Source organism: Aotus nancymaae, unplaced genomic scaffold (genome assembly GCF_030222135.1).
Source record: "Aotus nancymaae isolate 86718 unplaced genomic scaffold, 86718_ANA_hifiasm-v0.15.2.pri h1tg000081l, whole genome shotgun sequence".
Taxonomy (NCBI): domain Eukaryota; kingdom Metazoa; phylum Chordata; class Mammalia; order Primates; family Aotidae; genus Aotus; species Aotus nancymaae.
In genome coordinates, this window is record NW_026988496.1 from 4287273 (window position 1) to 4359361 (window position 72089).

Here is a 72089-nt window from a genome sequence, read left to right on the forward strand (position 1 = left end):
GAGATGTTCGCGCAACCTCAGTCTTCAGCAGCCAAGCCTATTCGGTTTGGGAGCTTTGGGTTGGAGCTCCAGGAACTCTGGGAGCAGCGACATGAGTCGGACAGTCCCACTTTCCATGGGGTCCCGCACTGACGGGGCAGGGCTTAGGAGGAATTCCGGGCTGCGGGCATTCCTTGGCGCCGGTGGCCAGGTTTCTGACACTTGAAGCAAGGTCTGGGAGGGGCAGCTGAAAGCTGCAGTCTGGGCGCTTTGAAGTCTTTGTGAGCCTGTGGTGTGGCTGGGGTTTCTCTTTATGGCAGAGGGCAAGCATCTGTAGTTCTGAGATGCACTGCCGCCGGGCAACTTTTTCCCTATTCTTGAACACCTTGAAGATGAGGTTGATTAATTCCTGTTATGGGGTTTGAGGGCCAGATTCTAATTTCTGTAGCTTTTTTAATGTTAGGGACTGATTGGGTAATAAAATGCATATTAGGCATTCTTCCGGGTGAGAGTAAAAGGATGACATTTAAGTCACTGCAGGTGAGACTATAGGACTGGGTTAAGTATCGGAACTCTTGTATATATTTAGTAGGATCTGATGAAAAGGAGCCTAACCATTGGCCAATTTGGGAAAGGTCCAATAAAGAGACAGGAACGTGCACCCTAACTATGCCATTGGCTCCAGCAGCATCTGGACAGTGGAATTGTTGGGAAGGGGTGGAGGAGTTAGCTGTGGAACTAAACTGTAAGCTGGATCAAGTATGAGGTGGGGAGGTGACAGGAGGGGCATAAGGAGATGGGTTGTGGGCAGAGGAAGAGGAGGGAGGCTCTGGGGGGGTGGTTGGTTTGGCCTTGATTGGGGCCTGGTTCAGACAGGCAGGGAAGAGAACGGTCGGAAGGGTAGATGGACAAGGAGGATTCTGGGTTACTGGCAGAGGCAGGAGGGGCAGTTGGAAGGGAGAGAAGGAGCAGAGATTAGAGGGGGGATTAGAGTGTAGAAACAAATGACTGGACGTCTGGCATCTTAGACCATTTTCCCATTTGTTGACAAAAATTGTTTAGGTCTCACAGAACAGAAAAATTGAAAGTGCTGTCTTCTGGCCATTTGGAATCATAGTCTAATTTGTATTGAGGCCAGGCCGTGTTACAGAAAAAAAAATGAGACATTTAGGTTTCAGATCAGGTGACAGTTGAAGAGGTTTTAGGTTTTTTAAGACGAAGGCTAGAGGCGAAGACAGAGGAATAGAGGGTGGAATATTGCCCACAGCAAAGAAGATAAGTTTTAAGGAAAGGAGTAGAGACGAGGAGAAGGAGCGAGCAGCTACCAGGTTTTCAGTAGGCGTCCCTGACTGATTCCTGGGCTGTAACGTGGGTGAGTGATCAAGGCAGGCATCCCTGCAATTGACCACACGCCAAGGGAAGACTGTCTTCCTGAGTCCATGGCCAACATGGAGTTTTAGAGCAAGATGGAGAGACTTGTCTTCTCCGGCTCTACACGGATAAAGGGTGTCTCTTTGTCTCTACTAGAAGGAGAAATATTTGAAGGAAAAGAGAGAGAAAGAGGGAGAGACCTGTCTCCTTGGGATTTGAGGGAAAAGAGAGGGGGGTGGTGAGACTTGTCTCCCCTTCTCTAAAGGAAAAGAGAGAGAAAGAGGGGGAGACTGCTTACCCGATCTGAAGGTGGTGAGAGAGTGCTAAGCGTGAGCTGCTGATCTGGTCTGGTCTGATGTGTTGAGGTCTCAGGTAGGTCTCTTCACAGAGGGACAGCAGGGATGGGGGCTGGTCTCCCCAAAGGAGTACCCCGTCCCAGGTTTTGGCAACAAATGCTAAAACACACACTCTGAATGAAGAGACCACCCAAACAGGCTTTGTGTGAGAAACATGGTTGTTTATTCACCTGGGTGCAGGTAGGCTGAGGCCAAAAATAAAGTCAGCAAAGGGTGGTGGGATAGGAGTTGGTTTTATAGGTTTGTGGGGAAGGCAGTGGAAAGTTACAGAAGTTACTTTACAGCATTTTTTTGCAAGGTGGGAGGGGTCCTAAGTTGTGGAGCCAAGGTTGGTTACAAAGTCCAATGGCCTTGTCAATTGAGGCCGGAATAAGGAACAACAGAAGAATGTCTCAGGTTAGTTAGGCGCCACAGGGGTTGATCGCTTCTTACAGGAACTCATCTGGGGTGTATATGCAGGTCACAGAGATTACCATGCCGTTCATGGTGTGGTCACATATTACAATTACTAGGGAAAATTTTCACAAGGAAATGAAATTATACTAGAAAGAAACTTGGACCATCAAAAATGAAGGAAGAGCAACAGAAGTGGTAAATAGCTGGGTAAAAATAATAGCTCATTCTTGTATTGAGTTCTTTAAAATATGTTCCATATTTGAAAAGAAAATTATACCATTATCTGATGGTGAAGGTTTGTTTGCTTGTTTGTTTTGAGACAGAGTCTCCCCCTGTTGCCCAGGCTGGAGTGCAGTGGCAGGATCACAGCTCCTGGCAGCCTCAATCTCTCCAGGCTCAAATGATCCTCCCACCTTGGCCTCCCAAAGCAGTGGAACTACAGGCATGAAGCACTACAGCCAGCCTGATGATGGAGTTTTCAGTTTATGTACCTGTAATTAATAAGGCAACTACAACATAAATGAGGGAAGGTAAAAGAATCCATGAGATTATAAAGTTTCTAGATTCCATTTAAAGTGGTAAAATATTATTGAAAAATACACTGTTCAAAGTTAGGTGTGTATATTGTAATCACTAAAGCAACTGCTAAAAAATGCAAATGATTGTGGTAAGTTAATATGGAGTACTAAAAATGTTCAAAAGAAGGCAGAAAGAAAAAACAGAGTCATGAAAAATACAGGGAAAAAAAGAAATAAATACTAGTCCTAAACCCAAGCAAGTCAATGATTACATCAGATGTAAATGTACTAAACACAGCCATTAAAAGATGGAGAGCATCAGAATAGATAAAAATAATAATGTGACTCAACTAAATGCTTGCTAAAAGAAACTCGGTTTGAATATAATGATATAGAAATTTTAAAAGTAAATAGATATACCATATAATACTAAACAAAATAAAACTGGAGTAGTTATATGAATATCAGACAAGGTACACTTCAGAGCTAAGAACATTACAAAGAAAAAAGGGACATTTCATAATGAATGAGAAAAGGGTCCATTCACCAGGAAGACATAACAATCTTAAACGTATATGCACCTAAAATCATGGTTTCAAAATACATGAAACAATAACGCACAGATCTGAAGTGAAAAATAGAAGGCACTATAATTATAGTTGGAGCTATCAACACTCTTCCCAGTAAAAGATAACACTAGTCAGCAGAAAATCATCAAAGATATAAAGGAACTAAACACCGCCATCAATCTGAACTTGTTTCTTAGCGTGGACAGATTTTTATTAATACAATAGATTTTTGTTGATAGTTTATAGTTTACTTCTTTTCCAATTTGTATCCCTTTTTTTCTTCTTCTTGCCCAACTGTCCTGGATAGGACCTCCAGCACAACGATGAATACAAATGGCAATAGCAGATGTCCTTGTCTTGTTCCTGATCACAGGGGGAAAGCATTCAATCTTTTGTCATTTAGTAAGATGTTGGTTGTTGACTTTCTGTAGATGCCCTTTATCCGGTTGAAGGCATTCCTTTCATTTGTTGGGTGAAGGCATGTGGGATATTTTAAATTCCTTCTTCTGTATCTATTTAGACCATCGTGTGGTTTTTGACTTTTATTAAAATGGTGTATTATATTGATTTTTGTATGTTGAACCAACTTTGCACTCTTTGAATAAATCCCACCTGGTCATGGTCATGCTTCCCAATTTCAGGGTTGCAGTCATGAAGATTAGGCTGTATTAGCAAAAGTATAAACACATTAATCAATGGAACCAAACTGAGTCTAGAAGTAGATAATATAACAACACATATGGCCAATTAATTTTGATAAAGTTATAAAGACAAATTCTACAGAGAGAGGGAAGTCCTTTCAACAAAGATATTGGAACAACTGGAACTTCACATGCAAAAGAATCAAACTTGACCTAAACTGACACCTTACACAAAATTAATTCAAAGTGTACCATAGATCTAAATCAGGGCTTACTGACCTATGCAAAATTGACCCTGGTTAACAACCACTGATCTAAATATAAACCATAAAACTATACAGAAAAACTATACAGAAAAAATAGGGAAAATATTCATGACCTGTGGTTATGCAAATAGTTCTTAGACACTATACCAAAAGTATGATTGATAAAAATTGATGATTTGGACTTCATCACGACTATAAATCTTAACTCTGCAAGAGGTATTGTTGAAAGGGTAAAAAGACAGACTGGAGACTGGGAGATAGTATTTGTAAATAAACACATCAGACAATTGACTTTTGTGCAGAACATATAACATGTAAAGAACTGTCAAAATTGAACAGAAAAAGTACAAGCAAGCCAATTAGGAAATGGGCTAGACATGAAAAGATATTTCACAGAAGAAGATACATGGTTGGCAAATGAGCACATGAAAGATGTTAAACATCACTAGCCATAAGAGAAATGTAAATCAAAGTAACTATGAGATGGCACTACACACTTATTAGAATAGCTGACATTTTAAAACACTGACAATACGGAGTGCTGCTGAGGATGCAAAGCGACTAGAATTCTCCCACATTGCTGGTCAGAACACAAAATTTAATGGCCATTTTGGAAAACAGCTTGGCAGTTTCTTAGAAAGTAAGCTACACAGTTACAACGTGACTCAGCAATCCTACTCCTAGGAAAAATATATTCATACAAGACTCGACAGGAATATTCATAGCAATTCTATTTGTAATAGCACAGAACAGGAAACAACACAAATGTCCTTCAACTCGTGAGTGGATAAACAAACATGGTGCATCCATACAATGGGCTGCTAAACATCAATAAAAAGGAATGAGCTATGCATTCACACAAAAACATGGATGAATCTTTCTTAAATGTTTAGAATTAGGGGCACATGTGCAGGTTTATTACATAGATATATTGCGTGGTGCTGAGGTTTGGGCTTCAATTAGACCCATCAGCCAAATAGTGAACATAGCACCCAATAGTTATTTTTTCAGTCCTTACCCTACTCCCTACCTCTCCTTTCGAATAGTCCCCAGTGTCTTTTGTTGCCATCTTTATGTCCATGTGTACGCAATATTTAGTTTCCACTTATAAGGGAAAACATGCGGTATTTGGTTTTCTGTTTCTGCATTAATTCACTTAGAACAATGGCCTCCAGTTGCATCCAACCACATGGATGAATCTTAAATGCTAAGTGTTAGAAGTCAGTCTCAAAAAGGTTACATACTACGTAATTCCCTTTATATACTATTCCCTAAGAGACAAACCCTAGGGGTTCAGAACCAGGGGTTGCCAGTGCTCAGTGGGTAGGGAGAGGATGTGACTATAAATGAATAGCACTACAGAAATTTTTTTGGTGAATGGAAGTGTTTTGTATCCTGATTAAACAAATTTATTTCTACGTTAAAACTCATAGAACTGTAGGCCCCATCAAAAGTCAATTTTAGGCCTAGCACATTGGTTCATGCCTGTAATCCCAGCAATTTGGGAGGTCAAGGCAGGCGAATCACTTGAGGACAGGATTTTGAGAGCAACCTACCAACCTGGCCAACATGGCGAAACCCTGTCTCTACTAAAAATTAAAAAAAAAAAAAAAGTAGCTGGGTGTGCTGGTGCATGCCTGTAATCCCAGCTACTCGGGAGGCTAAGACAGGAAAGTCGCTTGAACCCAGGAGGTGAAGGTTGCAGTGAGCCAAGATGGCACTCCAGCTTGGGTGACAGAGTGAGATTCTGTCTGAAAAAAAAAAGTCAATTTTATTGTACGTGACTTTAGAAAATGAAACTGATAATTCATGTAAAGTAAAATATCTGTTCCTATTGTCAAATATACTAGGGAAAATAATACATTCTGAATTTATGTGGTACTTTATTACAAAGTGCTTTCACATACATATTTCACTTAATCCTCACAATGAATTGAGAAGCAGGGACATTATTCCCATTTCATATATGGGGAATATGAGAGTAAGTGGGATTGACTCTCCCATAATTGTGTATGTATATAGTCAATGGTCAAGGCCAGGGTGAAACCCAGTCTGTCTGATCCGCAATCCAAACCTTTGTCCACTTTTCACGCTGCTTCTTCCAACCCACAGATCTCTAATCTTCTAGGTCTGTAATGTAGAGCAAGGCATTATACCTCGGTTTCTTTCTCTGTGAAATGAAGATGATAATGTCCACTTGACAATGAAATTACGACTCACATCTTTTCCTTTTGGGACCTGCCCCTCCTCCGCTGTGTGATTCCTACCAGTGATCAATCAGTAGGAGTTCATCTCCACCACCACAGAGAGAGGCACCCGACCCAAAACAAGCAATCTGATTGCTCCAATTCCCCTGGACATAGTGAGCCAAGGAAGTACAAATTTCCCAGGAGGGATTCATCAGAGACCTTTGAAGAGGATTGTTGCTGTGAGAGAGAAGGTCCCATGCTTCGACAGTATATTTTGAGTTCTAAGGACCATGTACATTGTAAGTAGCTTGGGGGACATATTTGCAATACCAGGAAGAGAGTCTGAGAATCAACCCCCAAAGCTGACAGAAGAGGAGAGGACACACAGACACACAAGTCTTTTTTTTTTTTTTCTTTTTAAGACAGGGTCTTGCTCTATCACCCAGGCTGGAGTGCAGTGGCGCAATCACAGCTCACTGCAGCCTGGACCTCCCAGGCTCAAGTGATCCTCCTGCCTCAGCCTCCCAAGCAGCTATGACTACAGGCGCATGCCACTACACCCAGCTAACTTTACGATTTTTTATAGAGATGGGGTTTCACCATGTTGCCTAGGCTGGTCTTGAACTCCTCGGCTTAAGTGGTCCTCCTGCATTGGCCTTCCAAAGTACTGGGATTACAGGCATGAGCCACTGTGCCTGGCCAACACGTGAACCTTAATGACGTTGTTTGAGCATGTGGATCCAGTTGTTCCTGAAGCTAACCCAGCCCTTTGGACTTCCCAGTTAAATGAGTACTTTTTTTTCTTGAGCTAGTTGAGCTTCTGTTACTTGTAACTAAAGGTTTATAAATGTTGTAATATTAAAGACATTATAAATGTACAATATTTAGCCCAGTGCCTGACACATAGTTGACACTGAAAAATATTAATTCCATTTAATCCCCATCTACCTTCCCTAAATATACTAAATTAACAAATACAGATCAAACACTATGGATATTTTTTCCTTTTGCTATCACCACATCTGCAGGCCACTTGTTGCTTATTTTTCCAGCATTTCTGCATGGATCCAGATGGAAGCTTCCAAAAAAAAAAAAAAATGGGACACGGCAGAGCAGGGCAGGTCTCCATATTCTGGTCCTATTAGGGACCTATTTCCTATGAAACATTGCTAGCTCTTCACTTCTTAGAGAGCTTTACAATTACCTATTCTCAATATTTCATATAAATGGAATCCTACAATATATTGCCTTTTGTTTCTGGCTTCTTTCACTGTGCGTAATGTTTTGAGGTTGATCTACATGGTAGCATGTATCAGTACTTTACCCCTTTTTATGGCTAAGTAACATTTCATTTGCATATATATAGCACAGTTTGTTTATCCATTCGTCTGTTGATAGGCGTTTAAGTTGTTCCCCCCTTTTTGAGTAGTGTGAACCAGTACTTCTGAGTAGCTGTGAACATTTGTGTACAAGTATGTGAGTGCCTGTTTTCAGTTCTCTTGGTCATACCTAGGAGTGGAATTGCTGGGTTACATGGTAATTCTATGTTTAAGTTTTTGAGGAACTACCAAACTGTTTTCTAAGGCAGCTGCATTTTTACCCAATTTGACAAATGTTTAGTAAGAACAAGCTGGCCAGGCACGGTGGCTCACACCTGTAATCCCAGCATTTGGAAGGCTGAGGCAGGAGGATTACTTGAGTACAGGAGTTCAAGACCAGCCTGAGCAACATAAGTAAAATTTGTCTCTACAAAAAAATTTTTTAAAAAGTAGCCAGGCATGGTGGTGCATGCCAGTTGTCCCAGCTACTTGGGAGGCTGAGATGGGAGGATAGCCCCAGCCTGGGAGGTCAAGGCTGAAGTGAGCCAAGATCACACCACTACACTCCAGCCTGGATGACAGAGCAAGACCTTGTCTCAAAAAAAAAAAAGAAAGAAAGAAAAGAATAAAACAAACAATTTACATAAATAATTCCATTTATTTTTACTTTGAGAGTCTTAATTATATGTTTGTTCATTTATATCTCCATTTACTTAACAGTCATTCATACACAAGCCTATTCTTCTCTATGTTACCCAGGCCGGGCCTTGAACTCCTAGGCTCAAGTGATCCTCCTGCCTCAGCCTCCCAAAGTGCTGGGACTATAGGCATGAGCCACCATACCCAGCCTAAGTTTATTAAATTATAAATATCAAGTGTTGATGAGGATGCAGAGCAATGGATCACTCAAACACCTCTGGTGGGAGTGTAAACAGGTATAACTACTTGGGAAAACTATTGGGCAAATTTTTATAGAGTTAAATATACACTTACCATGTGACTCAGCAATTCCCTTCCTAGGTATCTACCCAAGAGAAATGAAAGCACAGCCCACAAAAAGTCTTGAACAAGAATGTTTATAGCTGCATTATTCATAATAGCCAAACAGAGACAGAGCAGGGACTCCTCTTGTGGGGCTGCTGGGTCCCCAAGAATGAAAATAAAGTAAAACCTTGTGTTCCTTCAAGTGGAATTCCAGGCACCTGGCTAGCCTTGAAAAGAAAATAAGCGACCTGATAAGCAAGAAGGTAATAATAGCTCAAAACAATAGCCAAGGAAGTAAGAGCCACAAAATGTTTGGTTCCCTATAGAAACTAAAGATAACATCCTAATGTATGTCCCTAAGGCTGGGCACAGTGGCTCACACGTGTAATCCCAGCACTTTGGGAGGCTGAGGTGGGCGGATCACCTGAGGTCGGGAGTTCGAGACCAGCCTGACCAACATGAAGAAACCCCATCTCTACTAAAAATGTGAAATTAGCCAGGTATGGTGGTGCGTGCCTGTAATCCCAGCTACTTGGGAAGCTGAGGCAGGAGAATTGCTTGAACCTGGGAGGCAGAGGTTGCGGTGAGCCGAGATCGTGCCATTGCACTCCAGTCTGGGCAACAAGAGCGAAACTCCGTCTCGAATCAAACAAAAGAAACAAACAAAAAAGTCCCTAAGTTGTTTTACAGAAAACTGGACCCCCAACAAATGGAAAATGTCTTTTCTGCTCAGAAAAGCTTGACCAACCACAAATGAGAAAATCTTTGGGCTGGGCGTGGTGGCTCCTGCCTGCAATCCCAACACTTCAGGAGGTCAAGGTGAGTGGATCATCTGAGGTCAGGAGTTTAAGACCAGCCTGGCCGACATGGCAAAATCCCATCTCTACTAAAAATACAAAAATTAACTGGGTGTGGTGACAATTGCCTGTAACGCCAGCTACTTGGAAGGCTGAGGTGGGAGAATTGCTTGAACCTGGGAAGCGGTAATCACAGTGAGCCAAGATCACGCCATTGCACTCCAGCCTGGGCAACAGAGTGAGAGTCTGTCTCAATTAGGAAAAAAAAAAAAAAAAAGAATCCATCTATGATCTATGGGACCCCCACTTTTACATGTTCTGCCTTTTAAAGCCGAACCAATGTATAGCCTACATGTATTGATTTATGACTTTTCCTGTAACCTCTGCCTCCTCATCTTTAAAAACCCTTACATGTAAGCCATTGGGAGTTTGAGCCTTAAGCATAAGCTGCCCGATTCCCCTTGCTTGGCTCCCTGTAATAAATGCCTCACTTTCTCTTGGTGCAAATCTTGATGTTTGGCTTTGCTGCCCCAGTCGGGCAGAGCCACGCTCATTTCTGTAACAACACTGGAAATAATCTGTGTTAGTCTGTGTCCTCTGAAAAGTAGATGTCAAGATTGGCTTTAATAGGCAAGAAATGTATCAAGGAAAATCTTGTGAGAGAAGATGAGTAGCGAGCTAATGGAGATTGGGAGAGCCATCAGACCATTATGCAGGTATGATCCCGAGTGAAGAAGATGGGGAAGAAGAAAAGTTAGATGGAAGCATCTCAGATTGCAATGCCATTCTGAAAAAAAAAAAAAAGTGCAGCAAGGCTGTTGAAGAGTCCTTAGAACCGAAATCACCCATCAAAGTAGTCCCGTTATCATAGGAATGGGCCTGTCAGTATGCCTATCCTACTTAGTCATTGCAGGGAGCAGCTGATGGGGAGCGTGGCTTCAGTGAGAATGTGGGATGAATTTTAGAACACAGATGAAACATCCATTAACAGGAGAATGATTCATATAACGAGACACTACTACTACTTGGCAATAAAAAGGAACAGACTACTGATGCACACAACAAGGATTGGCCACAAGAACATGCAGAGTGAAGGACATCAGACACAAAAGACCACATGAAAATTCTAAAACAGGAAGAACTGATCTAAAGTGACAGAAAGCAGATCACTAAGCACCTGAGGCCGGGGACTGGAAGAGATTGACTATAAAGGGACACAAAAGATCCTTTAGAAACAGAAGTATTCAATATCATGAATGTAGTGGTGAAAATATTCAACATCTTACATGACTGTTAACAGTTATCAAAACTTATCAGCCTGTACATTTAAAAATGAGTACTTACTGTATGTAAATTATCCTTAAATTTATTCAAACAAAGAATTATGACAGAGAGCTTGCTGTACTCAATATCAAGTCTCCCTTCTTTAATAGCAATACTTTAAGTTTATTTGGGATAGCAATGTATGGAGCTAAAAGAGTGCATTTGTAAGCCTTCTTCCCTCCCTCCACAACAGCTAGATTATGTCCATGTGGCTAAGCTCCCTAGCAATGACATGTAAGTAGAAGTGCTGTGTTTAACGTCTAAGAAGTGGCTTAAAGGGAGCTAACTTGCCTGGAAAAAATTGCCCTTTTTTCCACCCCTACTTCTAACTGCCGCCTGGCAGGTAGACATAATGAACTGGCCTCTCACAGCCATCTTGGACCATCAGGAGGGATGGTGATAATGAGGATGGTGGCACCAGGAATTTGGAGCTTCTTAGGTCCCAAATGACCAGATAACCACCATACCGGCTCTGGACCTCCCACCTTTAGACTTTTTTATATGAGAGAGAAATAAGCCTCTATCTTATTTAAGCAATGCTTGTTTTGGATTCTTCTGTTACATGCACCCTGTATTCAGCTAATTCTAGCTGAATGTGTTCTCCAGAATCAGACTGAATTCAAGTGCCAGCCCTGCCACTTACTAGCTGTGCGGCCTTGGGTAAATCATTTCATCTCTGAGTCTCTGCTTCCTCATTTGTAAAATGGTGCTAATAATACACATCTTGCAGGGCTAATATGAAGGACTCAGTCAAAGCATACCCTAAATATCTAGAATTTGGTTTCTCCCTTGTCCGCAGAGGAGCAGGTTTCCCCTTTCCCAGAGAAGAGTGTCAACATACAGAGTGAATGGCTTCATGGCCCACCATCTTCACCTCAATGCATTTGATAAAAGTGCTCCATGCTCGGGCTCTCACAGCCTTTGGCCATACTTTATGTGCTTTAAAGTGCTTTCCACATTGTAGTTAATGTATCTCTACTTGTCTATCTTCCCCTGTTCCCCAGAGATCAGACATCCAATATCCCTTCTACTAGTTGATATAATTTGGAGGTTTGTCCCCTCCAAATCTCCTGTTGAAATGTGATCCCGAACTTTGGAGATGGGGCCTGGTGGGAGGTTTTTGGGTTATGGGGGCAGATCTCTTATGAATGGTTTGGTGCCTTCCTCTCAATATTGAGTGCGTTCTCATTCTATTAGTCCACATGAGATCTGGTTGTTTAAAAAAAAAAAAGCCTGGCATCCAGGCACAATAGCCCATGCCTGTAATCCCAACGCTTTGGGAGGCAGAGGAAGGAGGATCACTTACATCCAGGAGTTTGAGACCAGCCTGGGCAATACAGTGGGACCCCTGTCTCTACAAAACATTTTTTAAAAATTAGCAAGGCATAGTGGTATATGCCTGTAGACCCAGCTACTCGGGAGGCTGAGGTGAGAGGATTGCTTGAGCCTGGGAAGTTAAGGCTGCTGTGAGCCATGATTGCACCACTGCGCTCGGCCTGGGCAACAAAGTAAGTGAGACTCTGTCTCAAAAAAAAAAAAAAAAAAAAAAAAAAGGCGGGGCATGGTGACACATGCCTGTAATCCCAGTCCTAGCTACTGGGGAGGCTGAGGTGGCAGAATCATTTCAACCCAGGAGGTGGAGATTGCAGTGAGCTGAGATCACGCCACTACATTCTCAGCCTAGGTGGCAGAGTGAGACTCTGTCTCAAAAAAAAGGAAAAAAAAACATTCTGGTTCCTCCCTCCCTTTCTTTTGCTCCATCTCTCACCATGTGACACACCTTCCTCCATGAGTGAAAGCTTCCTGAGGCCTCACCAGAAGCTGAGCAGATGCTGGTGTCATGTATGTACAGCCTGCAGAACTGTGAGCTAAATAAACCTCTTTTCTTTATAAATTATCCAGTCTCAGGTATTCTGTTATAGCAACACAAAACAGAATACTATGCTAGTCTTCTAGGACAACCCTTCTGAGTCTAATTAATTGAAGAAATACTGTGCCTACTATGTACCAAGAGTGCCTTCTATGTACCAAGTTTCAGGCTAGATGTGAGGACAAAGAGGTAGATTAGAAATGATTCCTGTCCTTTTATATCTCATTATCTAGTAGGAGATATGGACAAGTAAACAGGTGAGTATAATTTAACATAGTGTACTTAAGTACAATAACAGATGTGAACTTAACCACAAGAGAACGCAAGAAAATGTCAGCTCTGTGAAAGTGGGGACTCTGTCTTGTTCACTATTAATAGGCACTCAGTAAGTATTTGTTAAACGAATGAATGGTATTATGATGGCACAGCAAAGAATACTGAAGCCAGGTGAAATAGCAGAGGAGGTGAAAAGGGAGAAGGGTATTTGGCTTCCTGGATGAGGTGAAGCACAGATGCTTTTTAAAGGAAAAGTGGGGTGTGGAGGGCATTTCAGAGGGATAGCAGGGAGGTGAGAAGTAGCACAGCAAGCGCTTGGGAACAAGTAGTTCATTGTTGTGGGAGTACAGAATTCAATGCTGGGAGAGAGGAAAGCTAGGGCCAGATGACAGAAGGCCTTGCAATCAATGGCATAAGAAGCTTCAGTTTTGTCCCAAAGAAGATGTGAAGGCAGTAGAGCAATTTAAGCTGAAGAGAAATAGGGTCAAATGTACACTTAAAGTAGGTCACTTTGACAACAGTGTGACAAATGGATTTGGGCAGGGCAAATGGAAGCAGATTACTTAGCTAGTTGTTTCCATAGGCCAAAAAAGAGATGAGAACCTGAATCAAACCATGGCAGTGGGACAGAGAGTAAGAGATGGAGTTGAGAAATGTTTATTGGGTAAAATTAGCAGGATTGGTGACTGAATGGATATAAGAAAGTGAAGGAGGGTTAAGGGCAATTCTCAGATTTTTGACTTGGGTAACTAGGTATAGTAGTGGTTCTCCAAAACAAGGAACATAGGAGGAGCAGGGTTTGGGGGACCTGCCCAGTCTAGTTGAGACATGATGAGTTCAAAAAGCAATGGGACACTCAAGTGACTGTCCAGCAATTGTTTCTGTATCATTCTAGAAATCATATGTCAGAGTCATAAACTGGAGATTCCGGAGTCTTCAGAACTCCTCAAGCTGATTTATTGGTTCATCCATCTGAGGATGGAGCTTTCTGCCTTCAGGCACAGCTGGACTCAGGGCTCAAACCTCATGAAGTTTCCCTCAGTACCAGCTTCTCTTCCTGTGATAGACTCTTTCTCTTCTGATATTGTGGTGAAAAAGTTGGCCACTCACCACCCCAGGCCCCCCATCTTTACAACTCATAATACAAAAGTGAGACAATCTTGCTTATTAGGTCTAGCAGAAAAAACCTAGAAAGGCCTCTGATTGGCCCAACTTAGCTCAAGTATTCATTACTTAATCGCTGTGATCAAGGAAAGGAGGTAACATGGCTCAGTCTAGGTCAGTCTAGTAAGGGAGGAATTCTCCAGTGGAACTAGAGAGAAGATGAAAATGTATGCTGCGCAGAAAAAAAAACCAATAGTTTGAATGGTAGTTGAAATTATAAGAGTGAATTTTGGTATCTAGGGAGAATTTGTAGATTGAAAAGAGCAGGAGGCAGAGAAAACAGTCATTTTCCAGGGGAAGGTGGAAGAAGAGGAGTTCTTTAAGAAGAAATAGACTATAATGAGAATCAGGGGAGTTCGCTGTTATGGAAGACAAGAAAGAAAAATGTTTCCAGGAGGAATAGGAGTAAACCACAGTGTCAGTGCAGTAGAGTAAAGTAAGGACTTAGCAATTCTAGTGAGAGCAGTCACTCTCTGAGAATGTTCATGACACGGGCATGAAGCCAGACTGCAGTTGGTCGAGGAGTGAACATGAATGTAGACAAACTTTTTTGAGAAGTTTGGATGAGAGCAGGTTAGCATCTGGATGACAGCTGGAAGGGAACACATTTCCACTCTTGGATCCGAAGCTATAGCACCAGCCACACTACCCTGGATTATATATCTGTTTGGATTCTGGATGCCTGCCTGGACTACATTAGCTGAGTTCTTGATCTCAATTTTCAATCCCTCTTCCACCCCTGCCTGCTCCAACCATTCAACATATTACCCAGGCCCATGGCTACCATTATTGCCTGTGAGCTTCCCATTCTTTCTTTGGCTTGATTGCCCCTTCCTTCTCAACATGCCATATAGTTGGAACTATCAAAGCTGCATCCTATTGGCAGCTAGTACTGATAGCAGAATACTAGCCAGTTTTTAATCCTATTTCACGTAGTAGTGGACAGTTCAATAGCTTATTGAATGTGTGAACACTTCATCATCCACGCCCTAGCCACTTATTCTTCCTTTCTACTTCACGAAAGGTTTCTCTCCTTTCTCTAAAACTAAATCTACCACCTATATTCTGAATTCCAGCCCTTACTTTATTTAGGGTGTTGCTGTTTTAATAAACTGTTTTCCTTAGAGCATATCACTTTTTCTCATGAGCTCCTTCCTTTTTTACTGTTAAATATGCACATATCCACTGACTAAAAAATAGTTGTGGGCCAGGCATGGTGGCTCATGCCTGTAATCCCAGCTACCTGGGAGGCTGAGGCAGGAGAATTGCTTAAACCCAGGAGGCAGAGGTTGCAGTGAGATCACACCACTGCACTCCAGCTTGGGCAACAGAGCAAGACTCTGTCTCAAAAAAAAAAAAAAAGAGTTGTGGATTTGTTTTTTTTTAACTTGCATTAGGTTATCATCCTTTTAGCAACTGTACTGTCAGGTAGTGGAAAGAGCAGTGAACCAGAAATTTAAAAATCTAAGTTTTAGTCTGGTTCCTTCCAACAACATTGGGTAAGTGACTTTCCCTCTCTGAACCTGTTTTTCATTGGCAAAATGAGTAAATTGAAATGATTATCTCTAACATTCTTTTAATCTCTAATGTTCTGTGGCTGATCTGAATCTACAAATAAGGAACAAATATTAGGAGCCTCCATCTCCTACCTATCAATACTTTTGGGGTGCTTACTTAGGTAGCACATATACTAAAATAGGAACAATGGGGAGAACATTAGCATGGCCCCTGCAGAAGGATGGCACACACATTCATGAACACTTCCATATTTTTATTTAAATAAATAAATATTTGGTTGTGTGGTGGCTCATGCCTATAATTCCAGCACTTTCGGAGGCCGAAGTGGGCGGATTGCTTGAGCTTAGGAGTTCAACACTGGCATGGGCAACATGGCAAAACCCCGTCTCTACAAAAAATAAAAAAATTAGCCATGGTGGCGCACACCTGTAGTCTCAGCTACTCAGGAGGCCAAGGTGGGAGGATGACTGGAGCTTGGAAGGCAGAGGTTGCAGTGAGCTGAGATGGCGTCACACAACAATCCAGCCTGGGCGACAGAGTGAGACCCTGTCTCAAAGAAAAAACAAAAATTAAAAAAAATAAAAAGTAAAATACGTTTGAAGCCTTGCTTCCTGAGAAATATAAAAATGGCCTTTGTATCCAGTTATCTATTGCCACTACAATACTGCATTTTGAAACACTCAAAATTCAGTAGCTTAACACAATAAGCATTTATTTAGTTCTTGAGTTTGTGGGTCAGCAACTTAGGCTAGGCCCAGCTGAGCAGTTCTTCTGGTCAAGGTGAGCTCACTCGTATATCTGGTGGTCATTTGGTTGTATGCTGATCTCGGATGACTGGGCTCTGTTCCATATGTCCAACAGTCTAACTTAGGCATGTTCTCAAAGACACAGCAGAGAAACCAGAGACAAATGCAAACACACAAAGCCTCAAGTTTCAGGGTCTGAACTGACACACCATTACATCTGTCACTTTTATTTTTTTTTTTGAGATGAAGTCTCACTCTGTCGCCCAGGCTGGAGTGCAGTGGCACGATCTTAGCTCACTGCAACCTCCGCCTCCCGGGTTCAGGCAATTCTGCCTCAGCCTCTTGAGTAGCTGGGATTACAGGCGTGTGCCACCACGCCCAGCTAATTTTTGTATTTTTAGTAGAGATGAGGTTTCACCATGTTGGTCAGGCTGGTCTCGAACTCCTGACCTTGTGATCCACCCGCCTTGGCCTCCCAAAGTGCTGGGATTACAGGCGTGAGCCACCGTGCCCAGCCTACATCTGTCACATTTTATTGAGCAAAGCAAGCCATCGAGATGTAAGGAGTGGAGGAATGGAGAGGAACTGCAGTCACAGGCAAAGGGCATGGATTCAGGCAAGAGCAAAATATTGGGACCACTAGTGCAATCAGTTTTCTTAATTCTCATTGTTTTTTATCACGCCTCGGCACCTAGCTTGTAATAGCTATTACTACCCACTTTCCTTTTAACTAACTCAACACATTTCCTGAACACCTACTTTGTGCAAGGCACAAAACTTTCTTTGAAAGGGTAATAGCAGAGCAGAAAGCACCAAGGCTTTGGAGTTCAGACAGACCTATATCCACGTTCCACCTCTGCCACTTACTGTGGGCAAAGTATTGAATCCAAACTTCTTCCTCTTCTGAAAAAAAATGGAGGGAATGATCTCACAGGGTTAGTATTAGATTAAGAGAGCAATGCGAAAATCCAAGGCAGGTAGGTGTTAGCTTCATAATTTTCTCCTCCCTATCTTCCAGCCTCCTTTTCATAGGTCTATCATCCAGCAACTGTGGTTGTCATCAAGACTGCCTGGGACAAAGTGTTCTCTCAACATGCATCACATCTGTAAGCTCGAATTTACACTTCTAACTATGACTTCTATAATACTACCCTCCATGTGCCTATTTTCAGTGGTCTGTAGAATATCACCACTGTGACAGCCAAAGTCAGCTCCTCCACAACTGTTAGCACACCATTCTTCCCGACTTCAGACATAAAGGTTAGAAATCGATTCACACTCTTTTCTTCCCTCTACACTCCTCCAAATCCAATTTCCCACCATGTCCCGATTTATTCCTTTGAGGTCACTTTCATCAAGATATTCCCCTTGAAGGCACCCTATTTCCCACCACAGTAAGACCAAACGTCACAATTCCCTGGTTTTCAATACCTACTCTCAATAATTTGGTCTTATCTTAGCCAGCTAACTTCTTCCATTTCCCAATTCAGTTGAATTCACTTCAACTTCTGCATTCTCATTAGAAAATGAGAGATTGTATTAACATGAACAACCAGTTGCATTCTTAGACTGACTTTGTAACCCAGGAAATACTTCTCTGAGCCTATTTCTTTAGCTATTAAGATAAGCTAATTAGCTTTATCTACTTTGCAGAGTGACATAAAATAAAGGCAGCTAGGAAAATGAAGTGTAACAATGCATTGTGACTATGTAAAGAACAAGGTGCCACACTCTCACACGTGCACACGAACAGCTGTACAGACAGAACTGCTTGCTTCCTCTTACCTTTGCTTGTAAGTATTCTCTACCATCAGGAATGCCCTTCCTCTTCTCCTCTTGGATGATACAAATTCTCTCAATACTTCACAGACTTCTTGTTTTTACTGATTCACTCTGCTATTTTATTTGGTACCAAAAATAAAAACCATGACATTTTTCAACTATTATGTGTGTAGGGCAATGTGGAATTTTGTTTCTCCACGTAGTTTATAAGCCAAGAGCAGGAACAGGTATAGTCCCCAGCAGAAAGCTGAAAACCCAGTTTTTCTCACGAAGCTCCTAAATTGCCCGATTGACCTGGCTTAGCTTCACTTAAGTGGGTAGGTATGGCTTTAATTTAGCAAAGAACCAATATAGAAAAAAAAAAAAACAGGCTTTGCAGTCATAAAACCTGAGTTTGAATTCTGGTTGCACCATTCACTATGTGACTCTGGGCAATTTAACCTGAGCCCCAGATCTCTCATTTTTTTTTTGACACAGGGTCTCAGCCTGCCACCCAGGCTGGAGAAGCACCATCGCACCTCACAGCATCCTCAAACTCCTGAGCTTGAGCAATCTTCCCGCCTCAGTTTCCTGAGTGGCTGGGACTACAGGTGCATACCACCAAACCTGGCTATTTTTTTTCTTTTTTCTTTTTTTTTTTAAGAAACAGTCTCCCTATGTTGCCCAGGCTGGTCTTGAACTCCTGAGCTCAAGAGATCCTCCCTTTTCAGGCTCCCAAAGCACTGGGATTACAGGTGTGAGCCTCGAAAGGCAGCCAGATACAACTTTAAGCATAATGCCTCTGATCTCAAAGGCTGCTGTGATCAGAGGAGATACTGTTTGTAAAGCAACTAATAAAGTGCCTGGTATGATATACAGCATTTGCTCAGTAAGTGTGACTTCCCTTCCTTACTTGCTCCCTGCACAATCTACACAGCATTCAATATTGTCAGATGACAATATATCTGAAATCAGTATGTAGCAAGTAGTATGCGCCTTCAGTACAAGAACAGGCACGCACAAATTCTTTTTCCAGTGTTTTTATTTGCACATTTAATAGTCACAAATCTTTTACAGATTTCTTTTCACAGGTTTATTATTTATAGAAAAAAATCAAGATTAAAATGGAGTATCGAAAAGGACCAAGAAATTACCAGCAGTGATGGCAAAGTACAAAGGCTTTGAAAGAACAGAGTAAACAAGAGCAGCGGTATGGCCACTTCCCACCAGGCAGAACACTTGACTTCATTAAGGCAAAGCCTTTACTCTGTTACTTCTTCCTCCCACCTAGTTTAACCCAAATAGAAAGGCATTCTATTCTCAAACTACCACTCTCTAAGGTCGTAGGAATATAACTGGTACAATAAGCAACCAGATGCATCCCTTGACTATTAATACCTGAATAGACAAGTTAAATTGTGATGCATTAACCATCCCTGTGGGAGAATTAAAAGAAAGAAGTTGTTTGATTCTTAAGACTGAGAAAAAGGGGTGTATGTGTGTGGTGGTGGTGGAAGGGGGAAAGAAAGAGGTTCAAGGAGGGATAAGGGCAACAAACCTAACTCTTTCCAATGTCTAACTGTTCTTATGTTCTCAAATGCTGCTGATACAGTGTTCCATTACTCCAAAAACAAATGTTATCTACATCCAGTTAGTTCTAGGGTGCAAAGACTAACAATAGGGAAAATACCTTGGGGAAGGGATGTATTCATTTCAGGTACATAACAATGGAATTCAAAATTGTGTCCTACTATGTTCTCATCTAATGCGTTATTACTGTTGTAAATCAAATTACTGTGTGACCCTGGACAATTTACTTAACCTCTCAGTGCCATAATTTTCCACATAAAACGAGAATTGTAGCATTGGAATTAGAGGAGATGCATGAGAAGCATGGAAGAATAGTGTCTGGCCAAATCAACAGAGACAGATAGCAGATTGGTGGTTGCCAGGGGCTGGGATGAAGGGGAATGGAACTGACTACCGACAGACCTGGGGTTTCTTGGGGAAGTGACGAAATGATCTAAAATTGGATGGTAGTGATAGCTGCACAACTTTGTGTGTGAATATACTAAAAACCACTGAAGTGTACATCTTAAAAGGTGAATTTCAGCCAGGCATGGTGGCTCATGCCTGTAGTCCCAGTGTTTTGGGAGGCCAAAGCAGGCGGATTGCTTGAGCCCAGGAATTCAAGACCAGTCTGGGCAACATGGCGAAACCCTGTCTCTACAAAAACTACAAAAATTAGCCAATTAGGTGTAGTGGCACATGCCTGTAGTCCCAACTACTCAGGATGCTGAGGTGGGAGGATAGCTTAAGCCCAGGGAGGTCGAGGCTACAGTGTACCACGATTGCACCACTGGCACTGAGTCCCTGTCTCAAAAAAAAAAAAAATTAAATTAAAAATAAAAAAATAAAAGGTGAATTTCATGGTAAAGTGTATTTCAATAAAGTTGTTACTTTAAAAATTTTTTAAAAAATAGAAAATAGTGCCTGGCACACAGTAAGTGCCAAATAAAGGTTAGCTATTATTAGTAGTAATATCATTGTCATTATTTGGCCATTCTATGGCCTGAGTAAATCCCAAGAAATTCTCTATTTTTAATAAAAGCCTACAGAATCTAGAAAAGTGTTTCTAATTTATATACATGAATTAACATTTATACATTTATTTCCATCCAAATGTCTCAGAAACTAACAGTCTAAGGATCACAATTTCAGTGTTGTGCACTGAGCTAAAACAGCTGCATGCAATGGATGTCTTATCAAATCATGATAAGCTTTAGATAAATTCTAATGACCTGATGTTACCCAAGAACTTGAACTGAGAGGAGATTTTCATTTTTGTCTCCAGGAATAAACAGGCAGTCCAAATACAGTTAGTAGTTATATTATATAAAGTATACAATTAAATGTCCAAATACAGGCTTGCTAGCCTTCTAATGACATTTTGGGAGATACTGTTTACAAAAAGACAAATATAGTAAACAGTAAAATGCTTACTAGTCTCATGTCCTGTGACCCCACCTTGCCCAACAACAGGAAAACCCCACCACAATGAAAAGATCAAAATCAACTAATGTAATAAACTTCTTCAGAGGCAAAAGACTTAATGATTAACGGTTGACTTTTAAGACTATACTGTACATTCAACTATGTTGGCATCAATTGAGTTTTTGTACTCTAAACAGCTATTAAATCCAGTCTTTACCCTTTCTATTGCTAAAGAATATGACAACAGGCCGGGCGCTGTAATCCCAGCACTTTGGGAGGCCGAGGCGGGTGGATCACGAGGTCAACAGATTGAGACCATCCTGGTCAACACGGTGAAACCCCGTCTCTACTAAAAATACAAAAAATTAGCTGGGCATGGTGGCGCGTGCCTGTAAGCCCAGCTACGCAGGAGGCTGAGGCAGGAGAATTGCCTGAACCCAGGAGGCGGAGGTTGCGGGGAGCCGAGATCGCGCCATTGCACTCTAGCCTGGGTAACAAGAGGGAAACTCCGTCTCAAAAAAAAAAAAAAAAAAAAAGAAAAAGAATATGACAACAGAGTCTTGGTCTCAGAAGTAGGAGCAACAAGTGATTACTCATGATGGCAGTGATGCACCACATTCTGCAGTGATGCTCGCATGCCTGAATTTCATCTGAAGCATGAAAGTGCCCAATTCCCGCAACAGGGTTTCCTTTGTTGGAGTCCCCTGTCCTCGCTGTCTTTACTTCTATAATCAGCTATGTGCCTTTGCAGCAAATCAGGAAAAGCTATGTTGAGGGTTACAACTTCTAGACATTCAGGTTTTAACTTCCATCACAGAAAGCAATGCACTTTTTTGCTTATGTTAAGAAAATATTTATTCATCCCTTCAAGTCACTCACTTTCAGAAAGACAAACATTTACTTTATCAACCTTCATTTAACCCTCTTCCCATTTAGAAAACAAAAACAAAGACAAAAAACTGCCAGTGCTAATTTACATAAACATACTCTTTGAGGCCGAAGCAAATCTAACTGACTTTCAATGTGAAAAAATACAAAAACTGAGTTATTTCTAAACAGAACATCAGAATTGTCTATTTTGAAAAAAATGGATTCATCAAGTGAATCTTCAGCCAACAACTTTTCGAAAATGATGTTAGTGTCATGCGTAGGCATGCTACGTTTTCTAGGATTTGACATTTTCAGTGGTCAAGAATGACTATATTTTGTAGCTGGAAATACCGCTACTGAAAAAAGAATGCTATAAATAGAACGATGTCTTTTGTTTCCAAAGTCAATATACTAGAACAATATGAAATATTTCGTGGCAAAGTTATCTTGGGGTAAATGCTACAGCCACACGTGCCACTGGCGAGTATTTTCGAGGCAAACAGACAAAGGGTTAAATCAAATCAAATCAATAAAATCAAATAAAATCATTCCCGAAGTCACTCAAGAGCAAAGATAAAAACACAGAACAAGCTGCCGTTAAGTCCCAACATGTATAAACTACCCACAATGTACACCTACACAACCTCCCCAAAGCTGTGGCCTTAGGAATTTCTGACCAAACAATTAGCGAGCCTGAGTAAAATTCAATAAAGACTTAATTCCCTTTGAGAAGCATGGTTACTTGTTTAATTTTACATTATATTCATTGAGACAGATTATGAAACAACTTCAGTGGAGAGCGAGCTTTAGTGGGAAGTAAGAGAATTTCAGACATTGGAAAGGGATCATTAGAACCAATTTCAAAATGAGGATCAGTTCCAAAATATTTTCTTTACTAATTCAAAGTTGAAACATTGGCTCTGTGTACACAAAGGTTTATTTTACAATTTAAAAGGTAAATTGCAATAAATAGAAATATATAACAAAAAATTCTGGACAAGGCTGGAACCAAGGGGACCCACTTTGTAATGTTTTGTAACGATCATTCCAAGAAACCATTTGGCCCAGTATTCACTTGGCTTATGTGGGGATGGAGAAAACATGATTTTGGAATCATATATCTACGTGTAGGTAGTCTTTAAATACAAAAGGAATAAATATTTAAATTCTACGATAAAGAAAAAATGTGGAAAAAGAAAGTCCTATGTTTATCAACTAATAGTATATTTACAATGAGTGTTTTCTGCCTGACACCTAATCTGTCTGTTAGAGTTTTTCAATGTGCAATTTATAGAAGGCAACAGTTCATACTGCCTTAAAGGAGCCCTGTTTAGCTCAGAATCAACCTGTCCCAGATGCTCTGCTCCCTGAAAAACCTTCACACTTGTGTGCATAAATATCTGAGAGTACAAGTAGGTGCACATGTGCAAAATGTACTTGTCTAAAGGGGAGCTAATTAGCTTGACAAAGTCTAAAACCAAGAAAATAAATTCCCCAACCCAAAAAACACATCTAATGGAAAAACTGCTAAGCCCACTATGAAAAGGCAGCAGCTGTACACTCATCCCAACCCACGTCATGCTCTAAGCATCTAGCTGTTCTATTAATCAGCCATCAGAACACTAAATCCCTCCCTGTTCACATGGTTAATGCAAGCTTCTGATTCAGCTTTACTTTCTAGTTAAGAGGCCAAACTACAGAAAACAATAAAGAGCTCCTTTTAACTATGCTGCATCCAAACTGCCTCATTCCACCCTAAGAGAAGGTGCCCACATGATAATATGGACTAGAGATCTACCAATCTAAGCTTCTGAGGTCTTCTTTTTGGATAAGCTCTAGCATTGGAACATTGAGAATTTCAGTCAAGAAAATTACATGTTGACTACTAACATTTTAGACTGAATATTTAAAGCTAAGGAGCAAGATTAAAACTAGAGTGCCAACCGAGATGCTGTTAAACATGGCAGAAAGGTGACTACACACAGGGACCAAAGAGGCTGATTGTTTTTTTTTTTAAAGCAACAAGTGTAGAATTTCCTCTGATCAAATTCTAATATTGGTTAATTCATGTTTTCTCATTCTCCATGTATGAACCCCCTCCTAACCTCTCTCATTGCGTTTTTAAGCTTAAGAGAGAGAAATAAAAGAAAATGGATATAGACTATCCATTTTTATTTGTGAAAAGAGAGGCATATTCTAATAGTCATAAGGCAATGTGTTTAAGAGCTTCACCTGAACTGGTATTCTCAAACCTGAAAATAGTTATCACCTCTATTCAACTTGTAAATCATATCCATGTGCTTCCCAAGTCACTGGTTGTCACCCAAATGGACCAGGAGACTCCATCATGCCTTAAGGAGGCATTGTATACTGTGTGTACTATGCACATGTAGTTTTAAAGAAATGACATTAAGAGAGAAAAGAATAGCCTTTCAAACATCAGTTCCTCACAAAAGTGGTGACAGTGCTATATGGCTCCCTTTTAACCTCCTCACCTACCCAGTTACCAAATACCTCCAAAATTAGACAAAAGAGGGTCAGAGACAAAGCTCCATGGTGAATTGCATCTTTCAGATGTGCTTTCAATTCACAGGTTTTTAATTTTCCATTCTCGATTTACTGAGGAGTAAAGGTGAGAATCATCCAACTGATGACAAAGTAAAATAGGAAAACAGGATAAACAGCTAGGGCTCTGCGATTTGGAGGCTGGCTATCAGCAAGGAAAGCTGTGGAGGCTAAACAAAACAAGACAAAATAAAAAGGAATGTTTAATGCAGTAATATTGTCACAACTACTAACATTTACTAAACATTCAAATGCTTGACATAATCTAGAACACAGAATTACACTAAAAGTTTAGTTATATTGGTGGTTCTCAGAGATAAAGGCATTCTGCAAGGTAGTTCTTCAGAGAGCTGAGGGCTTCTTATTTCAAGTACTAAACCATTTTGGATGGAAACCTTTCTAAAAGGAGTTTTTTACTCTTTTCTGAAAAAGTTACCGAACTGTACTGAAAAGGCTTATAAAGATGTGTAAGGTTATTCGCTCCTATGGTAAATGGCCTTGGGCTGCTGTGCTTTTGGAGCTAACTGTTCTTCAGAAATTAACAGCTCTTTTAAATGCAATCCCTCTCTTGTCCATCTAAGAAAAACCTACTCATCGTTTTACTGATCAAGAATCACCCTTCCGGCCAGGCGCGGTGGCTCATGCCTGTAATTCCAGACTTCGGGAGGCCAAGGCAGGCAGATCACCTGAGGCCAGGAGTTTGAGACCAGCTTGGCCAACATGATGAAACCCTCTCTACTAAAAATACAAAAATTAGCCGGGTATGGTGGTGGGCACCTGTAATCCCAGCTACTCAGGAGGCTGAGGCAGGAGAATTGCTTGAACTCAAGAGGTGGAGGTTGCAGTGAGCCAAGATGATGCCACTGCATTCCAGCCTGGATGGCAGAGCAAGACCCAGTCTCAAAAAACAAAACAAAAAAAAGAATCACTCCTCTCACTGGGTGCCATGGCTTGTGCCTGTAATCTCAGATACTTGGGAGGCTGAGGTGGGAGAACTGCTTGAGGCCAGGAGTTCAACGCTGCAGTATGTTACGGTTCCACCACTCCACTCCAGCCTGAGTGACAGAGTGAAATCCCATCTCTCTCTTTTTTTTTTTAAATAGATACAGGGTTTCACCATGTTGGTCAGGCTGGTCTCAAACTCCTGACCTCAGGTGATCCACCCATCTTGGCCTCCCAAAGTGCTGGCATTACAAGCATGAGCCACCACACCCAACCTCCCATCTCTTTAAAAAAAAATAATAGGAGGTGGCTGGCAAGATGGCCAAACTGGATCAGCTCTGCTCTGCAGCTCCCAGCGAGATCAATGCAGAAAGCAGGTGATTTCTGCATTTCCAACTGAGGTACCCAGCTCATCTCATTGGGACTAGTTAGACAGTGGGTATAGCCCACAGAGGTTGAACTGAAGCAGGGTGGGGAGTTGCCTCAACCAGGAAGCACAAGGGGTCCGGGAACTCCCACCCCTAGCCAAGGGAAGCCATGAGGGACTATACCGTGAAGAACGGTGCATTCTGGACCAGATACTAAGCTTTTTCCATGGTCTTCGCAATCTACAGACCGGGACTCTCCCTTGGGTGCCTATGCCACCAGGGCCCTGGGTTTCAAGCACAAAACTGGGTGGCCATTTGGGCAGACACCGAGCTAGCTCCAGGAGATTTTTTTCATACCCCAGTGGCACCTGGAATGCCAGTGAGACAGAACCATTCGCTCCTCTGGAAAGGGGGCTGAAGCCAGGAAGCCAAGTGGTCTAGCTCAGAGGATCCCATGCTGCTAAGATCCACTGGCTTGAAATTCTCACTGCCAGCATAGCAGTCTGAAGTTGACCTGGGACACTCGAGCTTGGTGGGGGGAGTGGCATCCACCATTACTGGGACTTGAGTAGGCAGTTTTCCCCTCACCGGGTAAACAAAGCCTGGAAGTTTGAACTAGGCGGAGCCCACCGCAGCTCAGCAAAGCTGCTGTAGCCAGACTGCTTCACTAGATTCCTCCTCTCTGGACAGGGCATCTCTGAAAGAAAGGCAGCAGCTCCCATCTCCCTAGGACAGAGCATCCGGAGGAAGGGGCAGATGTGGGCACAGCTTCAGCAGACTTAAACGTTCCTGCCTGCCAGCTCTGAAGAGAGCAGTGGATCTCCCAGCACAGCAATCGAGCTCTGCTAAGGGACAGACTGCCTCCTCAAGTGGGTCTCTGACCCCAGTGCCTCCTGACTGGGAGACACCTCCCAGCAGGGGTCGACAGACACCTCATACAGGAGAGCTCTGGCTGGTATCTGGAGGGTGCCCCTCTGAGATGAAGCTTCCAGAGGAAGAAGCAGGCAGCAATCTTTGCTGTTCTGCAGCCTCTGCTGGTGATACCCAGGCAAACAGGGTCTGGAGTGGACCTCCAGCAAACTCCAGCAGACCTGAAGCAGAGGGGACTGACTGTTAGAAGGAAAACTAACAAATAGAAAGAAGCATCAACATCAACAAAAAGGATGTCCATACAGAAATGCCATCCAAAAGTCACCAACAGCAAAGACCAAAGCTAGATAAATCCACGAAGATAAGGAAAAGCCAGTGTAAAAAGGCTGAAAATTCCAAAAACCAGAACGCCTCTTATCCTCCAAAGGATCACAACTCCTCACCAGCAAGGGAACAAAACTGGACGGAGAATACGTTTAATGAAGTGACAGAAGTAGACTTCAGAAGGTGAGTAATAATAAACTCCTCTGAGCTAAAGGAGCATGTTTTAACCCAATGCAAGGAAGCTAAGAACCTTGAAAAAAGGTTAGAGGAATTGCTAACTAGAATAACCAGTTTAGAGAAGAACATAAATGACCTGATGGAGCTGAAAACACAGTACGAGAACTTTGTGAAGCATACACAAGTATCAAGCTAAATTGATCAAGTGGAAGAAAGGATATCAGAGATTGAAGATCAACTTAATGAAATAAAGCAGGAAGACAAGATTAGAGAAAAAAGAACGAAAAGGAACGAACAAAGCCTCCAAGAAATATGGGACTATGTGAAAAGACCAAACCTACCATTGATTGGTGTACCTAAAAATGACAGAGAGAATGGAACCAAGCTGGAAAACACTCTTCAGGATATTATACAGGAGAACTTCCCAAACCTAGCGAGACAGACCAACATTCATATTCAAGAAATACAGAGAACACCACAACGATACTCCTCAAGAAGAACAACCCCAAGACAACTTCACCAAGTGAAACCCAAGTCAGATTCACCAAGGCTGAAATGAAGGAAAAAATATTAAGGGCAGCCAGAGAGAAAGGTTGGATTACCCACAAAAGGAAGCCCATCAGACTAACAGTGGATCTCTCAGCAGAAACTCTACAAGCCAGAAGAGAGTAGGGGCCAGTATTCAACATTCCTCAAGAAAAGAATTTCAACCCAGAATTTCATATCCAGCCAAACTAAGCTTCATAAGCAAAGGAGAAATAAAATCCTTTACAGACAAGCAAATGCTGAGATTGTGTCACCACCAGGCCTACCTTACAAGAGCTCCTGAAGGAAGTACTAAATATGGAAAGGAAAAACTGGTACCAGCCACTGCAAAAACATCCCAAATTGTAAAGACCATCAATACTATGAAGAAAGTGTATCAACTAATGGGCAAAATAACCAGCATCATAATGACAGGATTGAATTCACACATAGTAGTATTAACCTTAAATATAAATAGGCTAAATGCCCCAATTAAGACACAGACTAGCAAATTGCATAAAGAGTCAAGACCCATCAGTGTGCTGTATTCAGGAGACCCATCTCACATGCAAAGACACACATAGGCTCAAAATAAAGGGATGGAGGAAGAATTACCAAGCAAATGGAGAGCAAAAAAAAAGCAGGAGTTGCAATCCTAGTCTCTGATAAAATAGACTTTAAACCAACAAAGATTAAAAGAGACAAAGAAGGGCATTACATAATGGTAAAAGGATTAATGCAACAAGAAGACCTAACGATCCTAAATATATACGCATCCAATGTAGGTGCACCCAGATACATAAAGCAAGTTCTTAACAACCTACAAAGAGACTAAGAACTTAGACTAAGACTCCCACACAATAACAGTGGGAGACTTTAACACTCCACTGTCAATATTAGACAGATCAATGAGACAGAAAATTAACAAGGATATCCAGGACTTGAACTCAGATCTGGACCAAGCAAACCTAATAGACATTTACAGAACTCTCCACCCCAAATCCACAGAATATACATTCTTCTCAGCCCCACATCACACCTACTCTAAAATTGACCACATAATTGGAAGTAAATCACTCCTCAGCAAATGCAAAAGAACGGAAATCATAACAGTCTCTCAGACCACAGTGCAATCAAATTAAAACTCAGGATTAAGAAACTCACTCAAAACTGCACAACTACATGGAAACTGAACAATCTGCTCCTGAATGACTACTGGGTAAATAACAAAAGAAGGCAGAAATAAATAAGTTCTTTGAAACCAATGAGAACAAAGACACAACATACGAGAATCTCTGGGACACAGCTAAAGTAGTGTTTAGAGGGAAATTTATAGCACTAAATGCCCACAGGAGAAAGCAGGGAAGATCTAAACTCAACATCCTAACATCACAATTAAAAGAACTAAAGAAGCAAGAGCAAACAAATTCAAAAGCTAGCAGAAGACAAGAAATAACTAATATCAGAGAAGAACTGAAGGAGATAGAGACATGAAAAACCCTTTTAAAAAATCAATGAATCCAGGAGCTGGTTTTTTGAAAAGATTAACAAAATAGATAGACCGCTAGCCAGACTATCAGACATCAGAGAATACTATAAACACCTCTAGGGGCTCTCCCCATGGGTAAAGTACCCAAGCTTAATATACAGTCTTTGGAATATTAATTCTGGCTCTCTCAAACCTTTATTGGATTACTTTTTAGTTTTCAACCATGTTTCAGAGCAGTAAGATGTTACTACACTTAAAAATATTAAGCAGTCAGTCTATCCATTAAAGCAGAAGCTGGTGAACACTTCTAAATTTAAGCTGGAATTTTAAGAGAACTTTAGGAACGTAAAAACAATGAGCATATAGCATTCATTATCATTGCTATAGGCCCTTTCTAGTCTTTAGAAAAATGTTCTACTGAAGCTGAAAAGTGCTATATAATGATACTTACAATCTACACTAGAAAGTGGTATAGTATAGTTCTTAAGGGTTCGTGACTGCCTGGTTTGCAATTTCACTCTTACTCACTAGTAATGCAACCTAGGGCAAGGTGCTCAACCTCTCTGTAACTGTTCTTCATCTATAAAATGGGACTAAAAATAGTATTTCTCTATTAGAGTTGCTGTGAGGATTAAACAGGATAATATATATAAAGCACTTAAACAGTGCCTGGCCTTTGATAAGCAATCTGTAAATGTTAATCATTTTTATTTTAATTAGTTGGTCAGGAAAACATCAAAATCATTTCACAGTCACCTAATGCCTTGTACATGTCAGGACTGGGCTAAATGCAGTGTAATCCACTTTCCGTAAGTGGATTTTTTTTTTTAAGAAAAAAGATATGACTCTCCACATCTTCTAAGTCCAGATATCCATCTCAGATAAGATAGACAGCATCCCCATCAATGCCTACTTAGGGAAGGGGGTCTATGGATAATACTGGCAAGAATCATATCACTCACATCTAACTTTGGAGTTACACTGCTCCTCATCTGGTCTTCATCTTTAAATCATGTTTTTGTCTGTTCTACTATTGTGGAAATAAGTACATACTTACCAACTATAGACCAGGCAAACATCACGATCACCACAAAAAGCCGAACCATGAAGTTTATAGGTCCTGGTCCAGCCAAAAGTACCAGCCGGCAAATCAGCATTGCTACTGTCAAGGGAAGTATACAGTAACCCAAAACACAGAGGCTCTGAAAAAAAGATCTTAAAAACAAAATACATTCATAAAGATCACAAATACAGCTTATGGGTGTTATGACACAGCTTATTACACACATTTCTCTATATAATGGACTGTTGCCTCCTTCTTAGTATATAACATCTATATCCTAACATTAATTATTAAGTACATGCTTTTGGACGGGTACGGTGAGTTGCTCACACCTGTAATCCCAACACTTTGGGAGGCTGAGGCAGGTGGATCACCTAAGATCAGGAGTTCAAGACCAGCCTGGTCAACACGGTAAAACTCCATGTCTACTAAAAATACAAAAAAATTAGCCAGACATTGTGGCAGGCACCTGTGATTCCAGCTACTCAGGAGGCTAAGGCAGGAAAATCACTTGAACCCAGGAGGCAGAGGTTGCAGTGAACTGAGCTCATGCCACTGCACTCCAGCCTGGGCGACAGAACAAGACTCCATCTCAAAAAAAGAAAAAGTACATGCTTTAATTTTCTTTCCCCATACTCTTCCTCCTCTCAAACCCCTTAAGAGTCAATCATTTAACACCAGATGATCTGCTCTAATTCCTAGAGATATGTTTCTCTCAACTTCTAAGATGGTGGTCCTTAATCCTTTCTAGCATATAGACCTATCATACTTGAGAATTTGTTGAAAGCTATGGACCACCTGCCCCCTAAAATGTACATACTCTTCTAACACAAAAAAATCTGCCTATGATTTCAGGGCCTGGAGAGAGCATGTGAAGCTTATCAAAGGACCTCAGATTATTTAAGATAATTTAACTCAACAAGGTTATCCCTGTCCAGTGGTAGTGGTTTTAAGAACACTTCTCTTTGGCCCTTATTTAATTTGATTTTTCTTTTAAAAAAAAAATATCAGGCCAGGCATGGTGGCTCATGTCTATGATCCCAGCATTTTGGTAGGCCAAGGTGGGAGGATCACTTGAGTCTAGGAGTTCAAGACCAGCCTAGGTAGTACAGTGAGACCCTGTCTCTACAAAAAAAAAATTTTTTTTTAATTAGCTAGGCATAGTAGCATATGCCTGTAGTCCCAGCTACTCGGGATACTGGGGCAGGAGGATCCCAGCTACTTGGGATGCTAAGATTGAGAGGCAGAGGCTCTCCCAATGCACTCCAGCCTGGGTGACAGAGTGAGACCCTGTCTCAAAAAAAAAAAATTCTAACTAGCTTGTCTTCCTTAATCTAAGATATACTACTTGCAAAGGAGAAAAAAAGAGTACATTTTAATAATACAATTTAATAATACTCACATGTTCCCTCCAAGAAGTTTTGAGTTGAGGGTGATGGTAACTGCACCAAACCAGACAATGACAAACACCTCTGCAAACTGGGGCCCTCCATCTTTTTCACTATCTGCAGAGTCTCTCTGCAGCATTCTGAGAAAAGGAAACAGCCTAAGAATTGCTTCATCTTTTATTCACAGCAACAAAGTTAAGGCATAGGTTCTCAAACTCTGAATCAGATTGCCGTGCTACACCTCACCTGAAGATCTGTAATATGCAGGTTGTGCTAAAAGAGAACTGGCACAAGTATTTGGCAAGGCTGCCTTATTGCAAATTCCAAATGCCTCAGGACTACAAAGGGTGCTCCATTTGACCTTGTTGAAATGTTTAAATGGATTACTGAAGACCTTTTCTGTTTAAGCAGAGGTTATAAACTGAAGGGTCAAATGTGGCTCACAGATATGAGGTTTTGGACTTATATAATATTTAAGATGATTTGGATTTAAGTTGACATTATTTTATTTCACATAAGAATATGAATTTCTAGATTTTCTTGAAAAAAGAAAAAAAAAATTAGACTTTCTAACACTGAGCCAGCATTCCAACACTGCAGCAATCAAATATAGCTGACATAGGTACAAGGGGCTTACAGTCACCATATCACTACTACATGCATTTAGGTTACTTCTCTAGCCTTTAGACACATCTGAACTTATAATTCTTGGGTTAAGGTTTCAGTTGAGATATTCAAAAATGGAAATAGGCCAGGTATGGTTGCTCAGTCAATAATCTCAGCACTTTGGGAGGCCACTTGCAGGCAGATCACTTAAGGCCAGGAGATTGGGACCAGCCTGAGCAACATGACAAAACCCCCGTCTCTACAAAAAATAAAAAATTAGCTGGCCATGGTGGTGCACACCTATAGTCCTAGCTACTAGGAAGGCTAAGCTGGGAGAATTGCTTGAGCCTAGGAGGTTGAGGCTGCAGTGAGTTGTAATCATACCACTGATTCAGCCTGGGTAACCGAATGAGACTCTGCCTCAAAACAAAATAAAAATAATTAAAAATGAAAACAGTCTATAAACCTATTTAGTTGTTGATTTTTAAAAAATCAAAACATACAGATTATTACTAAAGGGTTTTGCTTTGGAACTGAGTAGTTGAACAGCCACTTAAATATCCTTTCTTTGTCTAAGAATTTTACAGATGTAAACAGTTTTGAATATTTGGACTTAGTGTTAATAGCAAGAAAAAATAATAACTGTAAGCTCACAACCTCTTCTTATTAAATAGTATACAGAAGTCACACTGTAAGTTGTTCTTGCCCTGCTACGCTGCTTGGCAGTATGCACAGGCTTTTTTATTCTTTGCTATGCATATTCCATTCCAAGTCCTGACAACCAGATGCAAAGAATGTGCCAGCACTCATCACTTGTTGTCTGGAATACCTATTGCTTCAGCATGGTATGATGGAAAGAATATTAACTAGCCTGGAAGGCAAGAGACCCAGAAACTGATCCTAGTTCTGTTACTAGATATGTCACTTGATGTCCTGGGACTCCAGTTTTCTATGCAACTAAGTGGTGTTAAACTATATAATCTATAAGATTAATCTTTCAAAACTAAATAGATACATTTATGCTTGGGACTTCTAATATAAACCTCTCTATCAAGGCATTAGGCTGCTTCCCTTGACATGGTTATTAAAAGCATAAGAAATAACACTCTACATTATTACCTAAATTAATATATGCTCAATTTAAATTTAAAAAATTAGAGAAGTCAGCAAGAAACTTAGTGAATTTAGAACCATAAAGAGTTAAGCCTGGAAAGGACCCTCAACCATCTCCCTTTACAGATATGGAAGAGGAGATCTGGAGTGACCAGGTGGGAAGAGAAGTGTAATGAACCGTAGAGGTACAGAATAGGTAGTGAGGAAACCTGAGGTTGAATCTCAGGTCTTCCACTGATTATTTGATCTTAAATCCTCAACCTTTTTGAATCGAAGCTTATTCGTCAAAAAAAAAAAGAAAGAAAGAAAGAAAATAATTTTAATCATTGCTATAAGGTTAAAATAAGAGAAAGTATTTAAAAGTTTTCTGCAAACTGGGAAAAATTATACAAACATTGGTTGTTAGTAACACAAAGTCACATCGTTTTCTGATAGCAGAGTCAAAATGCGAACTCAGAACTGAATTCCAGGGCAGTATTTTTTTCCACTCTATCAATGGTTATATTCCTCTCTCTAGTGTAACCTTCCTCTCCTTCCTCTGTCCTCTTCCTTTCCACATAATGTGTATGGAAAAGTACAACACTCTGAAACATGATCTTGCTTTTAACTCTACTACTTCTATTCTAATTTATTCTCATTCTCATTCTTCTTTTTAGTAAGAGTCACAGAGAATTATGTTTGCAAAGGGTGCTTAAACCTATAAATATTTAATTCACTTAGTTTAATAATGGGGAGGAACAAGAGAGTAAATGAATAAATAAATGTTTGTGGAACAGACATGGCTAAAACAGACTAAAATGTCATTGATTAAGGAAGGTGAGCCTAATTTCATCATTTTTTAATTGATTTGGAAAGTGACTTTTGAGGCTTAAATACCTAAGGAGTACAACATGTCATAGAAGCCCTAAATGAAATATTCAATCAAAATCCCCCACAATTTTGAAAATCCACAAAAAAGTCTACTCTAGCTCAAATGATAAAGAAAGAAAATGCAAGTACTTACAATGCGAGTGTCACACAAAGGATCAGAGGGCCCCACAAATCCCCTACAAAACAGAAGCAAAGGTAGTATTTTCTATCTTTATTCCAATAGCTACCTCTTGCACTCCTGGAATTCAGACATCAAGGCTCTCTTTGTCTGCTGAAGCCTTCCTACCTCTCCTCCCACTACCTGCCCTCCCTGTCCCCTAATCCTGAATGCACTTCTTCACATAGACTTTAAGTTTTGTTTACTTCATATCCCACAAACCACCCTTCCCTTCTCCCCATCTACTAAGCCACATACTACCATGCTATAATTAAAGACCAATGGACAGTCAGAAGACCTAAGTTCCCTACCCGACACTCAGAAAAAAAAAACTACAGCCAAGGAACTTTACCGGTCAGAGACTGCATTAGACAAGGCAAGTATAATCACACTCAGTTCACAAATACAAAAAATGAAGATGAGAAGGAAATGACTTGCTCAACTTTATATGTGGAGGTGGGACCAGATCCTAGGGCTTCTGATTCTGGTTTTTGTTGTTGTTGTTGTTGTTGTTTCGAGATGGAGTTTCCCTCTTGTTGCCCAGGCCAAAGTGCAATGGTGCAATCTCGGCTCATAGCATTCTCTGCCTCCAGGTTCAAGTGATTCTCCTGCTTCAGCCTCTCAAGTAGCTGAGATTACAGGCACCCGCCACCATGCCCAGCTAATTTTTCTGGTTTTAGTAGAGACAGGGTTTCACCATGTTGGCCAGGATGGTCTCAAACTCCTGACATCAGGTGATCCGCCCACCTTGGACTCCCAAAGTGCTGGGATTGCAGGCGTGAGCCACCACATCTGGCCTGATTCCTTTTTTTTATTTTTTTGAGACAGGGTCTCACTGTTGCCAGTGGTGTGATCATGGATCACTGCAGCCTCAACCTCCCAGGCTCAGGTGATCCTCCTACCTCAGCCTCCTGAGTAGCTGGGAACTAAAGGTACGTGCCACCACACCCGACTAATTTTTGTAGTTTTTATAAAGATGTAGTTTTGCCATCTTTTATAAAGATGTAGTTGCCCAGGCTAGTCTAAAACTTCTGGCCTCAAGCGATTCACCCACCTCAGCCTCCCAAAGTGCTGAGATTACAGGCATAAGCCACCACACCCAGCCTGGTCTTTTGATTCTTAGACCAAAGCTCTTGCCTTCTGTCACACTGCTTCCATTTTATAATTAGTATATTGAATTAATATAGAGTTGCTGTTCTTCTAGGTGAAAAAACAGCCCACTATGGGTAATTTCACAAGGTTAAACTTTAATAAATAACATATGAAAGCTTTCTGAAAACTGAAAAAGGCTCTGTAGGCTCTGCCAATATCAGGTCTAGCAAACATGGTCCTCAATCAAAAGCTGCAGGCTAGGCGCAGTGGCTCACGCCTGTAATCCTAGCACTTTGGAAGGCCAAGGCAGGCGGATCGTCTAAGCTCAGGAGTTTGAGACCAGCCTGCGTAACATGATAAAACTCTTTCTTTACTAAAATACAAAATATTCACTGGGCATGGTGGTACATGCCTGTAATCCCAGCTGCTCAGGAGGCTGAGGCATGGGAATTGCTTGAAACTGGGTGGCAGAGGTTTCAGTGAGTCAAGATCATGCCACTGGCACTCCAGCCCGGATGACAGAGCAAGACGCCGTCTCAAAAAAAAAAAGAGAAAAAAAAAGCTGCTGAGTGATTTGCCCTGTAATCCCAGCACTTTGGGAAGCCGAGGCAGGAAGATCACTTGACGTTAGGAGTTCGAGACCAGCCTGGCTAACAGGGTGAAACCCCGTCTCTACTAAAAATATAAAAAAATTAGCCAGGCATGGTGGCACATGCCTGTAATCTCAGCTACTCAGGAGGCTGAAGCAGGAGAATCGCTTGAACCTGGGAGTCGGAGGTTGCAGTGAGCCAAGATTATACCAACTACACTCCAGCCTGGGTGACAGAGCAAGACTCCATCTCAAAAAAAGCTGCTGAGTGATTTGTATGCCAACAGTTTAGTAGCACACAGCTTAGAGCACAATTACCTTCCTCAACTCATTCCAAAAAGGCACATATCCCACATCTAACTTTAACTTCGCATGTATATAACCTTACCCAAGAGAGGTATGCAAATTTATATACATAATAGTGTTTATTTTTAATTACATAAGTAATTTTGACACCATTGTGGAAAGTTTGGAAAAGATGTAAAAAAACCATAATCCGACCACTTCTAATAAAACTGCTGCTAATTTCATTAATTTTTTTTTTTAACTTCTCAACTTAAAAACTGAATTCAAGTATACAGTCATGTGCTACATAATGACATTTCGGTCAATGATAGTGGTCCCATAAAATCATAATGGAGCTGAAAAATTTCTATCACCTAATGACATCTAGTACAACACATTACTCACAAGTCTGTGGTGATGCTGGTATAAACAAACCTAGTATGTTGCCAGTCATATAAAAATACAGCACAGTTATGTACACTACATAATACTGTACTTGATAATGATAAAAAATGACTATGTTACCGTGGTTTATGTATTTATTATACTACACTTTTCATTGTTACATTGGAGTATACGTTTACTTAAAAAAAAAAAAAGTTCAGCCTGGGTAACATAGCGAGACCCTGTCTCTACAAAAAAATATATATTTTTGGAGACAGATTTTCCCTCTTGTCACCAAGGCTGGAGTGCAATGGCGCAATGTTGGCTCACTGTAACCTCCACCTCCCAGGTTCAAGTGATTCTCCCGCCTCAGCCTCCCGAGTAGCTGGGACTACAGGCACTTGCCACCAGGGTCAGTTAATTTTTGTATCTTTAATAGAGACGGTTTCACCATGTTGGCCAGGCTGGTCTGGAACTCCTGACCTCAGGTGATCCGCCCACCTTGGCCTGACAAGTGCTGGGATTAGAAGTATGAGCCACTGTGCCCGGCCAAATTTTTTTTTAAAGGGAGGCTAGGGTGGGAGAATGGCTTGAGCCCAGGAGTTTGAGGCCGTAGTAAGGTAGAATCACGCCTCTGTACTCCAGCCTGAATGACAGAGCAAGATCCTGTCTCTAAAAAAAAAAAAAAAAAAAGTTAACCATAACACAGTCTCAGGCAAATCCTTTGGGAGCTATTCCAGAAGAAGGTATTGTTATCATTGAAGATGGCGGTTTCATGTGTGTTAATGCTCCAGAAGACCTTCCAATAGGACACATACAGAGGTAGAAGACAATCGTACTGATGATCTAATCCTGACCCTGTGAAGGCCTAGACCAATGTGTGTGCTTTTGTCTTGGTTTTTAACAAAAAGTTGAAAAAATTAAACATTGGCTGGGCACAGTGGCTCTTGCCTGTAATCCAGCATTTTGGGAGGCTGAGGTGGGCAGATTGCTTGAGGCCAGGAGTTTGAGACAAGCCTGGCAACCCAGGGAGACCCCCATCTCTATAAAATATTTAAAAACTAGTAAGGCGTAGTGGTGCATGCCTGCAGTCCCAGCTACTCGGGAGACTGCGGCAGAAGGACTGCTTAAGCCCAGGAGTTTGAGGCTGCAATGAGCTATGATTATGCCACTGCATTTCAGCCTGGTTAACAGAGTGAGACCCTGTCTGTTTTGACAGAACTCTAATAAAGCAAGCAGTCATCAGACTAAATGATGGGCTTGAAAATGGAACTGTCAGTAAAGGTACTATTAATTTGTTAATTGTTTATGGATATTTATTATTATATTAATTTAACATTTAGGCTTGGAGTGGTGACTCTCGCCTGTAATCCAGCACTCTGGGAGGCCGAGGCAGGTGGATCACTTCAGGTCAGGAGTTTGAGACCAGCCTGGTGGATGTGGCAAAACCCTGTCTCTACTAAAAATAAAAAAATTAGCAGGGCGTGGTGGCAGGCACCTGTAATCCCAGCTATTCTGGAGGCTGAGGCAGAAGAATCGTTTGAACCCTGGAGGCAAAAGTTGCAGTAAACTGAGATTGTGCCATTGCACTCCAGCCTGGGCAACAGAGCGAGACTCCATGTCAAAAAACTAACAACCAAAAATTTAAACATTTGCCTTTCCCTTGGAGATCATTAATTCTTTAAGTGTCAGCAGCTTCCAGGAATATATGTAGTATATGTAAATATTATGTATTAGCAGCTTCCAGAAATATATTTTGTAGTAACCATTAGAGTATTTTTAAAAATTTATATATTTTATTTGTTGAGACAGGTCTCACTCTGTCACTCAGGCTAGGGTGCAGTGACGCAGTCACTATAGCCTTGATCTTGGCTCAAGCAATCCTCCCACCTCAGCCACCCAAGTAGCTAGGACTACAGGCATGCGCTACCAGGCCTGGCTAATTTTTTTTATTTTTAGTAGAAATGAGGTCTCACCCTGTTGCCCAGGCTGGTCTCAAACTCCTGAGCTCAAACAATCCTCCTGCCTCGGTCTCCCAAAACGCTGGTATTACAGGTATGAGCCACCATGCCTGGCCAGTATATATTTATTGATGAGGACAATATAAAAAGCAAAATCTTTCAATCTCTGAGATTCCAATCTAAATTTTTAATTTCTGCCTGTAATCCTAGCACTTTTCAATCTCTGAGATTCCAATCTAAATTTTTAATTTCTGCCTGTAATCCTAGCACTTTGGAAAGCCAAGGCAGGTAGATGACCTAAGGTCAAGAGTTCGAGACCAGCCTGGCCAACATGGTGAAACCCCTGACTCTACTAAAAATACAAAAAAATTAGCCGGGCGTGGTGGCAGGTGCCTTTCATCACAGCTACTCGGGAGGCTGAGGCATGAGAATTGCTTGAACCCAGGTGGCGGAGGTTGCAGTGAGCAGAGATTGTACCACTGCTCTCTGGCCTGAGAGGCAGAGTGAGACTGTCTCAAAATAAAATAAAATAAAATTTTAATTTCTGCCAGTAGTTTGATTTACATATTCATATTCATTTACATATTTTTTGATCCTGCAAAATGATGTCAGTTTTATTACCACAGAGCCTTTGCCTTATAAAGTACTTATGATAAGGTACAATGAGATAGATAAAGTAAACCCTTAAAAACCTCATATACTTACAATCTCTCAAAAGAGTATTACTTTTCCTTGGGTACAAAACATGCATGAATTTTTTCCCAACAGCTTTTAGATCACGCATCTGAAAAACAGAAACAATTTGTTGTACTGTGATGACCAAGGTTGTCAGCAGCCTTACTTAATTTGCTAAAATTTCTTTTATTTCAATCTCCTGGGAACTCTTCATTGAATTTTCCAGATAATTCCAGTTCAATTCCTTCACTACACAAACAAAGCAGAGAGGTAGGGCATGCTTTTTCTATTAACTACTTAAGCCAGCTTTTAATACTTTTCCATATCTGTTTTGATCTGTTCTGTTTTGATGTTGAAAAATCCATAAAGGAGAAACACAGCCCTCACAATGGGCTGCTTAAAGAAACTAAAACAATTGCACTACAAAAAGCTGCTCTACAAAACATAGTATGTGACATTCAGTTCACAGAAGATGAGGTCCCAAGGGCCAATTAGCCTGCTCTCTAGCTATCATATTCTTTGAAATATATAAAATAAATTTCCAACATTCCCAATTTAATTGGTAAATGAATCTTAGAAGCCAGATACAAAAAAATCAAGAAACTGGAGGAAGGGTTCAGTAATACAAACACAATCTCTCAAAGTACCACTGAGCTAATTCTGCTTTAGTTTTTTTCACCTAGAGTTTTCTCCATGTTATTAAACACTTTGGAAACATAATTTTTAATAGTTGTTTAGCATCCCACTACAAAGATGTAACATAATTTATTTAACTAATACCTCATCTGTTGTTCATTTATTTCTAGCTTCCCCATTACAAAGAATGCTATAATAAACATCTTTGTATATTGATATTTTTATGTTGAAAATTTTTGTTTTACTTTTGAAAACTTTCCTTATACTATATTTGGAGAAGTATGATAATATAATGATTTTAAAAGATTTGGACATTTTAAGATTCTTTTTTTTTTTTGAGAATGAGTCTCGCTCTGTCACCCAGGCTGGAGTGCAGTGGCACAATCTTGACTCACTGCAATCTTTGCCTCCCGGGTTCAAGCGATCTTCCTGCCTCAGTCTCCCGAGTAGCTGGGATTACAGGCACGTGCCACTATGTCTGGCCAATTTTTGTATTTTTAGTATTTTAGTAGAGATGGAATTCCACCATGTTGGCCAGGCTGGTCTCGAACTCCTGAGCTCAGGTGATCTGCCCGCCTTGGCCTCCCAAAGTGCTGAGATTACAGGCACGAGCCACTACACGTAGTTAAGATTCTTAATATGCATTATAACCAAATTGCTCTCCAAAAAAGCTGTAACAAATTATTCTCTAGGATAAAATATTAAACTTCAGTATATAAAATATATTCAAAATCAGTGAACCAAATGAAAATATTGCAAAGTACTATTAGTTACTTAGTTCCATGATACTGAACAGAAGTTCTCTCAAGTAGTCTAACTTACGATGGTACTGTGAACAGATTCGTTTAATGTGGAGCTGTCAAATTCCCGGATGCGAGATCTTATAGGAATGGTGATTTCTCCTTCTACTGGAATGTCTTGTGAGATGGATATATCTGAAAGGCCTGCAAACTGAGAAGAGTCAGGGGAAAAAAAGTAAGCCTGTAATAAACCGCAGCATTCCTCATATATATCATCATTTCCTAGAGAGTATGGACCATGTATTTTGTAGGGTTTTACATAGCAAAGGAGGTGTTAGCTCAACAGACATTAAGCAATGCAGTTAACTATAATTCTCAAATTTATTTCTTTAAAGATGAAACATAATGAAAAAATGAAAGTAAATGTCATACAGACCTTCTTGCCTATCAACATTTAGCATAAAATCTTCACATGGCACAAGCTAGCAAGACTGAGATAATAATTATAAAGTTATTAAAAAGTGACCTTTTAGCAATCATTCTTAGAACGGCCACATTTCTGCTGCACTTCTGCTCCCTAGCAGGCTCTAGTGGTCTCTGCTGGCTAAAAAAGAGCATTACATGAACCACAAAGGCAACTGGGAGGAACAGGGAAATAGCAAACACACCTTGATTACACTCTTTACAGGTTACCTGGCAATCACAGAGCAAATAAAATTTTCAAAGTGAATAAAGAATGTGAACTTTTAAATTCATGCTCATCTGCCAAATTTTATTACAACCGAAACTCGAATCTACACATTCCTAAGAAAACAGAGGCAATGCCTTCTCATATAGTTTTTGGCCCAGTAGGCACAATTTTTTGTGGGTAACAGTTGCAGATAAATGAAACACAAGACAGTATACTAAAATTTTAGAAAGAATGAGGATGTTCAAAAAACTTGTAAAAGGCCAGATATGGTGGCTCACGCCTATAATCCTTCCTTAGGGAGGCTGAGGTGGACAGATCACCTGAGGTCGGGAGTTCAACACCAGCCTGACCAACATGGAGAAACCCCATCTCTACTTAAAATACAAAATTAGCCAGGCATGGTAGTGCATGCATGCTTGTAATCCCAGCTACTCAGGAGGCTGAGGCAGGATAATCACTTGAACCTGGGAGGCAGAGGTTGTGGTGAGCCGAGATCGCACCATTGCACTCCAGCCTGGGCAACAAAAGTGAAACTCTGTCTCAAATAAATAAATAAATAAATAAGAATAACTTATAAAAAACAATTTCTTAATGACAGTCATATTTCTTAAATAAAGAAATATGCCATATGATTTTTTTTAAGTTTTCCTATAGAGGAAAGAATGGAATAGGATAGAGCAGGCAGGAAGAGAAACTAGGCTTTTTTCAATATATGTTGTTCTATATATATCTCTTGCAATCACATAAATAGTTCATACAATTTTGAAACAAAATTACAATTCGAACAAAGCAATCCCTGAAACTGAGAGAAAAATTAAACCAATGAAACTACCATGTATTGAATTAAACACACAACCACAAAGACAGCATCTATTTTAAGTGACTATATAACACTGTAATTTGACTTCTGATTAAGATATAGGAAGCTGGAAAGACCATTCCCCAACCAGAACAATGAGAAGAGGCTAGAGACTTTACTGAATCATAACATCCCCTGAATTCATCAGAAACCTAAGACTGTAAGGGAAACCAAGCAGCCTGGATGAAATCTAAGGAAACCCAGGTGCTTCCATGAGGAGACATCAGCACTGGCTCAACAGTAGCAAAGCATGAGGAGAAGACAATGCTGCGCACCACACAAATGGGTAAGAATCAGTGAAAATTTTAAATAAATTGCTAAAGTCCAAGTACTGACTAGCATGAGAGTACAGAACCCCTGGAAGCAACAGACTCAAGGGGAGTTCACATTCACTTGTAGGCTTTTCTCTAGACTTCCACTGGGGACTTACCAAAAAAAGCCCCTACAGAGAAAGAGCCTTAAAGCCACTTAGACAAAAACAAGTTGCCTTCAGAACACAGGCGAAAACTCACCGTAGCTGGAGAAAGGGAAAAGAAAAAGCTCTCTACTACTAGGGGATGGACAGGAAACCATCCTGGGCCCAGACCATTAAGAGTTTCCTTCAGCTAGGAATGGGACAGGATCACTAAGAAAGTGCCACCCAGGAGACTCAGGGACACATGAGTCTGCCTAAGGCAGAGGCTAGACTATGACAACAAAGAATCCCCTTTCCCTGGCCCCTACCACCAGGCTAGCAAGTATGGAGTAACAAACAACAGCAGTCTACTGCTGGAGGAAGGGTTAGAGCTTAGAAAGAGACTCACCATGATATGCAAGGGAAAAGACAGAAGCTGACTATAGAATATGAACATTAATAAAAACACTGGGGCTGGGCACGGTGGCTCATTCCTATAATCCCAACACTGGCAGGCTGAGGTAGGAGAATCGCTTGAGGCCAGGAGTTCAAGACTAGTCTGAATAACATAGTGAGACCCCCGACATCTCTACAAAAAAATGTTTTTAAAAAATTAGCTGGAGCCGGGCGCAGTAGCTCACGCCTGTAATCCCAGCACTTTGGGAGGCCAAGGTGGGAGGATCACAAGGTCAAGAGATCGAGATCATCCTGGCCAACATGGTGAAACCCCATCTCTACTAAAAAAATACAAAAATTAGCTGGGCATGGTGGTGCGCGCCTGTAGTCCCAGCTACTCGGGAAGCTGAGGCAGGAGAATTGCTTGAACCCAGAAGGAGGAGGTTGCAGTGAGCCTCTTTGATCCCGCCATTGCACTCCAGCCTGGGCAACAAGAGCAAAACTCTGTCTCAAAAAAAAAAAAAAAATTAGCTGGGCATGGTAGCACATACCTGTAGTCCCAGCTACTGAGGATAAAGTGGGAGGATCACTTGAGCCCAGGAGGTCAAGGGTGCAGTAAGCTTTGATCGCACCACTGCACTCCAACCTGGGTAACAGAGTAAGACCCTGTCTGAAAAAACAAAAACAAAAAAATATTGGTATAACATAGCACCCGCCCTAAACACAAGGTAACAGCAGATAAATCTGAAGCTGGTGATGCACTGAAGGTACCCATAGCAACAACAACAAAAAATCCAAACAAAGCTCAATTCCTGACTAGATTGACTTAACCCCTACTGACAACTCAGCAGCAAAGATGTGCCACTTCTGTCAGTGTATACATGATGCCCAGCATTCATTATCAATAACAAATTATCTCCCTCATACACACATGAAAAAAAACCCACTACAATGAGACAAAGCAATCAACAAAACCAGACTCTGAGATGACCAAGATGTTACAATTATCAGAAAAGAAATTTAAAATGACTATGTTTAATATGCTAAAAGGCTTTAGTAGAAAAGGTATATGCATGAATGATGAATTTCTGCAAAGAGATTGAAATTGTAAGAATCAGATGGCAATGCTAGAAATACATGAACATAGTAACAGATGAAGAATGCCTTTGCCAGCCTTATCAGTTAACTCAATACCAAAGAAAGAATTCAGAGTTAGGTCAGTCAAAATTACCCAAACTAAAACAAAAAGAGAAGATTAAAAGAAGAAAAGAAAAAAGAATAGGGTATCCAGGAACTATGGGAAAACATTAAATAGTCTTATTATGTAAATAATTGGAATCCCAAAAGAATAGAAAGATAATGGCTCTGAAGCGATATAGGCCAAGCGCAGTGGCTGACACCTGTAATCCTAGCACTTTGGGAGGCTGAGGCAGGCAGATTGCTTGAGCCTGGGAGTTCCAGACCAGCCTGGGCAACATGGTGAAACCCCATCTCTATAAAAAAATATTAAAAAATTAGCCCGGCATGGTGGCAGACACCTGTAGTCAGAGCTACTTAGGAGGCTATGGTGGGAGGATCACCTGAGCCCAGGAGGTTGAGGCAGCAGTGGGTGAAGATCGTGCCACTGCACTCCAGAGTAAGACTCTGTCAAAAAAAAAAAAAAGAGTAGCTGAAAAATTTCCAAAAATAATGACACATCAAAGAACAGATGCAAGCCAAGAGAACCCCAATCAAGATAAATGCCAAAGGGCAAAATGAAAAACTCCACAAACCTAGACACAAACTATGGAAAACCAAAGATAAAATCTTGAAAGTAGCCAAAGAGAAAGGCATTGCATTCATAGGAACAAAGGTAAGAATTATAACAGAAGGCTGGGCATGGTGGCTCACACCTGTAATCCCAGCACTTTGGGAGGCCAAGGCAGGCGGATCACCTTAGCTCAGGAGTTCGAGACCAGCCTGGCCAACATGGTGAAACCCCATCTCTATTAAAAATACAAAAAATTAGCCGGATGTGGTGGCAGGCACCTGTAATCCCAGCTACTTGGGAGGCTGAAACAGGAGAATCACTTGAACCCGGGAGGTGGAGATTGCAGTGAGCCAAGATCATACCACTGCATTCCAGTGTGACAGAGCAAGACTCTGTCTCAGAAGAAAAAAAAAAAAGATTATAATAGACATCTCTAACAAAATATAAACAAACAAACAAACAAAGAGACATCTCACCAGAAACTACACAAACCAAAAGGAAGTGGAGGGATAGTGTGCCAAAAGAATAAAACTATAAACACAGAATTCTAATCCCAGCAATACTTATTAAAAATAAAGGCAAAGTAAAAACGTTATTCAGACAAGCAAAAGCTAAAACATATTCTACAAGAAATGCTAAAGGAAGTTCTTCAGGAAGAAGAAATATATCAGAAGGAAACTTGAATGTACACAAACAAATGATCTCCCAAAGTGGTTAAAATGAAGGTAAACATGACATTTCTTCCTATTTTTAATTATTCTAAAAGATAATTGCCTAAAGCACGGGTCACCAAACTTTCTGTAAAGGGTCAAACAGTAAATATTTCAGGCTTTGAGAGCCATGTGGTTTCTGTTGCAAATGCTCAACTCTGCCATTGTAGCATGAAAGCAGCTAAAGATAATACACAAATAAATAAGTGTAGCTCTCTTCCCAGAAAACCATACTTTGAAAAACAAGCAGTGGGCCAATTTTTAAATTGTAAAAAGATAACATTTAGGAGATAATTGGAAATTTAAAACCTAATGAGATATTTGATATTAAGAAATTATTAATTTTTACATGCATTAATGTTATTGTAGTTATGTTCTCTTTAAAAGCAGAATTCTAATTTAGGAACTGTGGTACACACCTACAGTTCCAGCTAGTTGGGAGACTGAGGTGAGAGTGTCCCTTGAGGCCAGAAGTTGAAGGCTGCAGGGTGCTATGATCATGCCTGTGAATAGCCACTGCATTCCAGCCTCGACAACATACCAAGATGGCAACTCTAAAATAATACAAAATTTTTAAAATCCTTATTTATGCATTTATTTTTTTTTTAAGAGACAAAGTCTTGCTCTTTCATCCAGGCTGGATTGCAGTGACACGATCATAGCTCACAGCAGCCTCAATCTCCGAGGCTCAAGCAATCCTCCCACCTCAGCCTCTCAAGTAGCTGGGACTGTTAAGCATGTGCCACCATGCCAGGCTACTTTTTAAATTTTTAGTAGAGACAGGGTTTTGTCATGTTGCCCAGGCTGGTCTCGAACCTCTAGGCTCAAGCAATCTGCCCACCTCAGCCTCCCAAAGTGCTGGGATTACAGGTATGAGCCACCGTGCCCAGCCAGAATCCTTACCTTTTAGAGATACATACCAAATATTTACTAATGTAATGATGCCTGGGATTTGCTTCAAAATAATAAAGAAAGTAGGTAGGGCTGTAGAAGAAAGAAGATTCATCATAAGTAGATAATCATTGAAGGTGTATATGGGGATCCAATTAACCATTCTACTTCTGTATATTTTGAAATGTTTCTTCATAAAAAGGTAAAAAACACTATTTTCCTCTTTTTTTTTTTTTTTTTTTTTTTTCTGAGATGGAGTCTCACTCTGTTGCCCAGGCTGGAGTGCAGTGGTGCAATCTTGGCTCACTGCAGCCTCCGCCTCCAGGGTTCAAGCAATTCTCCTGCCTCAGCCTCCTGAGTAGCTGGGACTACAGGTGCATGTCACCATGACAGCTTTTTTTTTTTTTTTTTTTTTGTATTTTTAGTAGAGATGGGGTTTCACCATGTTGGCCAGGATGTTCTTGAACTCCTGGCCTCAAGTGATCTGCCCATCTCAGCATCCCATGCTAGTATTACAGACGTGAGCCACCACACCAGGCCTGGATCCCGATTTAAACAAACAGCAAAAAGAACTTTTTTTTTTTAGAAAATTGGGAGGTGAACAGATAGTGATTAGATGATATTAAGAAATTATTAATTTTATCATGTACAATAACAAAGAAAAAGTCCTTATCTGTTAGAGAAACATAGTTAAGCATGTACAGATGAAGTTAATATGTCTGGGCTTTGCTTTAAAACACTCAGAAAAGACTATGAAAGATAAGACAAGACTCAAGAACAATTACAGATTAGAAGAAATGAAGGAAAAATAACAACTAAATGCAATGTGGGATCCTACATAAGATCCTGGAACAAAAAAGGCCGTTAGTGGAAAACCTGCTAAAATTCAAATATGGTCTATAGGTAATAGTGTTGTACCAATGTTAATTTCTTGGTTTTGATCAGTGTACTATGCTTATGTACAATGTTAGCATTAGAAGAATCTGGGTGAAGGGAATACAGGAACTCTATTATTTTTGTACTTTTCTGTATGTCTAAAATTAGTTTCAAATAAAAAGACCAAAAAAAAATGTGGTGAGACAATAATAGCAGAATATTAATAGGTACATGAGATTCATTATACTACTCTTCATTTTATTTATACATTTGAAAGCTTCTGTAATAAGATTTAAATATATATCACTCCCTTGTTTCTGCCATTTGCTCAAACCACTCTTTCTACTATTGCTTGATCAAACTTCTCTTTACTTTCCCACTTAATCCTCTGTAATCTGGCACTGGCCTTGTCACCACTTTACTGACATTGTGCTCTCTGATAGTAACATAATCAAGAAATACAAGGATCTGGATTCAGTCCTCATTCTGTTTGAATACTCTGCAGTATGTAATGTGTAAACGACGCTTTTTGTTTGTTTGTTTGTTTGTTTGTTTGTTTGTTTTGAGATGCAGTCTCTCTCTGTCACCCAGGCTGGAGTGCAGTGGCGCAATCTCAGCTCACTGCAACCTCCATTTCCTGGGTTCAAGCAAGTCTCCTGTCTCAGCCTCCCAAGTAGCTGGGACTACAGGCACACACCACTGCACCTGAGTAACTTTTGTATTTTTAGCAGAGACAGGGTTTTGCCATGTTGGCCAGGCTGATCTTGAACTCCTGACCTCAAGTGATCCACCTGCCTCAGACTCCCAAAGTGCTAGGATTACAGACGTGAGCCACCGATCAGCCAAAACTAAGCCTTTTTGAAGCCATATTTTCTCTTCATTACTACAATACTGCCCTTTCAAGTGCCAGCATTGCTTGTTTTCAGTTTCCCTGCTGCCTGCTACTGCTAGGAGAAGCAGGGTAGTACAGTAGAAAAAAAAAAGGCGTTAATACCAAACAGGGATCTCACATGGAAACAACACTGCTATAAAAATAAATAACACCTGTACAGCACTTAGCACATAATGCTCAACATGGCATTTGGAGAATACTGGTTAACAGTGCAGGCCAAATAGCCTGAGTACAAATCCAGCTCCATCGTGTACTACACATGTAACACTGAGCAGTTACTTAGCCTCTCTGTACTTCAGTTTCCTCCTCTGTAAAACTGAGATATTATATGATACCATCATCGCAGGGTTATTGTGAGGAAGAAATGTATTAATACAGGAACACGGTAGGGGCTAGATAAATGTTAGCTCAAGTTCAAGATTCCCATGGAGTCAATTCCAGATCTGTCACCATTGTATAATAAAGAATTTAGCTGGTCTTTGTCCCCTGTTCTTGAACGCCTCTAAACTTAGAATTTCCTGAATAATGGGGGAGTATTTCTGATATTCACAGGGGCTCTGATAGTTTATGTTAACAGGTGAATCACAGTAGGCCCTTATGTAGTTTGTGCTCTGGAGATAACTCAGGATGGGGGCTAACCATGTCAGAAACATCACATATGTGACTAGAGGTTTGGGGCTTTAGGTCACAACATATAAGCCCGAACTTTGAGGAGTGGTGGGACCCTGGAGATTGAGTTCAATTATGTGACCAATGATCTAATTAATCGTGCCTACATAATGAAACCCAAATAAAAACTCTAGACACGAGTGAACTTCCCTGGTTGGCAATACTCTGCATATTGTCACATAACAACAAACCAGGAGGGTAACATGCCCTGAATCCACAGGGCCAAGACAAGGAATCTTTGTGTTTGGGACCTTCTCAGACCTCACCCTGTGCATCTCTCTCTTTTGCATGTTTGGATTTGTATCCCTTTGCTATAATAAAATTGTAATTTTAAGTTCAGTGCTGTTCTGAGTTCTGAGTCATTCTAGTGAATTATGAAACCCGAGGGGTGGGCCAGGTGCCGTGGCTCATGCCTGTAATCCCAGCAATTTGGGAAGCCAAGGTGAGCAAATCACTTGAGGTCAGTTCTAGACCAGCCTGGCTAACATGGTGAAACCCCGTTTCTACCAAAAACACAAAAATTAGCCAGGCATGGTGGTATGTGCCAGTAGTCCCAGATACTCAGGAGGCTGAGGCAAAGGCTGCAGTGAGCTGAGGTTGTGCCACTGCACTCCAGCCTAGGCAACAGAGCGAGAATCTATCTCAAAAAAAAAAACAAGAAAGAAACCTGAGGGGATCATGGTAACCCTTGAATTATAGCTACTTGCTCTGAAGTGAGGATGGTCCTGGGAACCCCCAAAATTGTGGGTGGTATCTAAAGAGCAGTCTTATAGAGGACTGTACTTTTAACCTGTGCAGTTTGGCCTAACTCCAGGTAGTTGGTATCAGAAGTCACTGTAGTCACTGAAGTGCCATGTGATCCCCTACTCTCTCCCTCTTATCTCTTCAAGAACTAGCAACATTGTTCCATGAACTGAGTCAGGAACTATGGCCCTCCAGCCCAATATAAAAGACAGGACTTCCAGGCCCTCAGCTAATAGACTCTGCTCTCTGCCTAGCCCTCCGCTTTCCCATCAGTGGGCAGACTCGTGCAAATATATAGATGTGCTCACAGAAACACATATGCACATTGCTCTGCCTGGCTTGGGTCAGTAAGGGGAACAGGTAGAGGCAGGGCCAAAAACATACAATAAAAGCAGGGACTGTAACCCTAAAAAAAATAGCTGGGAGCAAATGTGTTATACTATTGACCAAAATCCTGGTAAAAGGAATCAACAAGGGGAAACATGAAGCAGGAATCAGCTCAGTCAAAGAGGCCTGGCTCCCAGGAATGGATGAAGGGGTAGCTAGTAGCATAGTCTCCAGCCAGCCCCTTCACCTGGGGGCAGCTTCCTCATAGCCTAAGATCTTCCAAAGATCCCAGACTATAGTTTGAGACCAGCCTGGCCAAAATGGTGAAACCCTGTCTCTACCAAAAATACGAAAATTTGTTGGGCATGGTGGTGCATGCCTGTGATCCTGGCTACTCAGGGAGGCTGAGGCAGGAAAAGTGCTTGAACCCGGGAGGCAGAGGTTGCAGTGAGCCGAGATGGCACCATTGCACTACAGCCTGGGCGACAAGAGTGAAACTCCATCTCAAAAAAAAAAAAGAAAAAAAAAAGATCCCAGACTGTAGCCACTATTACAGCCTACCAAGTCTTCCTGCCCCCTAAATACAGGCATTACCCAAGATTCTGTCTTTTTAACCCTGTGCAGATGACTCCTAAATCAACATCTCTAGGCCTGACCTCTTCTGAGCCCTGAAGCATAGGTTGCAAATCCAACTGCCTGTTGTTTATCTATTGAATGGCCTCCAGTATCTCAAACTAAACATGTTCAAAACTGAATTAATCAACTTTTAAGGCCCTCATCCAGCTAACCCTCCTTGTATATTATCTATTTTTGTTCAGAGTGTCTATATACACTATACACTATAGTCATGCTCTTCAAAATGTAGTATTGGGAGCAGCAGCAGCAGCATCACCAGGGAGTCTGTTAAAAATGCAGATCTTGGGCCAACTGAATCAGAATCCCAGACCAACTGAATCAGATCCTGCAAATTAACAAGATTCCCCAGATGACTGCTAGCACACTAAAGTTTGGAAAACACTGATCTAAGACAAATCCTCCCTCACACACTACAAACCCTCATGGATTCTGCCTTGTCTCAAATCCTCTTGTCTCCTGCTTCTGCTGTAGTCCAGATCCCTAGCATTTCTTCCCAGAAGTACTGCAACAGCTTCACGGGTCTTCTACATTCCAGATATCCCCCACTGTAACTTACCCTCTATTATGTTGTCCAATTCATGATTTCAAATTCTTCCCTCCTCAAAAATTTCCACCGGCCCCTTGTAGCCCAATAAGCCTCCCAGGTTAGTAGCCAATAATAAGAAATAACGCTTATTGCATTATTATGTGCCACATATTCTATTAAGTGTGTTAATTTATCCAATGTGTTAATCTGCCTAACAACCCTATGAACTAAGTGTTGCTATATCTCTATTTTACAGATGGGGAAACTGAGGCAAGGAGGGGTTTGGTAATTTCCCGAATATCCCACTAGTTAAGTGACAGTGCTTAGAATCAAACCTAAACAAGCTGACTCCAGAGTACACCTTCCTAACCACCACTGTTCCATACTGCCTCCCTAACTCAGTAGGCTTACCCCTGAAGGCTTATCTCCTAATAATTCCCTGTGCTTCAGCCAAAATGATCTACCCGTTGTTCTATAAATATATCAGCACCTTCCAACTTCTGTGCCTTTGTTCATGAGAGGCTATGTAGCACAAATGGATATAGTCTGGGCTTCAGAGTCAGATCTAGGTTCAAATTTCAGGCCTGAGGACTAACTGGATGTAGACCATAGGGAAATCATCAAACCTCTCTGCATCTCATATCCTCATCTGCACATAAAGTGTAGTTAAAAGCCACTTAACTGAAATAGTTGCTGTAAAGTTTAGAAAATACACAGAGGATGTCTACCACAATACCTGGTACATAGCAGGTATTCAATTATTGATAGCTTCTATGCTCACCTGCAATTTCAAATCCTACCCATCCTTTGAAGTCTCTTCAAATTTAAGTTCCACTGTGTAGCTTGGTCACCCCATGCTACTGGGGTGATAGCATTTCCAACTGGACATGATAGCATTTTCCTTTAAATTTCTGTTATTCTTTGTGTAACTTTCTCTTATAGACACCTTTATTTTAGCATTGTATACTTGTCTTATTTCTACAACTTAGACTGGTAGCACCATAGAGGCAGGCCCTCTGCATTCCCTATATCAACTAGCACAGTGCATTACTTGTTGTGGGAGTTCACTAAACATTTGTTGAATGGAAGTGGATTGCATATTGAGTAATGAGTGTTCAGAACCACTGAAGTTAACTGGAGAAAGCTTCACAGAAGAGGGGTGGGGCATTTAGATGAAAGAAACTAAAAACTGCCAAGCACCTATGACAATGTCATAGTAGGCACTATGTGTATATTATCTCATTTAGTACTCTCACTAATTCAGTGATCTGTTCCTATCACCATTTTCCAAATAAGGAAACTGGGGTTCAGCTTGATTTTATTCAAGGTTATAAATGCTCCATGAGAGCAGTTAGAACTTAACACAATTCACTCTTATTGCCATATCCCGAGTGCCTAAAGGAGTGCCTGGAACATAGTAATGGATGCTCAATAAATATTTGTTGAGTGAATGAAGAGGTGAAGAAATGGAGCTAGTAAGCAGCAGAGCTAGGACTAGAATCAAGTTCCCTCATCTCCCAGCTCAGTTGACTATGTTAAGTTGCTAATTCAAAACAGAGGAAAGGAGTCCAGGTGCGGTGGCTCAAGCCTGTAATCCCAACACTTTGGGAGGCTGAGGTGGGCAGATCACCTGAGGTCAGGAGTTCGAGAATAGCCTGGCCAACATGGTGAAACCCCGTCTCTACTAAAAATACAAAAATTAGCCAGACCTGGTGGCAGGTGCCGCTAATCTCAGCTATTCAGGAGGCTGAGGCAGGAGAATCACTTAAACCCCAGAGGCAGAGGTTGCAGTGAGCTGAGACTGTGCCATTGCACTCCAGTCTGGGTGACAAGAGCAAAACTCTGTCTCAAAACAAAAAAAAAAAAAGAGAGGAAAGGGAAGAACCATTTACTGAGCAACTACTATATAATGCAAAACAATGGGAAGAGGGACAGGAGCACAATATTGACCTCATTATACTCCTCAGTTCATGGTACTGATAGTATTAGGCACTTTACATAAATTATGTCATTTGATCTAAAAATTCTTTTGAGGCAGGTATTTTTATCTCCATTTTACAGATGAAGAAACACCCTCCATGAAATGACTTGCCCAAATTCACAAAGTGGGTGGATTCCATCCCAGGTTAAGTTTAACTCCAAAGCCTGTGTTCTTGAAACACTTGTCCACATTTTGGACTTGCAATTGAAATTCTGTCCCTTGCAGAGACAGAAGCAAGAGAGTATGGTGAAGGGCACAGTAGCTCACGCCTGTAATCCCAGTACTTTGGGAGGCCGAGGCAGGAGGATAGTTTGAGCCAGGAGTTCAAGACCAGCCTGGACAACATGGCAAAACCCCATCTCTACAAAAAATTAGCCAGGTATGGTGGCACACATCTGTGGTCCTAGCTACTAGGGAAGCTGAAGTGGGAGGATCACGTGAGCCTGGGAGGTAGAGGTTGCAGTGAGCAGAGACCACACCACTGCCCTCCAGCCTGGGTGACAGAGTGAGACCCTGTCTCAATTTAAAAAAAAAAAAAAAAGAGAGAGAGAGAGTTTTTTTTGTTGTTGTTGTTGTTTTTGGAGACGGAGTTTCGCTCTTGTTACCCAGGCTGGAGTGCAATGGCGCGATCTCGGCTCACCGCAACCTTCGCCTCCTGGGTTCAGGCAATTCTCCTGCCTCAGCCTCCCGAGTAGCTGGGATTACAGGCACACGCCACCATGCTCAGCTAATTTTTTGTATTTTTAGTAGAGACGGGGTTTCACCATGTTGACCAGGATGATCTCGATCTCTTGACCTCGTGATCCACCCGCCTCGGCCTCCCAAAGTGTTGGGATTACAGGCGTGAGCCACCGCGCCCGGCCCCACAGGTTTTTGATAAAATGAGAGGACAGCAGAAGAAAAGATAAGAATTATCACCTAAAGCTCGCCATGTAACGCAATGCTGGGGAGGAGGACGAGCCCTGGGAGGATGGGAAAGGAAAGATGGGAGTTTCACAAAAAGATGTGGAAGGAACCAAGAGGGCAAGGGGCAAAGCAGTTAGCGCAAAGAACAGGTGCAGTGTTGGGACTGGTTCTGGCGACGGGTACAGGAAGGGCCTGCCGGGCGGAAAGGGCTCCGGCTCTCAGGCCACGAGCCCGTCCCCCGACTTCCTTAGGGGGCACTCTGCCTCACCCTCAGTCCCTTTTGTTGCAGATCCCAAGCTCACCAGGGGCCTGGGCGATGCTGTCCCCGGGTCTCCTGGAGACTCCTCCGCTTCCGCCATCTTGGCCCTCCTTCTCCCGGGTCGCTCCCACAGGTCTTTGCGGAACCTGCGACGTGGAGGCCACGGCGGGTTAGCGCGTCATAGCATGGCGGCCGCGTCACCGAATGGCGCCCGGCAATTACTGGCGGCCCTGGCCCTACGCTGTCCCTCGGTCCTCGGGGTGTCGGGGACAGCTTCGCTTCACCTTGTCTCTCTTTTTTGGGACCACGGGTCCCGCTACACACCCTCCCGGTTTAAAACTCAAGCCCGATCCTCAGACCGGCCGGTAGCTGTCGCGACCACTGCTGCCCTCTCCACGCCACCGACGGCCCGCCCATTTCCCGCTCTCGGGAGTTGGCTTGGCGTGCCAGACCCTGGAACACCGCACCTCTGGGAAGGAGCGTGCCTCCTCCTTCCCTCCCCCGCCGCCGAGCGACTTTAAGTTTCCGTGCCCCGGAATGAAGGGCTCAACCCCAAATCTACTGCTCCCTCCGCCGCCGCCCCTGCCCCACTGACTCTGCGCCGCTCCTCCGGTTCCTAAGCCTCTTCCTACTTTCTTGACTTTTATAAACCTCTCTACTGCCTCCACACCGACCCTCCAGGATTACTTTTCTCCGGCACCCACTTTGGGGGTGGGCGAGGAAGAAGCCAATGATGGCCAAATTTGTTAATCCCTCTTCAAAAGTTGCTAAACCGTTTGGGGCAAGTACTGAAAATGTTCAGGATTCTGAAAGAGTAACTATCGTGAGAATAACTTAAACAAAAGATAATTTGCATGTCCCAACGTCTTTTCCTTACCTCATCCTTGGGCTTCCCCGGTATTTCTGGTCCCAGTTTACCTTGGCCCCAGGCTAAAATGTAGTCAGACAATGCAGCCATTGTTGACAGCATCAGTATCCAAGATACCTGGGTGCCCTTTGGCGGCATTAAGCATTTAACCAGCAAGGCAGGGGATGGGTGTGAAATAAAAATGTTTTATATTTTTGGATAGGCAATCCAAGTAGTAAACTTAAGGAGGAAGAATGTGGAATGTGGAGGGCCAAAATTCCAAACGAATGGAGGTTTTTTTGTTTTTGTTTTTGTTTTTGTTTTGGTGTTTGTTTTGTTTACGATAATCCCCTTCAGGCCAAGCACAATTTTAGTACTTGCACAAATACTGGTGGAAGTGATATTAAAATTTAAGCCAGTAGATATGAAATCTTTTAATTGCAAGAGAATATCATGTACAAATGCCCCAACCCCAACTTCAGCCTCTCACCTCACCCTCCCACCCCCATTATTATCGGATCACCAAGTCCCATCCCACTTCCCTGAGGCCATTGATAGCCTTTTCTATTTCCTTGCCAAACTCCAAAATTAGCTATCTGTCCCTAACCACAAGCCCCTAGCTTCTACCCGTTCTAACCTCATCTATTGGCACTCTTGGCCACTTATTTCAAGATAGCCTTGGTGCTAGGTTAAGAGGAGGACTGGCCATAGAACAATTAAGTCAGGCAGTGCTCAGGTTACTTGGGCATTATATAGACTACCAATGCCTGTTCTCCCCATTTAACTAATAGGGTACTGGTTGGGTGTGAAACAATATGCTTTGAAGAAAGACAGGAAGGAAGGTTGTGAAGGAAGGGGCAGCATACGGACAAGCTCCCAAAAATAGGAATTATTCTATGTTTTTAGTTGCAAATGTATCTCAAAAAATTGCCAGAGTAACTCAGAGTTCTTTAATACACTTACAGTCATTACTCTTTACCAAGACCATGGATATTTACAATACAGCAGGACTTGCATGACTTGCCCAAAGTTACTTAGAACCTTTGTAAGTGGTAGAAGTGGAATTAATATTTAAATCAATAGGTATGGAGAACTTTGTTGGCTAATCTATGTTTCAGGACAATATAACATACAACTTTATGAAAATAACCAGGAAATATTAAGGAAATAACTTCCCAGAAAAATGGTCAGAATTGACTCAAAAGAAGTAGGGAAATTCATTAAAGCAAAATTTGAGAAGTAAAAACTTAAAGTACATATAAAAAGCTGGCTGGGCACAGTGGCTCATGCCTGTAATCCTAGCACTTTGGGAGACCGAAGCGGGTGGATTGTCTGATCTCAGGAGTTCAAGACCAACCTGGGCAACATGGTGAAACCCCATCTCTACTAAAACTACAAAAGTTAGCCTGGCATGGTGGTGCGTGCCTGTAGTCCCAGCTACTCGGGAGGCTGAGGCATGAGAATCTCTTGAATCCTGGAGGAGGAGCAGAGATCATACCATTGCACTCCAGCCTGGGCGACAGAGTGAGACTCTCCAAATAAATAAATAAATAAATAATAAAATACATATAAAAAGCAAGATGCAGACAGTTTGTATGGTATGCTATCAACTGGGTAAAAATGTAAGGTCAGTGGATAGAATCCATACACTGCACTTGAATATTCACAGTCCAGAATATGCAAGAAGGCTATGCAAAAAGCCAGTAACTGGTTGCCTGTGTAGAGAGAAACTGGCAATAGGGGTGGATCGACTTGAAAGTGAGGACTGTCCATTGTATGTCAAGCAGTTCGAAATTTTAAACATATACATATATTAGTTTTGAAAAAGTTGCCAAATATCTCCCCTCTTCTCCCACCCTCAAAGTGCTGGATCCAGATGGTTTCATAGTCTATTCATTCAAGTCTTCACAGAGCAGATAATTCCTACACTATAAAAATTGTTCAAGAGAGAAGAAAAGGGAAAGTTTACAAATTTATTCTAGGGACCTAGCATAAACATGGTACCACACCTGAAAAAGATAGTACTGAAAAGAAAACTATATATTATTAGCTGGGCATGGTGGCGCGTGCCTGTAATCCCAGCTACTCGGGAGGCTGAGGCAGGAGAATTGCCTGAACCCAGGAGGTGGAGGTTGCAGTGAGCCAAGATCGTGCCATTGCACTCCAGCCTGGGTAACAAGAGCGAATCTCCGTCTCAAAAAAAAAAAAAAGAAAACTATATATTAATCTCACTTGTAAATATATATCTATAGGCCAGGCATGGTTAGATTACAGCTCACGCCTGTAATCCCAGCACGTTGGGAATCCAAGAGAGGAGTATTGTATCACTTGAGCCCAAGAGTTTGAGATTAGCCTGGGCCACCTAGGGAGACTGTGTCTCTACAAAATGGTAAAAATAAAAATTAGCTGAGTGTGGTGGCATGCACCTGTGGTCTCAGCTACTTGGGAGGCTGAGGTGAGAGAATCGCTTTAACCAGGGAGGCAAGGCTGCAGTGAGCTATAATTATGCTGCTGCCCTCCAACCTTGGTGACAGAGCAAGACCTTGTCTCAAAAAAAATTTAAAAATACACACAGACACAGACACACACACACACACACACACACACCAGCTTAAAATTTAGCAAATAAAATCTGACAACTTAATGTGACAAAGAATATCTGTCTCAAACGAAAACCAACATCATAATATATCTGGTATTCCCATTAAATCCAGGAACAATGCAAGAATAACTTTTATCCCTACTGTTACTTAACACTGTTCTGGAAGTGCCTGAAAATGTACTTAGATTCTTCCTTCTCTTGGGACCAAGGCCAGCCTTGTCCATTCTCTGCGAGGCCATTGGTCCCACTGAATACTCTCACCCATTAACACTAGCTTAAACCTCAGTCTCCAATACACAAGCAAGCCTACAGCCCTACAAACTCCACATGTGTTTCCCACTTTCAGCATTTTATTTTCTTGGCACTTGCCTTTCCCAAAGCATAGCACTTCTCTGTATAAACACTTAATCCTTCCTAGTGTAAGCGTAGCTTCTCCCCAGTCTCAAAGAATTAGTGACAGATCCTTCCCTAACCTCTCTATTTACCTCCATCTGTTTCCTGTCTCCATTCCTGCCTTGGCCCAACCGAATTCTCTACCCTTGCCCCATTCCCTAGTCCTTTCTCACTTCCCTGAAGATTTCCCTAACCAATCTCTGTAACTCCTCTACCATGTACCTCATCCCTGGGCTTTCTCTGTGCCCTGACTAAAGATTGTGTTGCCACTGGGCTAGGAGGAGGTCAGGTTGTAAAGCGATTGTGAATGCAGTCAGTATTCAGGTTCCCTGGGTGCCTTTTCAGGCTACACATACCTGTTCCCTATTAAGAAACAGGGTAGGAGATAGTTATGAGATGAAGTAGAGTGCCCTATATTTTTGAATTAGGCAGTTCACAAAAACTCCAAAATACCCCTAAAGGTAAAATAATGTGAAACACAAATTCACAGAATAGGAAATGCCATAATATTTTTTCTTTTTTTTTTCTTGCAATGGAGTCTCGCTCTGTTACCCAGGCTGGAGTGCAGTGGCGCCATCTCCGCCACTGCAACTTCTACTTTTGTTCAAGTGATTCTCCTGCCTCAGCCTCCCAAGTAGCTGGGATTACAGGTGCCCACCACCACTTGTGGCTGATTTTTGTATTTTTAGTAGAGATGGAGTTTCACCATATTAGCCAGGCTGATTTCGAACTCCTGACCTTAGGTGATGCGCCTACCTCAGCCTACCAAAGTGTTGGGATTACAGGCATAAGCCACTGCTCCAGGCCTATTTTTTCAATTACAAGTATATCTAGCAACATTTATAATTGTGTATGCCCACATTAATTACTCTCTTTTAAACTGTGAACATTTTCAGTAGAGCAGTTAACATTTGCTTTCTTTTTTAAAAATGTATTTATTTTTGAGACGGAGTCTTGCTCTGTCACCCAGGCTGGAGTGCCATGGCATGATTATAGTTCATTGCAGCTTCAAACTCCTGGGTTCAAGCAATCCTCCTGCCTCAGCCTCCCAAGTAGCTGGGACTACAGGCACGTGCCACCACACCCAACTAATTTTCTGTAATTTTAATAGAGACGGGGATTTGCCATGTTGCCCAGGCTGGTCTTGAACCCCTGACCTTAGGAAATCCATCCACCTCAGCCTCCCAAAGTGCTAGGATTACAGGCATGAGTCACACAGCGAGACTGTCTCTAAAAAAAGAAAGAAGAAAGAAAAAGAGAGAGATAGAAAGAAAGAAAGAGAGAGAAAGAGAGAGAAAGAAAGAAATGTAATCCCCAATGTGGCAATGTTGGGAGATAGGGCTTGGTGGGAGGTGTTTAGGTCATGGCAGTGGGTTCCTCATGAGTAGATTAATACCCTCTCTCAGAGCCGAGTGAGTTCTCACTCTATTAATTCCACAAGAGCCGGTTGTTAAAAAGAGCCTATCACCTCCCCACCCTTGCTTCCTCTTTTGTCATGTGATCTCTTTACACACTGGCTTTCCTTCTGCTTTCCACAGTGAGTTGAAGCAGCCTGAGGCCCTCATCTGATGCAGAAACTCAATCTTGAACTTTCCAGCCACCAGAATCATGAGCCAAATAAACCTCTTTCCTTTATAAACTACCCAGTCTCAGGTATTCTGTTATAACACAAAATGGACTAAGATATATGTGTGTGGTACATTAAGCAAGAAAAGTAGCTTATAAAAATGCTAGTTATGTAAATAGAAGGATTAATAAACACACAATAATTGAATTTGCCAACCAATATCCATGTCCCCCTTATTCTTTAACAGACCTCTACTTTTGTTCATGCCCAGGCAATAAATCACAATTGATTCAAATCAGTCATGACAATCTTGTTCTCCAATTTCCCAGCTTTACCCACAGGAATGACCATATGATCCAATTTTGGCTAATGAGAACAAAACAGAAGTTATGCAGGCAGGTTTCTGAGAGAGCAATTATTTTATTAAATAGAGGACACACACTCAGCTTACATGGCTTACTCCTCTCAATCTTCTTGTCCTGAATCTAGACATTATGTCTGGAGATGCAGCAATGCAACAACCATCTTGCAACCAAGAGAAGAAAAAGATGAGAAAAGTCCAAGTGCTAAGGATGCCCTTTTCGTGTTCTGTGAATTAAGAAAAAAAAAGATAAGAAAATAAAAAAGAACAGGCATGGTGGCTGACTTCTGTAATCCCAGCTATGTGGGAGGCCAAGGCAGGCGGATCACTTGAGGCCAGGAGTTTGACACCAGCCTGGCCAACATGGTAAACCCCATCTCTACTAAAAACACAAAAATGAGCCGGGTGTGGTGCATGCCTGTAGTCCCAGCTACTCGGGAGGGTGACGCACGAGAATCATTTGAACCCAGGAGGCAGAGGTTACAGTGAGCTCAGATCATGCCACCGCACCCCAGCCTGGGTGACAGAGCAAGACTCCGTTTTAAAAAAAAATTAAATTAAAAATTAAAAGAAAACCAGTCATCACATATACTGCAAAAAGCAATATAAATATCTTCATTAAAAATGGGGATATAGGGTGGGCACGGTGGCTCTCACCTGTAATCCCAGCACTTTGGGAGGCCAAGGTGGGCAGATCAGGTGAGTTCTAGAGTTCGAGACCAGCCTGGCTAACATAGCAAAAACATGTCTCTAGTAAAAATACAAAAAAATAAAAATAAATGAACCAGGCTTGGTGGCAGGTGCCTGTAATCCCAGCTACTTAGGAGACTGAGGCAGGAGAATCACTTGAAATTGGGAAGCACAGGTGGTGGTGAGCCAAGATCGCACCACTGCACTCCAGCCTAGGCGACAGAGCAAGACTCCATCTCAAAATAAATAAATAATATATAAATAAATAAATAAGTGGAGGTATACCAGGCCAGGCGAGGTGGCTCACGCCTGTAATCCCAGCACTTTGTGAGGCCAAGGCGGGTGGATTACTTGAGGTCAGGAGTTCGAAACCAGCCTGGCCAGCATGGCAAAACCCCATCTCTACTAAAAACATAAAAATCAGCCAGACGTGGTGGCAGGTGCCTGTAATCCCAGCTACTCGGGAGACTGAGGCAGGATAATTGCTTGAATTCGGGAGGTGGAGGTTGCAGTGAGCTGAGACTCTGTCTCAGTTTTTAAAAAATGGGGATATATCAGTATTAACTTAAAGAAATTTTTGGAAGCTTGAAAGAGAAAATACATGAGAAAGTCAAATGCTAAAAATAAAGTAAAATATATCTTATTGCTGCAGTTGTCTGTCTATTCCTGGATTTCCACCAGAAGGCAGAGCCTGAGACAAGGACTTTCGCATTGGTATTGATATTGGGAAGTCATCCTATGTAACAGGAGTGGGTAACATGAAAGAGTGAAGCAGAAAAGGAGGGAAAGTCGTTAAAAGAATGTATTTTCAGCTGGGCACCTGAAGGTCAATCCCACTGAGCCATGTATTCTGCAATTCCGAGTTGTTCACTGGAGGGACAGAAGAGTAGGAGTCTCTCTACAGCTCCTTTATCCCATTGGTCAGGAGTCACTATGTGCAGTGGTAATTCCCTCTCACCTCCAGACTTGTGCATGCTTCAGAATGTTAGAACAGGCTCCCACAGGCAAGAAGAAGGCTGTGGGCTTTTGTGAGATAAAGCACAGGGTAGGCAAGTACTGTCAGCTTGAACCTGCCTACAGAGAGGTGGGTGGAAAGAATACAAGACAGCACTTGAAAGGTATTTCATGCCTACCCTAAACACAAGGTGACAGTCATCTGAAAAATAGTGGTGGCAGTAGGAGTGTCAAGGAAGCAATTTTACTTTCATTTTATCTTTACTTTTTATATTTACATTTTCAAAGAGGCAACTTGATGTAGTGAATAAGTACACAAACTCTGGAACCAGACTGGGTTTGAAACTCAACTCCATCATTAGTAAATCAGGTCATTTTGGTCAAGTTACTAAATCTCTCCGTGCCTCAGTTTCATCATCTGTAAAATGGAGATGGTAACAACACCTGCCTAATAGAGTTGTGAGGACTGGGTTAAATGTTAGCTATTAATATTTACAATAGAAACACATGTTTGGCCGGGCACAGTGGCTCACACCTGTAATCCCAGCACTTTGGGAGGCTGAGGTGGGCAGATCACCTGAGGTCAGGATTTCGAGATCAGCCTGGCCAACATGGGGAAACCTGGTCTCTACTAAAAATACAAAAGTTAGCCAGATGTAGTGGTGTGTGTCTGTAATCCCAGCTACTCAGGAGGCTGAGGCAGGAGAATTGGTTGAACTCGGGAGATGGAGGTTGCAGTGAGCTGAGATTGCCCCACTGCACTCCAGCCTGGGTGACAGAGCAAGACTCTGTCTCAAAAAAAAAAAATAACAATTAAAAAATAAGAAACACATGTTTGCTGCCCATCACCACCCAATCTTGCCCTTCCATACTCTCATCTATTCCCCCACTGGAGACAGAAGATGTTTTATTTTCTGTTATTTATAACTTCAAGATTTGTCCCCCTGTTCTTTCTTTCCCATTAACTTGAGTGACCTGTGTGAGAGACAGACAGACAGATGCCACACAAGGATGGTTGGACAAGAGCTTTTGCTTTTTCTCACATAAAAATATTAAAAAATAAATAAAATTTTCAACTAAAAAAATTACATTTGTTGTAAAAATTGAGAACACATAGTTATATAAAAATATGAAGTTAAGTGTTCTGTGTCTGTTAGAATGTGCTTTGTGTGTGTGTGTGTGTGTGTGTGTGTGTGTGTGTTTTGAGACAGAGGCCCACTCTGTCACTCAGGCTGGAGTGCAGTAGCACGATCTCAGCTCACTGCAACCGCCGCCTCCCAGGTTCAAGCTATTCTCCTGCCTCAGTTGCCTGAGTAGCTGGGATTACAGGCGCGTGCCACCACACCCGACTGATTTTTGTATTTTTAGTAGAGACGGGGTTTCACCGCGTTGGCTAGGCTGGTCTCCAACTCCCGACCTCAAGTGATCTACGTGCCTTGGCTTCCCAAAGTGCTGGGATTACAGGCGTGAGCCACTGCGCCTGGCCAGAATGTTTCCGTTTTTTAGTAAGACAAAATCAACCCACACTGCCAGTGATGGATTGGAGAGAGCAAGGCCCATGAATAGAGAATTGAGATGGGAAGGCTTGAGGTCAGGCAGTTGGAAGGTGACATAAAATTATTCTGTCAGCAAAGTCAGGCCAAGGGGCTGAAGGAGACTGAAGAGTGAAATGGAACTTGGATAAACTGAGTGGTGAATGTTAGTATCTAGCTAGCCAACAGGAGGTGTTTCTTCCCTGTTGTTTTCCATTGTTCCTTCTGCCTTTTTTTTCTGGTCTTCACTACCTTGCTTCTTGACAGCAATGCCTCCCCTTTTTGTAACTGAAAAAAAGGTGGACACAGGGCCACTATGGGCGAATGTATGGTCAATATTTGTTCTGAATAAGTTCATCTAAAAACTGCACTTCTGAAAAGCAAACAAAACCTGCACAATTAGGTTGCCGTTAAAATGACACACAGTGCAAAGAGCAATGTGTCTGTTATGCTACACACTCCTACTTTCCACCCCTCCCCACATCGCTTTCTTGAGAAGGATGAATCTGACAAAGAAAGAGGAAGAATAGCAAAGGAAAGGATACCCTTAGGAGTATGCAACAGCACCTCAGTACTTCCCATGCTTCCCAGGTTAAAGTTTGAAGCAAATTGTAATATAAAAAACACCAAACGAGGTGTTTTTGATTTAGTGAATGAGCACACAAACTCCACAGGTGCAGTGGCTCACACCTGTAATCCCAACACTTGGGGAGGCCAAGGCAGGCAGATCGCTTGAGCCCAAGAGTTTGAGACCAGCCTGGGCAATGTGGCAAAACCCCATATCTACAAAAAAAAAAAATACAAAAATTAGTGGAACCTGGTGGCAGGTGCCCGTAGTCCCAGCTACTCTGGGAGCTGAGGTGGGAGGATTGCTTGAGCCCAGGAGGTTGAGGCTGCAATGAGTCCACTGCCCTCTAGCTTGAGCAACAGAGCAAGGAAAGAAAGAAAGAGAGAAAGAAAGAGAGAAAGAGAGAAAGAAAGAAAGAGAGAGAGAAAGAGAGAAAGAGAGAAAGAGAGAAAGGGAGAGGAGAAAGGGAGAGAAAGAGAAAGAAAGAGATGAAACAAAAAAAGAAAAGAAAGAAAAGGAAAGAAAGAAAGAAAGAAGGAAAGAAAGAAACCGAAAAGAAAAAGGAAGGAAAGAATGAACCACATCAGAATTATTTTAAAGTTTCCTCTCTAATAAGATTGGGAACAAAAAGAATGAACCACATCAGAATTATTTTAAAGTTTCCTCTCTAATAAGTTTGGGAACAGAGACTCCTGTGAGTGGGTATGACAAAGGGCAGCAGAGGCCACTAAGTTTCTAACACATTGCAGTCCCTTAGGATGAGTAGATGACTCACTAATATCTCAACTACTTGGATGCAGATGTATGTATGTATGTATGTATGTATGTATGTATGTATGTATGTATGTATTTTTTGAGGTTCACTGCAGCCTCAAACTCAGGCCTTCAAGTGCTCCTCCTGCCTTGGCCTCCCAAAGTGCTGGGATTATAGGTGTGAGCCACTGCTCCCGGCCTACAAAATTTAAAATATAGTTAATTCTTCAGTCCAGCCCTCCAGATTATTTCCTACTTCTGTCTATGTGTGGATTCTCAGAAAAGCACAAAGCTTTAATGTATGTGACATAAGGTCTAAGAAAAATCAAGCAATAAAAGCTCAGGGAAAGAGAGAAGACCACCTCACTCCTTCTACTGAGACCTACAATCCACTGATTTGCCAAAGTTTTACTGTCTTTTATCCCCCGATCTCCACTTTTCTCTCCTTATTCAGTTTAAACTCCACTGGCAATCACCACAATCGTTTCTTTGCAACATTCTCAAGTCCTTTGCCCCTCTTTTGCTTTTGTCTCACTCATTTGGCAAAGTACAGCCCTGGTTAAACCCAACACTCTATATACTTGGTGTTTACATGGTCAGCTAAATATGATCACAGCAGAACACATAACTTCGCTGACTGGTCTCACTTTAAGAGACCGCAGAGCTTCGTAGACCCTTAATGTTGTCTGGTGATCACACCAATTTCTTAAGTCCATTTACTTGCCCACTCACCTAAAGATTCGTTCATACCTTCTTTCTCTTCAAATCTTCAATGTCTCCTCTCCAGTCCTGAATTTCAGATGAAAACTTTGCCCCGTACTTCACTGAGAAAATAAAAGCAATCAAAAGAGATCTTCTGTTGACTCCCACCACTGCGTGTACCCACTTGTTAGCATCCGTAACCACGTTCTCTGCCATTGCTCCTCACAACCAACTGTACTATCTAAGGCACGTATATACTAGGTCTCATCCCACATCTTCCCACTTGAGGGTAACAGCTCAAGGTTCAAAGGAAAATTCACATACATGAAATGACTGTATTTAAGTCTTCTAGCAGGTTAAAAATATTAATTAACAACTGCATGAACTCTATTATTATACAAACTAATTTCACATACATTATTGTACCTTATCCTCACAAAAATTTTATGAGGTAGCTTTTATTCTTATTCCCATTTTGCAAGATAATGAGACTCCAAAGAGGTAAATTATTTGCTCCAAATTGCTTGGAAATTTGGTTAGTGGTAAAGATGGGATTGAAATCTAGGGCAAGAATAATAATGGAAAATTGGTTTTTATTTTTAATTTACTTGAGAGTGCTATGTACAAATCTATGCAAATAAGTTTGAAAATGTCAAGGAGATAGACTGTTTCTTAGAATTTAGAAAATGTCATCGGAACAACTACTATGTAAAAATATATTTAGGCTGGGCACAGTGACTTATGCTTGTAATCCTAGCAATTTGGGAGGCTGAGGTGTGTGGATCATGAGGTCAGGAGTTCCAGACCAGCCTGGCCAACACAGTGACATCCCGTCTCTACTAAAAATACAAAAATTGCCGGGCACGGTGGCTCATGCCTGTAATCCCAGCACTTTGGGAGGCCGAGGCGGGTGGATCACGAGGTCAAGAGATCGAGACCATCCTGGTCAACATGGTGAAACCCCGTCTCTACTAAAAATACAAAAAATTAGCTGGGCACGGTGGCGCGTGCCTGTAATCCCAGCTACTCAGGAGGCTGAGGCAGGAGAACTGCCTGAACCCAGAGGCGGAGGTTGCGGTGAGCCGAGATCGCGCCATTGCACTCCAGCCTGGGTAACAAGAATGAAACTCCATCTCAAAAAAAAAAAAAAAAGAAAAAGAAAAATACAAAAATTAGCTGGGCATGGTAGCGGGCACCTGTAATCCCAGCTACTTGGGAGGCTGAGGCAGGAGAATCGCTTGAACTCGGGAGGCGGAGGTTGCAATGAGCTGAGATCATGCCACTGTAGCACTCCAGCCTGGGCCACAGAGCTAGACTCTGTCTCAAATATATGTATATTTAAAACTGTCAGAGAATCAGGCTGGGAACCATGACTCATGCCTGTAATCATAGCACATTGAGAGGCTGAGGTGGGTAGATAACTTGAGGTCAGGAGTTCGAGACCAGCCTGTCCAAAATAGCAAAACCCCGTCTCCAGTAAAAATACAAAAATTAGCCTAGTGTGGTGGCATGTGCCTGTAATCCCAGCTACTCCAGAGGCTGAGGCACGAGAATTGCTTGAACCCAGGAAGCAGAGGTTGCAGTGAGCCAAGATCGTGCCAATGCACTCCAGCCTGGGTGACAGAGCAAGACTCTGTCTCAAAAAAATCCCCCAAAACAAAAAACAAAAAACAACCAAACAAAAACTGCCAGAGAATCAATCCTCTAAATCAAAAATTGACAAATATTTTATGTAAAAGGCCAGATCATAAATGTTTTAGGTTATGTAGACCATCAGTTGTCTCTATTGCATATTCTTCTTTGTTTTGTTTTTTTGTTTTGGGTTTTTACAAACCTTAAAAATGCAGAAACTGACCTGACACCATGGCTCCTGCCTGTAATCCCAGTACTTTGGGAGGACGAGGCAGGAGGATGACTTGAGCCCAGAAGTTCAAGATCAGCCTGGGTAACATGGAGAAAACCCATCTCTACAAAAAATTAAAAAATTAGCCAGTCGTGCTTGCATCCACCTGAGTCTCAGCTACTCTGGAGGCTGAGGAGGGTGAATTACTTAAGCCCAGGAGTTCAAGGCTACAGTGAGCTATGATGGCGTCACTGCACTCTAGCCTGGGCAACAGAGTGAGACCTTATCTCAAAAAATGGGGGGGCTGGATATCGCTTGTAGATGGACAGTCCTTGCTTTAGATTCAGCTACCAGTTTATAAGTAATACAAAAAATAGAACATCATGTTCAATGACACCATGAGATACAACCAAAATCCAAACAAAGGGAAACTCTAATTTACAAACAGCCCTGTTTTTGGTTTATCCTCATCTTCAAAACTTGAACATCATTTCAATCCTGACTTGCAAATAAATTTCAAGGGCAGAATTGTAGGGGGAAGAATCTATAATTAAAATGAACGTAAGACCTATATAAATCAATTGTAACTCATGGATTTTATTTGGATCTTAATTCAAAAAAGCAACAGTAAAAAAATTTAAGACAATCAAGATAAATTGAACACTGATGAGATAGTTGATGATATTAAGGAATTGGTGGATTTTTTAATATGATAATGACTTGTTTATATCTACAAAAAAAGTCTGCTGGGATTCTAATGTGAATTACGATTAATCTGTAAATCAATTTGGAGAAGACTAACATCTTAATAGTTATTGAGACTTCCAAAACATAAACATAGAATGTATCTATTTATTTAGATCTTTTATTTCTTTCATTAATATTTTATAGTTTTCAGCAAGATAAATGCATATTTTGTTAGAATTATGTTTAAGTACTTCATTTTATTTGCATTTTATTTGCAGGGCTATTATGGTAAATGGCATTTAAAAAATTTCTAATTCCAACTATTCATTGCTGGTATACAGAAATATGATTGGCTTCTTTTATTTTTGTTTTGAGACAAGGTTTTGCTCTGTCACTCAGGGTAGAGTGCAGTGGCGTGATCATAGCTCACTGCAACCTCAAACTCAAGGGCTGAAGGGATTCTCTTGCCTCAGTCTCCCAAGTAGCTGAAATGAATAGCTAGGATGAATCCCACTCGGCAGGCATCTGTAGTCCTAGCTACTTGGTGAGGATCCCTTGAGCCCAGGAGTTTTCAAGGTTACGGTGAGCTATAATGGCGTCACTGCACCCTAGCCTGCGCAGCAGAGTGAGACCCCGTTTCAAAGAAAAAAAAAGTATGCTGTTTAATTTCCAAATATTTGGGGATTTTTCAAGATTTCATTTTGTTATGAACTTCTTATTTAGTTTCCTTCTGGTTTGAGAATGTATTTTGTGTGACTTATATTCTTTTAAATTTGTTAAGGTTTGTTTTATGACTTAGAATATAGTCTGTGTTGGTGAATGATTCAAGTGCACTTGGAAAAAATGTCTCTTCTGCTGTTGATGGGTGGAGTGTTATAATATCAATTAGGTTAAGTTGGTTGATAATGTAGTTCACATTATCTATATTCTTACGTATCTTCTGCCCACTTGTTTAATCAATTACTGAGAGAGGAGTGTTGAAGTCTCCAACTGTACCTGTAGATTTATCTATTGCTCCTTTTATTTTTGTTGTCTTGCCTCTTAGATCTATCAGTTTTGCCTCATAGGTTGAAGGAACCAAAGTCACGCTTCTATTATTATGTACTATCTCTATTTCTAGTACTATCTCTTGCTCCGAACTTTACTTTTTCTGAAATTAATGTAGATAATCAGCATAATTAGTGTTCGCATAGTATGTCTTTTGCTGTTTTGTTACTTTTCATATAATAGATCTTTTTTTGAGATGGGGTCTTGCTGTATTGCCCAGGCTGGTCTTGAGTTCCTAGGCTCAAGTAATATTCTTCTCAGCCTCCCAAGCATAGAATCACAGGTGCATATCACCGTGCTAGGCTAGATCTTTATACTTAAAATGAGTTTCTAATAGACAATATATAGTTGATTCTTACTTTTTTATCCAATTGTTTGTATTTTAATGGATGTATTTAGATTATTCACATTTAAAAAGAGTATTCACATGGTTGGATTTATAAATACCATCTTGCAATTTGTTTTATATTTGTTCCATCTGATTCTGCTGCCCTTCATCTCTTTTTCTGACTTTCTTATTACTTTTATCATTCTGTGTTTTTTGTTTGTTTGTTTGTGTTTTTTGAGATGGAGTCTCACTCTGTCACCCAGGCTGGAGTGCAGTGGCATTATCTTGGCTCACTGCAATCTCCACCTCCCGGGTTCAAGCAATACTTCCACCTCAGCCTTCTAAGTAGCTGGAATTACAGGCAGCTGACACTACACCCTGCTAATTTTTGTATTTTTAGTAGAGACAGGGTTTCACCATGTTGGCTAGGCTGGTCTCAAACTCCTGACCTCAGGTGATCCACTAGCCTCAGCCTCCCAAAGGGCTGGGATAACAGGCATGAGCCACTATGTCCAGCCCCAATCATTCCATTTATTTATTCTTGTTAACCTATTGGCTATAACACTTTGTTCTGTTGGTATAGTGATTGCTTTAGGATTTATGTTAAATAGTTTTAGTATATCATAGTCTAGTCTACGGCCATACCACCCTGAACGTGCCCGATCTCGTCTTTGTGCCCTTATTGTCGTATATTTTACTTCTATATGTATTATAAACCCTGTCATACATCTTACTGTTTTCCTTCTTTTGAAACAGGGTTTCACTTTGTCGCCCAGGCTGGAGTACAGTGGTACAATCTCGGCTCATTTCAGCCTCTACCTCTTAGGCTCAAGCAATCCTCTCACCTCAGCCTCCCAAGTAGCTGGGACTATAGGCATGCACCACAGTGTCAGGCTAATATATATATATAAATTTTTTTGTAGTGACAGGGCCTCATTATATTGCCCGGCAGTCTGGTCTCAGACTCCTTGGCTCAAGTGATCCTCCCTCCTCAGGCCTTCCAAAGTGCTTGAATTACAGGTGAGCCACCTTATCTGGACATGTTACTGCTTTTTAAACAATTTTATTTTAAAGAGATTTAAATCAGAAAGTTCTTTCTATTTATACACGTAATTATCCTTTCTGATGCTTTTCATTTCTGTGTATAGATTCGGGTTTCTGACTGGTGCCATTTGTCTACCACTTGAAGAAATTAAAAAAGAAAATTTTCGTAGTGTGGGTCTACTGGAAATGAATTCTTTCAGTGGTTTTATGTCTGAAATAGCTTTATTAAAGCTTCAGCGGGGCCAGGCATGGTGGCTCACATCTGTAATCCCAGCACTTTGGGAGGCCGAGGCAGGTGGATTCCTTGAGCTCAGGAAGCCGAGACCAGCCAGGGAAACATGGCAAAACTCCATCTCTACAAAAAATACATAAAATTAGCCAGGCCTGGTGGCTGTGCTCTCAGCTACTCGAGAGGCTGAGGTGGGAGGACCACCTGAGCCCGGGGAGGTTTAGGCTGCAGTGAGCTGTGATCACGCCATGGCACTCCAGCCTGGGTGACAGAGTGAGACCCTGTCTCAAAAGAAAAAAAAAGAAAGAAAGAAACTTCAGGGCCAGGTGTGGCGTCTCACGCTTGTAATCCCAGCACATCGGGAGGCCAAAGTGGGAGGATTGCTTGAGCCAGGCATTTGAGATCAGTCTGGGCAGGATGGCAAGAACCTGTCCCTGCAAAAAACTTAAAAATTAGCTGAATATAGTGGTGCGCACCTGTGGTCCCAGCTATTCAGGAGGCTGAGGTGGGAGAATGACTTGAACCCAGAAAGTTAAGGCTGCACTGAGCTACAATCGCACCACTGAACTCCAGCCTAGGCAACAGAATGAGACTTTGTCTCAAAATAAATGAATAAGTAAATAAATTCTGAGTCTGATGTCTTCCCTGGAAAAACTAAATCAATAAAACTTCAAGGGTTTTCACTGTGGCATGTGTATACTTATGTAACAAACCTGCACGTTCTGCACATGTACACCAGAACTTAAAGCGTAATTAAAAAAAAAACTTCAAGGGTTTGTAACAGCTTTATTGCGATATGATTCACATGTCCTATGATTCACTCCTTTGAAGTGTGCAATTGAATGATATTTGATATATTCACAGAGATATGCATCTATCACCACCATCAATTGTATAACACTTTCATTGCTCCAGACAACAGCCTTACACCAAATCCCTCATTACCCACCCCCAGCCCTGGGCAACCACTAATCTATTTTCTGTGTCCATACATTTACGTGTTCTGGACATTTTATATAAATAGAATCATACAATATGTGGGCTTCTTTCACTTAGGATAGTGTTTTCAAGTTTCATCCATGCCATAGCATGAATGTAGTATTTAATTCCTTTTTGCGGCTGAATAATATTGCACTGTATAGACATGTTACATTTTGTTTATCCATTCATCAGTTCATGGACATTGGGTTATTTCCATTTTTCAACTATTATAAGTAGTGCTGCTGTGAACTTTTGCATGTAGTACATGGGCATAAGTTTTCATTTCTCTTGAGTATGTATCTACAAGTAAAATTGCTGGGTCTTATGGTTACTCTATGTTTAACCGTTTGAGGAACTTTCAAGCCATTTACCAAAATAGCTATGCCATTTTACATTTCCACTAGCAATGTATGAGGCCCTCAATTTTTCCACATGCTTACCAACATTTGTTATTACATGTATTTTCATCCTAGTAGGTGTAAAGTGATATCTAATTTTCCATTTGACTTGCATTTTACAAATGTCACAGATACCACGATTAGACGATGCTGAGGATCTCTTCATTTCCTTATTGGCAACTTATGTAACTTCTTTGGAGAGATATCTATTCAAATCCTCTACCTATTTTTAAATTGAGTTATTTGTCTTTTTATTGTTGAGCTTTTAAGAGTTCCTTATACATTATAGATACATGTTTCTTATCAGATATATGCTTTGCAAGTATTTCC

General features: G+C 41.4%; 1 protein-coding gene and 1 non-coding gene across 2 annotated transcripts; one reads left to right on the top strand and one right to left on the bottom strand.

Moving 5' to 3' along the window:
• Positions 1 to 15684: 15684 nt before the first annotated feature.
• LOC135271566 (U6 spliceosomal RNA) lies at positions 15685 to 15791 on the top strand. The gene has a single exon (XR_010339691.1). It is a non-coding gene; the product is annotated as a U6 spliceosomal RNA (small nuclear RNA).
• A 6407-nt stretch (positions 15792 to 22198) lies between these two features.
• Positions 22199 to 54382, bottom strand: YIPF6 (Yip1 domain family member 6). The gene is made up of 7 exons (XM_021673174.2): positions 54277 to 54382; positions 40809 to 40937; positions 39381 to 39459; positions 34341 to 34383; positions 31633 to 31758; positions 30225 to 30382; positions 22199 to 24642 (listed from the first exon to the last, which is right to left on the bottom strand). Exons 1-7 carry the CDS (start codon positions 54331 to 54333, stop codon positions 24524 to 24526), a joined length of 711 nt encoding a protein of 236 aa, XP_021528849.1. The 5' UTR covers positions 54334 to 54382; the 3' UTR covers positions 22199 to 24523.
• Positions 54383 to 72089: the final 17707 nt, after the last annotated feature.

Coding starts and splice junctions, on each gene's coding strand:
- YIPF6 (XM_021673174.2), bottom strand. CDS start 54,333: ATGGCGGAAGCGGAGGAGTCTCCAGGAGACCCGGGGACAGCATCGCCC. Junction 34,384..39,380: donor TAATACTCTTTTGAGAGATT/GTAAGTATATGA, acceptor TCTGTTTTGTAG/GGGATTTGTGGGGCCCTCTG. Junction 30,383..31,632: donor AAACTTCTTGGAGGGAACAT/GTGAGTATTATT, acceptor TTTGTTTTTAAG/ATCTTTTTTTCAGAGCCTCT.